The following is a 72,089-nucleotide window of genomic DNA, read 5'->3' on the forward strand; positions in this document are numbered from 1 at the left end:
TTTTAATGTTTTTTAATCTTCATAGTTGATGAGAATTCTATGTTTGGAGAGAATCCTAATATCCAGTTTGTCTTCTTCCTTGGCACCTTATGAGGAAGACAGACACTATTAAGTCCTTATAACTACAAGAACAATTGATTGATTCATTTTCTATCTACTAGACATTCACTTAATATCCATCATGCCTCAAGCCCTGTTTCTGACCCTGGGAACACAGAGATGAGATTCCACCATGCTGCACCTAGAGGTTCCCATGGGTCTCAACTCCACAGACTTCCACAGAATCGTCACCAACAACCTGTCTCTCAGGATCTCTCACTTCGGGAAGCAACAGGATTAACAACAGACCTAGTACTATATGGAGACACCTACTTGCTTTGCATGAAAGTAGCATGTCCAACATCCAAAACCCCCTACTTGGCTGCTGCCTTTCTCCAATCCCATTCATTCAGTCTCCGCAGACTAGTATTCACTGAAGTCACACCACTCAGATATTTCTTCTTTTACTTCCTCATGGTGTCTAATACTTCGGGAAGTGTTAAAGATACCAAATTCCTCATCTATAAAATCAAGAAAGTAACACCTGGAATTTGGGCAGAGACAAATTAATACACAGAATCCACCTAGAATGGTGCAGGGACATAGCAAGAACTCCACCAGCATTACACAGAAACATCACCAGCCACTGCAGGTTATGCATACATTAATTGGTGATGTGCAGCTGACATCTTAATACCTAAACTGACAGTCAATGTGAAGAGTCTCCCAACATCCTGAGTGCATCAAAATAGGCCAAGAATGGCTACAGAGATTACAGAAGGAAGACTCTTAGTAAACCACTCAGTTTTCCTCAACATTCACCAAATTTAATTCGGGGACAGCAGAGGGGTGGTCTCTAACCCCACCACTGAGCTGCATGGCATCTGTGCTCATCCAAAGCCAACATTTCAATAGGAGCGCTTTCTCCTGCTGACTACAGAGAGTCAAAAACCTGCTCAGAATTCTTACCCAAGCAGCAAAAGGACACACTAAATCACACACACATGAACCCACTTCCTTTCACATCTACCTAGTCCTTCCAGTGTTCTGTGCCTTTCTAGAAACTCCACCTTTCCTTTTTCATTGTGAACCACCACACTCCCTTGCCTAAAACAGTTAGCTTCACCACCATGACCATTCCTGCCCACTTTTTAATCCAGTATCTTCACAGCCCAACAAAATACTCTGCTAAACACACAAATGCGAACATGTGTCTGCCGTGTTTTTTAAGATGATCTGCAGTTGCTGGGTTGACCTCCAAAATCACAAGCATGAGCTACAAGGTCATCTGGGATGTGGTGCTACCAAAGCAGGTTTTATTTTGGCTACTGAACATCTCCGACAGCTCTCTCATAAATGGACCTTTGTTCAAACTCTTCAGGCCATTACACTAGCCTCACTTCTGTAACTACTACTGCGTCAGCATGAACAGCTTGCAAACATACATTCTGCCTCCCTTCCTTTTCAACCTGCTAATGCAGACTTATCAACTGTCTGCTTTAGATCTTTCTCATAGAAACCACCACTACTCTATCAAAAACTGTACTCCTTTCTGACACACAAGAATGAAATAGTTCTATTATTAATTGTACAACTCATTATTTTCACATTGTAATGCAAATGCAATAAGCAAACAGGCCTCACACCTGTTGCTCACAGTAAATTCCCATGGAGTCTTGACAGTCTTTGATGCACAGTAAACTCATGAATCCGTTTAATGTTAAGGTTCAACATCTTGGTAAGTGAAATCCTGATAAGGGTCTCACTCATATGTTTCATCTAACAAAAAGGAGGTGATTACAAAGTATTCAGTGAAATCAATTTTAGCACAAGTAGAAGCAGGGAGGAAACAGGATGCTGCTCAAAGAACAAAGACTTATCCCTATGCAGGATCAATAATTCCTCAGAATTCACATATAGCCAGAGCTCTGCAGCTAATAAAAATGTTTAGTGTATTGGAAATTTATCCAGATCAATTTTTGTGCTGAAATCTTATCACTCAATAGAGGAAATAAGATAATTCATAATTGATACACTACTTTGTTTCCTTGTAATCATTACCCTATTTGTACATCAAAGTAGCATGTTGCCCATCTCAAATACGAACATAAAGAGACTTACGATAAAGAATCAATTTTCAAAAACCTTAAATCTTGATTCTCGATTCTATTTTTAAATTCAGGTTGAGATTGAACCATTTCTTCCTATTAATTCTTAGTCTTTCAGGTTTTTTAATGAAAGAATTCAGAAATTCAGGTGTAAATTCTCCAAGTTTCCCCCAGCTCTCCACAGTGGAAAAATGATGAGGGATTTTTTAACCTGCTAAAGAAATTCACATCCAATTTTACATGAAATACACAGACAGTTAACTTCATTTGTGGAAGCTGCTCAATCATCTAGCCCCAAATCACAAAGGTAAACAACAAAACCTAACCCCAAGGCTTTCTGCACAAAGATGGAGTAAGAGAAATAAAAAATGAGCTTTCAATTGGAAAACACCTGTCACAGTTGAAGGGAGTGGACTGTCCCCTTCATCGGGCAGGGGATACAGCCCTGGATATGCATACTGTCCTCACACTTGTACTGAACCTCAAGTCTGGCCAATCATGAAAACGAATTAAGTACAGTCTTTAAGGAACTAATCACAAGGTTACAGTAGATAGCATAGTTCTCAGCACAAAATGTTCTGATAACATATTTGTTACTTAGCCAGTTTTAACCATTAATAATGTACACAAAAGTGCATTTTAAGAAGTTCATGGACAATGGATCAAAAAGATAAGTTTATTGTGGCACAAAAAAAAATTTGAAATCCAGGTACAGTTTTGTCTTAATGTGCAATTTCCAGAAACTCCATGAAATTCATGAGTTCATTTGTACTGAACCTGTAATTTAATATCTCAAATTAATATAAACTAATAAACTTTAAAAACAACCTTAGCTTCACCATTTAAAATCAGTACTAGAGTAGAAAGACTCAGTTGAATACAAAGTTTTACATTAAATTTAACTAACAATGGGTGCAGAAGCCAGTTCCCAGTAGATACAAGTTGTAGGAAGGAAGTCCTGGAGAAATAAAATAGACAACTCTCCTGGCCCAAGGAGATGCATGAGGATGGGGAGAGAGTGAAGCAGCCTCAGGAAAGCTGAAGGAGGGGCTTTCTCACAACAGAATGTCAGATGGGAAGAACTCCTATAGGTCCATTACCATCAAAGGGCTGATTAAGCAGCCAGAGCTCTGAGACAGTAGAACAGCAATAAGAAATGGAGTATGGAGAAGCAGAGACTAGGAGAGGAGGTATACAGGAGAGGGGTTTGAGGACACTCATACTGTGAAGGGAGAATAGGATGAGGACACAGAGTACCCAACAGATTTTCGACTACTGGTGCTATTGTAGACGAAGGGTCACAGCCGACCTTTCTTAAGTCACTTACACTGATCTCCTAGGGAAACAAGGCAGAAATGAACAAACTGTTCTCAAAGGGATGAAACAGTTACAATGATCACGTTCAAAACTATTTTTCAAACCAGCACTTTTAATGTAATTTTATTAGTATCCTTGACAAAAACATTTGACTTCCTGAAATGAATTTTCTACCTTTCAAAACAGTGACTGATATACAAAACGATATTTGAGGGCTGTGTGGGGAGCTGAACAATGCATTAGCCATGCGAACATAAATCAAGAAGTAACAACCCACAGAAAATCCTTGAATAGAGGGATGGGGGTTGAGTCTGTTAGGGAGGGGGTGAGGGGGAGAGAAGGAGCAAACAAAACAAGGTCTCTTGCCACATATGCGACTACAAGCACAAAACCATCTTTCCTTACTCAGGTCACCCAATTCCGCTGAAATTAATCTTCCTTTGGCTAAACTGACCTAGCCCTTTTGGACCGTGCCCAATTTGTGTGGATGTTTAGAAAATCAATTATATCTTACCTATAAAATGTTGTGTCAGCAAAATTAATTTTCCATGTATACGTTTGGAATCTATGTTCAGACACAAAAATCAAGCTACCTATAGCATGTTACCTTTGGGAGAATTATTCCTAAGAGTTCAATAGTTTTTCTGATTTATCTAAAAAAACACAAATATTTAGAGGCTCATAAGGTTCTATGGCTCAGGAAAACTTCAAAACTGTGTGTCATTTGCAAAATTTCATCCACTTTAGCTTGTAGACTGCAGCGAGCTTTTATTAGGTGTACCGAAGTTTGGTGTTACATAACAGCTTTGAACTACTTTATTACATTTTCTGTAAAACAGACATTTTAAATTAGAGATGTAACAAAAATGGATGTCAATGCCTAGCCTATTGTTGTAGCAGCATCTCTACATACGTAATCATATTAATGTGCATAATGTGTTTACAATATCAAGACTCTTTTTGATATATGGCTGTTCAAAGGATTTCCACAGCAGGTGACAAGATGAAAACCTTTTCCCTTTTGCTCCAACTCACTAATTTATATTAAAAAGTGTATGGCATTCCAGACATAAGGGAAACAAAATCAAAGCAACTTTTCTTGGTTGCTGAGATAACATTAAGACATCACAAGCAGGCAGTGCATTTGGGGCCCGGACTTCTCATTTGTAGTGCACTCTGCAAGCTGCATTTTTGCCATTATTCATGCTGTCCTTGCTTTAATTTCTCCTGGTTATACTTCTCAGAAACAGACACAACAACTTCAGACTTGCTGAAACTGTGTGACTGATTATTAGACAGCAGATAGGGACGCCTTGGAGCTCGGCTCTCCGGTGACTCCTGGGGGACGCACCGGGAGACTCCATCTAAGCCAGTGGTGACAGCTAACAGCCATAGAACACACTGCTGCAACTGGTCCTAATGATACCCTGAAGAACGGCACCTGCAGGAGGAAGCTCTACTCCACTGTCTTCCGCCACTTAATGCCAAATGTCTTCTTAACTATCTTCAATTACCCCACCACAGTGATGTTTCATCTTTGGTGAACATTATCACCTAGTTCTTACAATGACTAATATGGATAAAACAATTTTAAAGATGAGATCAGCTGGACAACATATCAAAGATCAAGATCACTATTTTGGAAAGTGAATAAGAGAAATGAATGTTGAGTACAGAACAGTGATGGGACAGGGGAAAAATAAAAACAGGATATGAAAGCAAATAGGACTGACCTAAAAACCATCCCGGCTGCAGATGCTACTCACTAATGTTGTGAGGACACTAGTCTCTCGCATTTTATATTCTTCTATCCAATTAAAATCCAGGAGCAGCTTGTAGACCTCTAGGAAGGTACAGAACCTTCAATGCCAAGCGTTGACCACTGGAACTGATAAAAAGCTCAGAGCTACAGTATTTTCTGCAGTACTTCATGTTATTTTCCAGGGATGTGAATACCTACAATAATCCACTGGTCTGCAACTCACATGTATGAAGGGAGGCAAATGAGTGTTAGTGAAAGCTCATCCATTTACCTTCTTGGAAGTCACATGATTCTATATGGAGCTCACCACAGTGGCTATCTTGACTGCACAGGAAATTGAATGTCCTACAGTGCTCAAAGCTGTGTCAAGCACACAACTGAGGTCATTGATATTCATCTGAAAATTTTTCAAAATATTTGTCAGTATGTCGTATGTCAGTATGCTATAATACAATCAGATTCTTACCATCAAGGAAGCATCTGAAAAGACCTTGATTTTCCTACCTTCCAAGGAGGGGGAAAAATGAAAACACTGGAGAGGCAAGGGAAGGTAGAAACGGTGGCAACTATGTAGTCTGCTCTTTGGCAGCACTGTGAGGCAAGTGCCATGAGAATGATGGCTGGCTCTGTGAGAGTGTTCCCATCACCTCAAGTGTTCTGTATGCACTGAAAATATAATTTCCACATCTCTGGTCCTTTTGCAGAATAAAAATTCACCTGGATGTACTATGCTCTTAATTTGACTAATCAGCCTGATTTACAGAAGAAATAATACAAGAAAAATTGTGAAGTACTGACTTAAAAAACAGGTACCACTGGATTTGCAAGACCAATTCATATCCAGCATCTTATTTTATGTTTAGTCAACTATATCCTTGCTGTTTCCTTCCTCTGAATTCACACAATGAAAGTGCTTGGGAAGCTGGCTGTATAGTCACTCCTCTTGTGTTACTCTATGTGAGCTTTAATAAGTGATGGATTACAGGAGAGACCCCAGAAAGATTAAAAATCAGGCTTAATCACAACTGCCAAGAAGTCAAAGTAAGGTCTCCCCAATTTCTAGCATTTTTTTCAAGATTTATTAATTTTTACTTGAAAGGCAGAATTAGAGAGGAGACACAGAGAAAGAGAGAGATTTTCCATTTGCTGGTTCAATGCGCAAATGGCCACAACATCCAGTACTGAGCTGGTCCAAAACTGGGAGCCAAGAGATTTTTCCCAGTCTCCCATGTGGATATAGAGGCCCAAGGACTTGGGTCATCCTATGTTGCTTTCCTGGGTACATGAGCAGGGAGCTAGATGGGAAGCAGAGCGGTCAGAACAAGAAATGGTGCCCAAGTGAGATGCCAGCACTGCAGGCCAACAATTAGCTCACTACGCTGCTGTGGTGGCCCTTCACGCTCTCTCGTTCTGTTGCTCCTACTGCCTTCCCCTTTCCTCTTCAAAGCACTCATCTGTGGGGAAAACCGCCTTCACTAACTTGTACAATTCCTTTCCTGGGAAGTTTAGGAAAGTAATAACATTTATTATATACCATAAGTAATAACATTTATTATAGATTATATATTAACATTACACATTAAAACAAGAAACTCAAGTCAAATTCCAGCATACCATTTCCCAGGTAAGGAAATTGTTCCTGACGTCACTGCTTGTGATCACTCGAGACCACTGGGTGACTTTACAGTCTGCATCTTTGTGAAGCACTGCACTGCCTCTCTGCTTTCTGTGCATTCTTAATCTGGTCAACAACTGCCGAACTGCACTGAAGAGATTTTACTGGAACTGGAGTAATACAACAGAAACCCTATCCTCTCTCTCCACGAAGGGTACACATTTACATGGAAGAAAACATCCCTGACTACAGACAGATTTCCCAAGGCTACACATTGCTGCTCCTGTGCCACAAGTCTGAGGCTAACTAACCCATGGCTCCCAAATGATCAGACACATTTAGTCCGAACAGATAGTAAAACACCACACAATGCAGTACTCCATTCTTGGTGATTGTTCCTGGCAGGCTTTGAAGCTCAAGCATTTGGGAGAAGAGTTTGTTGGGAGAATTCATTTTCACTAGCAAATGTATTTGTCTTGTTTCTAATTTTCTTTGTTCCTCAAATGCTGTTGCTTCCCAAGGCATACATTGAGATAATCACAATTTCTTGTTTTGTACAGGATATTTGGAGACTGGAAAAGCCATATGGCTATTTGGGAATTAAAGGCTTTTCCAACTGGATTGCTTGGTCATGGGATAACAAGTGATAAATCAATCATTATAGTTAGTTTCTCACATGTAAATGGATTTAATACTATCATGTCACTGGGCACTTTGTCTACAGAAAACTACTGCAAATACATCCTACAGTGTAATCATGAGTCAAATTCTGTATTCAAACCTGCTAAATTACTTTAGATTTTATTTGAAGCAGAGAAGACAGTTCTTTCTTCATTGGGCCCCACCCCTAAGTGCTCACAACAGCTGGTGCGAGCCAGTCTGAATACAAGAGCTCGGCACCGAATCCAGATCTCCACACGCCGTGACAGGGACCCAATACTGGCTGCCTTCCAGAGTGTGCAACACAACTAGCACTAAGGAAACACAGCCAGGAAGTGACTCCAGGCACTCCTATAGGAACTTGTGGGCATCCCAAGCTAACCATTGTGCCAAAATCTCACCGTTCCTGAAACACCATGCCACGCTACCAACTAGTAGTTTACATTAACTAATTTAGGTTTGCATTGTACACCAAAGAAATGACTACAGCACCTATCATTACACATGCCATTCATTGAGCCAGATGAGTATTAAATATCTAAAACCTCAGTCATCACTGTATGTAAAGTTCCCTCACTGATCACATCCACTCCTGGAAAGCTGATATTCTGTCACATGTGGTAAGAAAAGACATTACTGCTTTTTGCAGGATACGGACAAAATTCCAGGATTCATGGGAGATCAGTAGCCCTGTCTTTGACAGCACACTCAATCCCTGGAAGAAGAGCGTCACTGCTCACAAGAGACGCATTCATTCCATGACTGTGCCTGAAGGGCACCAGGAAAAGGGAGCCCAGCTCCTGCAGGTAGTGTGAAAATTCAACGTGCATGCTCAGAAGCAGAGAGGATGTAAATCCACCAGAATTTAGAGAACAAAATGAAGCTTCAACTGCTGAATTGGTCAACAGAAATGATGAATGAGATCGAGAAAATATGACAAAAAGCCATCCCAAGAGCCCAAGTGACTCAGGAGCTATTATGGAAAAAGGGAAAAATAAGTGAGCACACAACTCCATTTGAATGCAACTGAATTGTGTGCTATAGTGGTGAAAGTAAAAACATAAAATAGCAAAGAAAACTGATGATAAACCTTTCTCCAGATGTGTGGATAAATGCCAAAAGTCAAAGTAGTAGCATTTTTCACTCCCAGTTTCGGGGGTAAGCGGCGGGGCTGGAGTTTGAGCAAGCAGAACAGGATGCAGCGCAGATCCCTGGGAAGAGTCCATCTACATACACAAGTCTTTGTTATCACAGCTGCCACCTGCAAGGCACTGCCTGCACACCCCAAAGGGCACTGTGAGCCGCTGCCACTAGTATTGCAGATCAGCACAGAAGCTCCTAGCAAACTTCCAGATATTTTCTATTTTTAATTACCCACTTTAATTGACACAGAGGAAGACAGAGAGGAATCTTCCACCCACTGTCCCTCAATGGCCAGGAGCAAGTCAGGCCAAAGCCAGTAGCGAGGGGCCAGGAACTCAATCCTGGTTTCCCGTGGGAATGGCAGGATCTGAGCACTTGAGCCATTGCCTGTTCCCTCTCTTGGTGTGCATTAGCAGAAAGCTGCAATTCAAGTGCCAGGACTGGGCTTCCCAATTGGTACCTTCTCTACTGCTCCAAATATCTACTTGCATTTGCTCCAAACACCTGCTCCAAATATCTATTTATAGTACAGAAGTAGCTAAAAAAAGTCAGGCACTTCAGGAGAGCTGACCTTTTGCAGGAATCTCCTCCACTCAATAGCTGTGTCTAAATTTACCCCCGAGTCCCAAAATGTCCCACGTGAATGGCACAATATATTTTAGCATCATCTAACCATTTTTCCTTGAAATGCCTTGAACGTTTGATACATTAAACATCTCCTTCTAAAAATAAAAATGATTCTAGACATCTGAAGAAATCCAGCTGCTAAACATTTAAGCAGAGATAACCTGAGCTAGAAAGCTGGATTTTTATCAAGGTGGGGAAGGGGAGTAGGGCGATACTAAACATTCCAGGAGGTCAGCCACATCTGTCTGTGGGATTTCAGTGAGAACTAAGGGCAGCTCTCCAGCATCTGCCGAACGCCTGGGGAAGGAAAAACAAGCACAAAGGGAAATAGGGAAGCACTGTAATCGTATTTTACCAAAACTTAAATCTCTGCTTTGGATCATTTCAAGAATCACGAATTTGCTTTTTTGTTCCTGGTTGCATGATCCTTAGTACTTAGACTGAACTTTAAAGCCATTACTTTATTTGGGTTAAATACAAATTAAGAGTTTTTTAAAGTTTTCTTTCATTTTTCACGATACAGCTCCGCATGCACAGGGATTTCCTCTCTCCCTCCCCAACTGTTTTCCTCCATGTTCCTGCAATAGTACAGTCCTTCAGCAACAGTCCCAAGTCCACCATTCTGCTATTTAAGTGTACCATGACACTGTAGGTATAGACAAGACAAGGGCAGACAGTCTAGCATCCTAGTATCAAGATAACTAATTATGGAATTTGGTGGGAATATGTCACTAATATCCCAAGTCATTCCTGTACCATGAAAATCAACGTATCGAGAAGGCATTGTATTCATAAATACAGGATTAAGATACATTAGTATTTTTAGAAATGGCCAAGCACTGCACTCATATTGAGAGGTACGGAGCAATCATAGAAGGTACTGATGACAAGAGAAACTGGAAATTTCCAGTCAAGGTGGTGGAGTCAAGTGACCACACAAAACTGTACCAGATATTAGTTAATGAATCTCAAAACAATGTGAAAGAAAAATTTACATGTAGAATGTCTAACAAACTTTCAGACTCTAAACTCAGAAAGAAAAAATCATGGATTCATATGAAGATACATAATCAAATGCTAATAGTAACCTAAGCATGATGGATCCAATCGGATGTCCACAAACATCTAAAAGCAGAACAAAATCAGATGTTTTTCATATAATGACATACCACTAAGCAATGCAAAATAATTGAGTATGGCTGCATTTCAAAATCATTAACATGAGCTAAAGAATACAGATACCAATTATCTTACTCTATTTGTGTGTAATTCTAGAAAACACAGATTCTTCTGTAGTAACAGCAGATGAATTGTTTCCCAGGACAGATGGGCACAGGTGGATTCCAGCTGCACATAAGTCAACTTGTGGGGGATAAAATGGACCCATGTTTTCAATGGGTGAGTGTTACAAAGAGATGCAAAGTTCTTCAAACGACAGACCTAAAATGGGGAGATTATACATACATATATGTAGTTTATATATATAGTTTATATATATACACACACATGCACATACATATATACATACATACAATCTATATAATAAGCAAATAGTGTAACTGTGTACAGGCTATACCTCAATAAGGAAAAGTTTTAAAGTAGTTAATAACTTGTGTGTATAGCTATGAATCTAGTCTTGTTCTTTCTTCAAAAAGCAAGCTCATCGATACTGCTGACTGGGAGGAGAAATATCCTTTCTGCTTGTTTGAGATTGGAAGGCCCCTTGCTTCCCACTGCGCCTTCATTTGTGTGCCCAGCTGTCTTCCTCCCCAACTCCTTGCATCCCACTTCACCCACTTCTGACATTTAAACACACTTACCACTGGAATATCATCTCAACGGTTTTAAAAAATCAACTACCGGGCTTGGCAGCGTGGCCTAGTGGCTAAGGTCCTCGCCTTGATCCCATATGGCCGCTGGTTCTAATCCCGGCAGCTCCACTTCCTCTCTATCTCTCCTCCTCTCAGTATATCTGACTTTGTAATAAAAATAAAATAAATCTTTAAAAAAAAAAATCAACTACCTTTAGGCTTTGACTCTTTACAGGAAAGATGTTTGAGAATCAAACAACCAGACACTGGAGAGCATCGCAGTAAGTTTTTATTTTGATATACACACAAGGGACTTTACTCTAAAGGTACAGTATGGTCAGCTGTTGGATGAGAAGGACTCACTATGGTCAACTACTGGATCCGCTTTCCCTGTTCTTTATTCAGAGTGGCAGTTCTGCTTGCAATTGCACTGTTCTCAGAGAAAATCCAACAAATAAACAAACCATAATCCCACTTGTTGTCTTGCCTCTCTCGAACAGGCAGGAACCATATGGCACAAGTCCCTGAGCTGTGAACAGAAAGGCTGGGTAAAAGTTCTCAGGGAAACTGTCAGAAGATACAGCTTGGATATGGGTTTTAGTCTATACTCTTCCCCTACTTTCCTAAAATACAGAAATACTGCTGAGTAAGAGATGCCATCTTGCTGCTAATATTTTTTAAGAAAACGTGCAACAGGTCAAGGATGGCAGTAAAGTCAAGTCAGAGGATCCTGAGACTTCCTGGCCTTCCAAGCTGGCCTCATGTTTCCTGAACTGTTTTTATGTGAAAAACAGACCAATAGTGTTATTTGATTAAGTCTCCATCTATCACTGCCCATCGCACTGGATTTCTGCCAAATGATACCTACATCCCCTTCATGGCACCTCTTCTGTGTCTTTACAGAAAGAGAAGCAAGGGAAAAGACGATGGGCAACTTCCTTTGCTCCATACTCACAAGTAGTGATCCAGTTGTGCAATTCAGGTCTCGATTTTATAATAGATTTTCCAAGATGTTAAAAAGCCTATAGGGAGGAAGCCTGTCAAATTTGCTTCTTCAAACACACTAATATAGAAGAGCTAAGAGAAGTGGAAGTAGAATCAAGACACTAACATTTAAAGGGCTATTTATATGTTACTAATAAAAAATTTTCAGTACAAAACACATACTGTGCAGTTAAAGCACTTAATTTTTAAGCATGCAGCTTCTTGAGAAAATTGAAGAAATGGATTTGAAAATACCATGATGCTAGATAAAAGAATCAGCAGTTGAAATATCTATTCACCTTGAGTTAATTGTGATGAAATGAAAATAACTAACCAAGAACATGATAGGACTATTACTGAATAAATATAGCAAAGAATTAAGTGAAAACCCCTAGGAAAAATCTGATTCCTACTGATGAAGTAATTATGAAGGAAAAATTTCCCTGCACATTAATACAGAACACAAGTGTGCCAAAACAAAATGCATTAGCACATAAACATAATTAAACATAATTCCAGAAAACAAAACTTAGAAATTGATCTAGTTTTATAAATAAGTGTGTAACACAAAGCTATAATATTAGTCATAAAAAGTTACTCCTTATATTCCTTGTATCATAAAGAAATAAACATTTTAAATATTAAAAATGATATGTCAACATTACTCAAAAACATGATTGAATTCCTGTTAACCTTAATTTGGGTAATATTTGCATAACTATGATTTATTCATGTATAATGGAAAGTATATAGACAAACTTGACAAACTATATGAAACAAAACATTTCATAGAAAAAAATGTACTGTACTGTTGTTTGACATGAAATCCTATGAACTGGTTTTACGATGTGACGTGTTAAGCTGCTGCCTGAAACAGCAGCGTCTCATACCGAGGGTGTCTGAGACCCAGGTGCTCCACATCAAACCCAGCTGCCCTCCAACAAGCCTGGGAGACCACAAAAAAACTGCCCAAGACATTGGATCTCTGCACCCACAGCAGAGGCTCGACGCTGCTCGCACAGCCATGGTCATTACAGACGACCATTTGGGGAATGAAGCAACAAATAGCGATCGGTCTCTCTCTCGGTGCCTTTTCAATCAAAGTGGCATATGTTAGAGAATGGTAACTCAAATATATATAAACTATTGTCACATATAAAAGTATTTTAAAAATTATAAGCAGTAACTTTAGTGGGAAGTTATGTCCAAAGATGTGGGAAGGTCATAACTGGATGTCAGAGGTTAAGGAAAAGGAAAACGAGAGGAAAGCAAAAGGGAAAGACTTCATGAGGGCAGGGATGGCAAGCACAGCAGGCAGGAGGGACAACACGCTGGCCCAGAGCTCTACTGACCATCCTCGAGTAACATGTTGGTGGGGAAAGAAACCTAAATCTCATCATTTCCAACAGGAGGTCATAAACTCCTGAAAAACAGGGACTCACCACAATGGGACAGAACAAAGGAACAGCAAGTTTTTGACAGGAACAATTTCAGGTGTTTTTTGGTAATGTGTAATATGCAGGTCCTCCACATTGCTAGCTGTGTGTCAAAGCTGTCAATGAGATGTGTAAAATGGGTGGACTGTGGTGTGTGTGTGTGTACTCATGCCTTGAAGAGAAGATAAAAGTCTCTTCATCCATCAAAGTATAAATGAAGAACAATTCTACTGAATTATGATGTATAAATCAAAATCAGAATATTAAAATTTTTCTAACTTATGAAAGTTTGAAGTTCTCTTTACCTGTATATTTTTTTACAAATGCAAATCATAATCTCATTTACTTAATCCCTTTCCAGAGATGGAAAGGCCTTTAATAAAGTCATATAGTTTAGATCTAAAATTATTTTGAATGTTACCTTGGGCAGCAAGATGTTAATTGCCTCTTTATGGTATTAATTACCTCCTCTGAGCAGTTTAATAAAATCAGGCTAAGTTAATCATATCAAAGGAAGGTGCTCAGGCACAAAAAAATCAAATTAAAAACTTGATTAATAGATTCTGTCAATTGATTACATCAATCAATGAACAGCTGAGTTGAGCTCAAAAGCAAGAAGCTATTCACTAACAAAACAAAGACGCATAGATGTGAATATTCTTAAATTATACTGAGTAGAAACTTTGAAACATTTAGTATCATTTACATTTTCTCAACACTTCCTCATTTCCAATTGGCCAACCTGAAGACACCTTACATTTCACCTTTGATTTCATGACTCTTCAAAATAGGAGCAACAAAATGGCAGTGAACACACCTAAGTCAGGATAACCAACAACACACAGAAGCCGCCATCTGGAAGCCTAAAAAAAATAACCCAATTACAACAATTCGTTAACAAACACCATTAAAACTCCATGATTTCTGCTTCATCAATGTGCCATATGGCTAAGAAACTGGAAAATTCTACAAAAATTATAAAGTACATTGATATTTTGTTGAAAGTTGCTTTCGTTATGAACTAACTATATAAAAACTATGGTGTTCTGTCTCTTGATGAACCAGCCTTGATATTTGCTGTCACCCAAGGATGAATCTGAGATACCTTTTCCTCCTGCATGCATACAGTACACTACATCCTCTGCCCATCATTCTGCAGCACAGCTTCCGGCCAATCCCAGCCGCCTACCTTCCCTCAACTGGCTCTTAGTAATAGGATAATAGCATCAAGGGAGCCACTGTGGGTCCCGGCCATGGAACGTGGTGAAGTACTGCCACCTTGTGGTTGCCCTCACACACGTGACTTGGATTCCAGCTGCACGTGCAGAGAAAATTGGGACCCTGGGAACAGTCAGAAAGTCTCACAACTTCCCATCGTGTGAGTAGAAAATGGTGTGCAGTTTAAGTGGGAAACACATAGCTTCTCCTATTGTTAACACACAAGACACGTGAGGCCCTCTCTGATACGGTCTCCCGCTATCCCACTAACAGATCAGCTGCTTTCTGCCTGTATCAGCAACAACATGCTGCTACTCAAAGACACCATCATCTTTCACAAACGCCTTTTCTCACCTGGATTCCTAAACATCCTCATATTCTGATGCGAGAACCGTCTCCGAGGACTACACGGACTCCTACAAACCTGGGCCCCTGCTCACACTGACCCACTCCCAGTGTCGCCCAAGTCTCTACCTAGGTTTCTAGAAGGCAAGTCCTAGCAACATGAGGGCTCGGTCTGTCCATCTTTGAATTGCCTTGGCGCCTGACACTGTGGCCGTGCCCATCAACATGTGACCTGTGTGTTGATGGATGAGACCTTTTGGGAGAGACGCTTCAATCCTAAGGCAGCCAAGGTACTGTAGCACTGAACTAAAGCAAACATTTGTTGAGAACACTACTTCTCAGGTATGGTCTTCTGATGTTCCCTAAACTGTCTCCCAGGGCGTACACATGATTATCAAGTTCATGACAAATTCAAGTCTGCAGGTAGGAGTACTGAGGAGCAGTACACATGTGTATGTTAAGTTGGATCATAGAGGAAATTATGGAAAAAACCTGCTATCTGCATGTGTAAAGTGAGGAATAAAACTACAAAGTTATTTGACAAATAATATTCCCTAGATTCATCTTTGTTTCATGCAAAAGCTTTCATCTCTAAATGTACAATACAAATGATCATGTCAGTTTATAAGGTAGTTATATAAACACACCATCCTTTAATTTGCTTCATCCAGTCCTAGCTTCAAGTCACACCCGCATGCTTTATTCACCAAAATAAACATTCACTAATTTCTGTGTTATGTTACCTCAAACAGTTACAGAAGAACTAGCTCAGACTTCTCTTTCATTATCTGCTGTGTTTACAGCTAAATCCTAGTTGAGAATTTTTATTGTTCCAAGATAAACTAGAGAAGAAAAATTTGTGGCTGGATGTTGCCATGTAGAGTTTACAAAGCTATTGTTCATGGAACTAAATCATCTTTGCATGTAGATGTGACATTTGAAATGGAAGCAAATACACAGCCAAGGGTTAGAGGCCACAGTACATATTTAAGTCCAACAGTCTTCAGCATACAACTCCTTGCGATTCATCTTCAACGTGCTCTCATCTCAGATTCACCTGCCTCATTTCTCATGTTTTAAATGACTATTTTGCAGATAATCTTTGATAAATTTGTAACAGACAAAAAACTTTGTGATAATTTTGGTTAATATCTGAAAGAGATGAATAACAGAGTCATAATATCAAATACATGTTTATAATGAGATAAAGAATCCCAGAATAATGTCTGCAAAACATACAGTACCCAAAGCAGCGTCATCTTCACTCAAGACAAAACATGTTAACCATAAATGTCAAAGTGTCTGAAATATAACTGAAATCAATTAAAGCAATTTTTCTAAATCAGAGTTAACTATCACTCTCTTTACAACATGAAAGTGCATAAGTTTATTCTACATTTTCATTCTGATTAAAAAAAAAAAAACCCTTAGTGACTTAACCTTACAAGCACAGCAGGCATTCAGCATAATCCAGAGGAACAATTTCCAGCCCAGCTTGTGAGTACATTCTGGCAGCTGTCAATATACATGGAGGCCTTGGCCAGACCTACAGCAGCCAAACCTCAGAGAAGCAGGCCTGCATCTGTATTTTATCACAATTTTCCAAATGGCCCCGTTGTGTCACATATTAGACTAGTGAACAATCAGTCTGATTCTCTGCACACATTCATTTTTCTACATGTGGGAGCAACTGTTTCTGCAAAGTGTGGTCTTCCTGACCGCAGTGCTAACTCGTTATAAGCCCAAGCCCCCAAACCTCACTGTGGACCAACGATGCGGCAGTGTGACTGAGTCACCTGCTTTTAACAAACCCTCCAGGGGAATGCTGGAGATCATCTTACACAACCACTGGTTCAGAAACATGCAGTTCCACTTGATAATTGCTTAATCCAGTAAAATCAATCAAATGGTCTCTCAAGACAACAGAAGGCCCTCAACTTTATACGTGGTACAGCATGTTTAGTGCTAGAGCTTCTGTATGAGCTATCTGTGTGATTTTCAAACAGGTTATAAACTTGTTACCATCTCCATTTATTTCCATGGTTTGTTTTCTCTATTTATTCAAGTTTCCTTGTGAAATGAATTAAACTTAACTACTTAACTACTACTGAAAAGGATTTTATCTCCTAAATAAATTGTTCTCAGAAATACATATCCCATGAGTTTTGAAGTCTGTTCTTTTGAGGGGATCACAGAATTACAGGGACTGATACGGATAATAATTTTGCCTCATTTTGCAGACTAAACAAAATTTCACCTTAAAACCAGCAGAAAATCTTTCATATAACAGGTTTCTAGATACTTAGATATTGTTCCCAGGTATTGTTCCTGTATGCCATAACTTGGGAGCTAGACGTTTCTGTACCAACATAAATGCGGGAAATCAGATCAATCTTCTCATAGACACTCATGTGGCAAGAAAAAAACTCAAGCTCATTTTATAAAACCACATGAGTAAATTCCAGTGCTACATATTTTAGACCCCAGTGCTAAAATACTGAATGCACTCAGCAGTCCTCAACACTCATTTCGCATAATTTTCACTGTGAGGGGAAAACTAGTCTTTGACTTTCTGTTTTAGCTCCCATCAGAAAAAAGAAAAAAAAAACATAACAGCACTTAAATCTCCAAATACAGGCATAAATAAGAAAACCAATTTATCTGCATTGTGGTTACTGATGTATGTAGGCACACAGAACAAAATTGGAAAATTCCTATTTGGTGCCGGGACAACATCCAGGGTTGTTCTCTGGCATCAGCCAACATGAATACACGATTTCTCCAGTTATCAAACACCAAAATCTCCACAACTTATGTTTTCACATACCCCATCAACATTTGAAAAGAGTGTTGTTTCCTCACATCTGGTTTCAATTGATCCCACTGATCCCAACAAATTTACTGTGTTATGAGTAGGAATTGTTCCATAATATTCAGGATGCTGAATACATCATTATTTACTATCTTCAATCATATCAAACCAGATTCTAGCTGCCAATAATCCTCATTGGCAAATCGAATTATCAACATATGTTCAAGATCTACTCACCGCTACTGGTTACAGAAGAGCATGGAAACTTACATCATCCAGAAAAAAATGGAAACCTATCCCTGGATGCTTCTTTGAGCTGGGCACTATGGAGCCACTCGTCTTTTTGCCTGAGCCCAAACAATAGTTAGAAGACTGGCTGTGCACTTCTCAAAGTTCCAGATGAACCCAGGTTTCTGAACTGCAAAGATTCCTGAGTTTGGCTTTTCGCATGCAGTGCTCTTACAGACCCACACAACAGTCACCACAGAAATACTACAAGCAGTTCTCAAAGCCTCAAAATATGCTGTTTCGGCCTGTCTCTCTAGTCCCAGGAGTTCATTTTTTTAAAGAGGTATATCCCTCTTCCCTCTTTGGCTCCCACACCTTTTCCTTTGAACCTCCAACCAATTTGTTCAATATCAACACTTTGCTGCCTTTTAAGCAAGGAATGTGCCAATAAACTACCCAAAATTATGCCTGATTTTTCCTCTTACATTTCATGAAAAGTGTTTCTCTCTCCCTCAAATGTTAGAAGAGACTTTTATTATTTTATACTTTTCCTACAGCAAGGGATGACTCATATTTTAAATATAGAACCCTATACTCCCTGTTGAGCCTACCACAAACATCATTGTTAATAATCATTAATTAAACATGAGAAGCATGATATAGTATTTTAATGTATCGCTGCTGTATACAAATCACTTTGTCTCTCAGAAAATCTTTAGTTTAGAAATATGAAAGTACCTAAAAGCTGGCTTTTAACTTATCACGAATTAACCTTAAGGATCACCACAACTCCTTCCCACAGACATGCTCAGAGAACAATGCCGATTTGTAGGTGACCTATTTTCCTTTGAACAGTGACATTTCCTCTTGAGTAAGGCTGAAAAAAAATACGAGCGGATCCACCATGCACATCACACACACTTTACTCCTGCTTGTGCACAGCTCACGTGGCAGGCATGCCTGAGCTGGGGACAGAGGGCAGGCTGGGGGGCTGGTGCACACTGATCTGCTGAAACTAGAAGGAACCTAAAGCTGCAGAGTTTAAAGGAAATGAAGCAAGAGTAAGGAAATAGCAACAAATTTAAACAAGACTAATTCAAAACTGAAGTTATTGACCAGTTCTTGGCTGTTTCATGTCAGCCCCTTAGCAGAAAGCAGATAATACAGCTGAATTTAACCTTTGTTTGACAAACTGGCACAATCCAATAAGTATGTATAAATTTTTCATTTTGCAGTCCTTTTACAGTCATTGCTCATTTTATAGCCAATTCAACATCTATCTATAGATTGCTCATTTACAGTGGAGTCATTTACCCCACTGGAGAGTACAGAGAGGAATAGAAACCAATCTCCCTTTGGGGCTCTGATTAACTAGCCTGAAGGTCATGGATATGAGACCCAAAGGCAGGAGATGGTTTGCAAAGTGTGCCACATGCTTTGTGGTGTGAGACCACTAAAAAGGCAGCATGCCACTCAAGATATCAAAGGAAAACTCACCAAAAGAGATCTTGAGTTGCACACTTACATTAGGATGAAAACCCTCATTACTCACAGAGAGTCACGTTTGAAACAAGGTCTGAGAATCAGAAAGCTGGTCATTTGGAAGCAGCTTTTTAGATGATCCTCAATGATCTCTACCACCTCACGCCCATCCGCCGTGTACTGTCCCCTCCTCTTCGCCGGGGGGACCCAAGTGGTGATCCAAGTGACCAGCTTGCTTCTACCAAATACAACACCAAGATCCCGAGTGTGGGATGTCATTTCCTTGGATGCAGTACAAAGGACTTCGGTTTCTTGCCTTGTCAACTTTGGTAACGTTGCCGTGTTGGAAGACTCCTGTGTACCAAGGGGCTGTAGGCATCCTCTGGTGAACAGGTGAGAAGCTACCACATAACCACTGAGAACTATAGGGCAGTGACAACACTGAGAAAGGAGTTTGGAACCTGGACCTTGCCAAGCTCAGTCTTGAGATAATGGTTGTCGCGAAAGACATGTTCATTGCAGTCTGTGAATGACTCCGAGCCACGCGGAGATTCCCAATCTAAGAAGCTTCAAAATAATGGTTGCTGTGGAGTCATTTGTAATGCAAGTATAGGTCATTCCTGTTGCCAAGGATATTACAAGGAATAATTTTTACATGGTATTTTTGCTATTTTTCAAAACATTTTCCAATACACTGTCACATAATTTTTCAAAATTCTGTAGGACAGAAAAAGCAGGTGCAGCCCTCATTTACAGACCAGAATAAACTGCTTGGGTTTTACGGTTTAAACCTCAGTATTTTGACTTTATTTTTGTGCTCTTCTCATTACAACACTCCGGGGAATGGAAGGCTGTAGTTTTGAAAGATTTAGTGTACATTAGGATTATAGCTTTTAATGTGGATGAGCATAAATGGCCAGTACCTGGACACAAGGGAATTGGATTGGCTTTTTATCTTTGCTTTCCTAACTCTTAAAATCAGAATGTTTAATAAATAAATCTTCCACGGGTTTTATAACTTTGTTTTGATGTCTTTGTGCTCTCTTAAATATGTCACCAAAATGTCAAAGCGTGTTGACATTTCAGTTGGTTTAGAACAGTCTTTGATAAAAGAAAAAGTTCTAACAGGCAAACAGGCAGGTTTTCCACATGGTACATAACATACTCACACACTATAATGCATTTTATCTGATACATCATGGCACTTCCATCGATCACTCAAGCCCATCACAATTAGTATTTAAATGAATGACTGAAAACACTAAACATACTTCCTCTCATTAAGTTACAGAAAACTATTCTTGAGAAACAGAGTTAATATGAATTCAATTATACCCAAATACATGAATATTCCCAATGACACTATTCCTGAATTTAGTAGTAATATCAACAGAACACCTCAGATGTTCAAGATTTTTAAACTTGACAAGACTTAACAGTTTTCCTTCTCAGACCTTACAATCAATTTCCCAACCATTAAGTTTGCTGTCGTAAACATTTGTGTTTATTCTGGAACCTTTCATTTCTGTTTATTGTTTTTCCTATAAAAGAGGGACTCAGAAAATAACCAGTAATTGCAATGATTTTTGAAGTAGAGCTAAGCAGTCTCCACACAAAATTTCAGGAAACCTAATCAAAGTCTAAGGAAGTCCATTTGTATACATTGAGAGATGACCATATGGGATCCTGGCACGTGCGAGATAAGGAACCCAACCACTGCACCATCATGCCGGCCCAATAAATCCTCTTTTAAAAATTAGTTCCCCATTGACCCTTTATCAGAGATAAGAACAGAGAATATTTGTAACTTGGAATTTAGAGTGAAATAATGCATTTTACTATTTTGACACATTTTTGTAGAAATAAATTTGCAATCTAATTTATACACAAAGTCATCACATGTACTCAAAGGAAATGGGGTTCAATGATTTCAAAGTTCAATGGTTGAGATCCAAAAATACTTCACCTAGGCTGGCATTCAAAAAATTAGTATAAAGCTTGGGAATTTTATGAAGATAATAACCAGACATCTATAGTGTGGCTGTTGTGAGCAGTTGTTTATACTTTCTATGACAAAGACACAGCATGCCAAGCTCCAGGCCTCAATCATCTGGACAAAGTAAATTTCAAGATTCACTCCTTGTAAATAACCATGCATCACCTGGAGAAATACAGGATTTGTATAATTATTAGTAAAACAAAACTTGGTCTGCTGTAGAAGAGGAGATAAGCAGCAGCATGACCTAGTGCTGTGGCTTCACGAGTGTCAAGTTCTGCGGGAGTAAAGATGGGTCCAAGAAATGGAACAGCCTCATGCTTCACGCAGATACATTTTGTATTTGTATAGAACCAGTGAGTTTAAACATTGGTAGAAAGATGACACAGTATTTACATTCATGAAAGCTGAACATGTTCTCAAAAATATCCAAGAATTGCCTTGGATATTGCTACCACTGGAAATGGTGCAATAGGAAAAGAAATACACAGTGAAACGAAAGGTCACCAACAGTATGATTCAAAGGAAACTCACTAAAGCTGTCATTTTTATCACCAGTTTCCACTGAACATGCCTTTAAAAAAATCACAGCTTGGAATAAAAAAAATATGCTGTTTGCAAAAATATAATCTTTTCTATGAATAGGAATTTGTCAGTGAACTTTCACATCTCTAGGGTTTTACATCATGGAAGTTTATATTTTGCTCTTGGGAAATCCAAGAACTATATCCATGAATGGAGCCCAAATTATGTGACTTCTACTTCCAGAATTTAATCAACAAACTGGTAGAGAGAATTATAGTTACTTTTAGGTCACTGGACATAGTATGTGTCACTTCTTTTAGCTGCAGTAAAGTCACGTGTGCTAATTTAACTGCACCTGTACTTGAGAACAATCATCTACAGGCAATCCAATTTGTTGGACAGCTAACTGATCTTTATCCTCCTCAGGTCTGGGAAGTAGCAGGTTAATCAACATACTGATGAAGAAAGAAAAAGCACATAAAATTGCAACAGTTATGTGGTTTTATGCTTTTCATGATTTGGAATTACATCTTCCTTCATCTGTCACTGAAATGTTTATCATTTGAGAAAAGACTTGCAGGAAATTCTAGCACATGCATCTCTCAAGAAGACATGAAATAATTATGGGAAGAATATTCATTATAAGGAGTAACAATTGATTTTGCATTCTCTCAATTCTGGGCTCTGAACACATTAATTGTGTCTCCCATAAGTTTTCCTGAAACTAGTAGGAAAATGTCAAAAGGCTCTATGTTCACACTGTCTGAAGCTCATCCTCCCACTCCTTGTTGTGTGGAAGGGTCTGGCCTGAAATTTCATCAGTCTTGTAGATCAGTATGATTTGGTTAGGGATTATGGCAACCAATGGTTCAGCAACTTACCTACATGTTGAAATCTCCCATGAATTTTAAAACACTTCTGGCTGACTCCAATTCCTAGTAATTAATTTCCTGGATGAAGGATACAGCCCAGACATGTGCATATTTCAAAAAGCTCCCTGAATGGTTCTCACGTACATCTAACATTGGGAACCACTGTTTCTCCCTAGTGCCCTCTCTGTTGCCAAATGCAAGAGAGGAGTGGGTAATTAGGAAAGTCAGAAGTCAACAGTGATAATCACCCAGTTATTAACTGGGTCTCCTTATGATTACAGAACATGTCCAGTTGTCTCTACAACATGCTAAGCATGCTCTAGGGCCTTGAAATATATCAGCAGACGAGGGATATGATCTGTCCCATTATGAAGCTCCCGTTATCCAAGAGCAAAACACCTAACAGAAGCAGCATCCTCCACAGGACAAGATGCTGAAGCATCACATAAACATAGAAAAGGTAGGACAGGCAGAAACAATCCAGGTTTGCCACGAGGGATGGAGGCTGCTAAGGACAGCTGTCTCCTACCCTCTGCCAAAAATTTCTTTACATTCCTTTTTTCCCCTGCTATTTAGACACCATCACATAAACAACTGGAGTTCAGAAAGATAAGACAAACTACTCAAAATTACACAGAAATTATGGTTTGGTGGCAGAGCTAGGAAACAATCTCAGATTTGCTCCAGTTCAGTCAATGCTCTGATCAGTATCAGTTTTTTTTTTTTAGAATCATTTATCAAACTGATACAACACATTTTTTATTTTCAATCTGAGATATTTTCTCAAAGAGATCACCCAAGTGTAATACAAGGGTACTTCAAAATGTTTGTGGGGGAAACAGAAATAAAACTGTTTATTATGATGTAAATGAATTTGGAAGCCATGCATATACTTTTCATGATACACATTTTGGATGAATTTTTCAAAGACCACTCACACACATCTGATTCCAGCCCTGGGCAGTAACAGCATGCTAATTAAAATGTCTACTAGACTGGTCTTTAGTGAGTTCTCAAACACCTGTGATTTTCTTTCACACTTGTGTATTAGCTTAGTTATGTGCTATCACCAGTGACTGTCAAAAATCGTTCCACAATGTTTAACTTGCTGATGTTTAAAAACAATGCAAACTTTTCAACACTCAAAGATGCACTGAGACCGATCTTCGCTGAGAATAAGGAAGTTTACTGCCTGATTTCCCACTGCATGCCATTTTCCTCTCTATTATGCAGCTACTCAAAGTAGAAGTAACACTTGGTGACAATGGGCCAACCTTCCCTCGGAAATGCACCGATCTCTCTGAACATGGAAGCTAATACAGTATTTTCTGAAACTGCCACGGTGCCAGACGGTGAGGCTTCCATATTCAGAGATGCAGCGGATATAAAAATCAAGTGTGCAGAAACTGCTTATATCCTGCTGCAACATTTCAGTCCTGACAAAAGACTCTAATCTTACTATGTGTGTGATGAAAAAACCTAGTGTAAAACTGTAATATTGTTGTTGATTTACCACTATCCTTAACTGGCTTTACTGAAAAAAATGCCTAAGATTAATTTTTGCTCTAATGCAATACCTTAGACATCCAAACATCATTTTGCTATGTTCAAAATATCCTAACATGGTAAAGTAAATCAACATAGAAACTATGAGAGATCAATCTTGCTCTACTTTGAGAGTATCTCTGCTGTATTGATTCCATGTATTTCCTGTCCAAGCCTTTATCTTTCAGCACTGAGGAACAGATTAGATGGGATCCTTCAAATATTCATCAGATGGTTGCTAGTATTCTGTTTGGCGCACACACCACCAACCACACTCTCAGCATCATCTCGTATCACTTCCTATTCTGTCAGCAGTGAAACAGCCTTCTTGGTTTTCCTTTAAGACTCCCACCCTTCTCGTCTTCAGCAGCTGTTTATCTTGCTTCTTCTGCTAGGTCTTTCCCCACACTGGATCACTCTCCTAACTTAGAAATCATTAAAAATAAACTGCCATGTGATACTCATTTATGTGTCTGTTTATATAAAGCAACATTCACACTCTATTGCGTTCTTCCATTTTTTATTATATTACTTGCGTTTATTTGGTAATTTTTTTCCTTACTTCCTAGAAAGTAAGATTTGTTCGTAAGTCATCTCTCTATTCATAGTCCTTTTTTTCTCCTAAGGTAACAAGAATTTGCCTTAAGTATTTGTTTAATTATGGGGAATGGCATAGTGGTACAGAGGGTGAGGCTGACACCTAAGATGCCAGAATCCCATTTGGAAGTCGGCTCAAGTCCCGGCTGCTCTGTACTGGTGACCTAGAAAGGCAGTGGTGGTGGCCCAAGTGGGGGATGTGGAAGCAGCACCTGGCTCCTGGGCGAGCCTGGCCCAGCCTGGGCGGCCGCAGCTTCCTTCTCCCCAACCTCGTCCCACTCCCTCCCTCCCTTTCTTCGGGTAATTCTTTCAAAGAAATAACTTTGAAATGCTTTTAAAAAGTAACTGAACAGGTCCGGGGTGGTAGCCTAGTGGCTAAATTCCTGGCCTTGTGCATGCCAGGATCCCATACGGGCACTGGTTCTAATCCTGATAGCCCTACTTCCCATCCAGCTGCCTACTTGTGGCCTGGGAAAGCAATCAGGGACACCCCAAAACCTTGGGACTCTGCACCCATGTGGTACATAAGCTCTGGGCTCCTGCCTTTGGATTGGCTCATCTGGCTGTTGCAGCCACTTGGGGTATCAACCAGAAGATGGGAGATCATCTTCTCTGTCTCCCCTCCTCTCCGTATATCTGATTTTCCCATGAAAATAATTTTTAAAGTAACTGAGCATCTCCAGTATGTATGACAAATATTAAGACCTGATATATTTCATTTACAATGCATATTGAAGAAAGTGAGAGAGAAAATGTATTTGGTGTTCCTATTGTGGTCTTTCATGTGTGCCAAGTATGCGATTTGGTCCATGCAAGATAGCGTGAATCGGTAACATAAATGACAACTTAATATGGTTGTTAGAACATTCCATTAACACTAGTGCCAGCTCTATGATGATGCTATTTTTATTAAGTAAATTTCTGCTAGCTTCACTGCTGCCATTCATGAGCACATTTGGTCTCTTCTGTAACTCAGAGGCCGCTCACAAATGGTTACCGGCAAGTGCCAGGCAGTAACAAAACATTATTTCAAGAGAGTCAAATGCACAAAGGAGGAAATGCATTTGACAGTTTCATGCTTATTGTTGGAGAACTTAAACTCAAAACTGGATTATTTGGTATTAAGCAAAATGTCTTAGATCTGTTGAGAGGAAATGTGGAAAGAACAAAAAATGACTCCAGTTTTGCTAAAGTGGGCCCCAATAGAAAAATAACAATGAGAGAAATCGGACATTAAAGGGAAAAGCAGGGTCTCTCCTGGAGGATGGTACCATTCAGCAAAGGCTTTGTTTACCTCCCCAGCCAGGGTGTGGATTTATCTTGGAATAAAATCTATATGGAAGGAAAATTAAGAAAGCATACTGCTTTGTTGAACAAGAGAGAAACTGTTCATTTAAAATGCCAGACAGCTTTTGATGCGCCTCTGCAAAACTCTGCAAGGCTTTGATCAAATGTAGCAGCAACACACGGGGACACACACTGGAGGTATCAAGACAAAACTTGATGCATTTACAGTGTCTCCATTTCAAGCGCTTCTTGTTTCTGGAGTCCTTTGTCAGCAAACTGGATGAAATCCTATGGCATATGAAAGTTTCCTTTTAAAATATTATTATCCTTGCTTTTGCAGATTATTTTTTCTCTGGTCCTCAGCCAAGATACTAATATTATTCAGCTGCTTCGAAGATAGATTGCTTGCACATTTCAGACAGTATCAGCTAGTGCCACTGGTTAAGCCATTCTGAAAAAGGCCGATTTACTATAAAGGTGGAAACTCGTGTAGCAGGACAACAAAAGACTTTCACGCTGCATTCTTAAGTCTCATTGAACCAGGATTGATTAAACACTCAAACTAGAATTTGCATACTGCTCAAACTCAGCCTTGCAGCAATGTCCTTGAGCCCTCATATAAACCACTTTCTCTTATGCATTATTTTTCTCAGATAAACAGAGAAAAACAAGAATCTACTTATTAACTTTGGAATTTTGCCAAAGAAAATGGGACTTTAGAACAAATGGTGATATAATTTTGTATATGGAAATATTTTAAGATTCCTTTTTTATTAGGCATCCGGACAAATCTGCCTTATTACAAATATCAGCTTTATTTCAAATTTTTTGCAAATGTCAAAATAATTTCCAGACATGGCCAACAGAATCAAGCGCACAACAGAAGCAGACACATTTTCCAAAATATCTCCACAGAAATATAAGAAAATATTTAGAGTCAACAGATTGAATGTCCACTACAGATTATAAAATGTTTGGGATCACGTAGGTTTAAATGTTTTTATTATTATTATTATTTTGGATTCTTTGTAGCTACATAATGGCTATCATGGGAATGGGGATGAAGTCTAAAGGAGAAATTCCTTACAATTCACACATACCTAATTCTCACAGCCTGAAGATAAAGGCACATCATATTTTAAGTAACTTTGGGGTATGAAGCCAAGTTTCACATAGAATTTTCTATTTGTAGTGCTGTCAGTACTCAAGTTTCATATTTTGAAGTACTTTGAGGTTTTTAAATTTACATGCTCAACTTGCGTTTTAAAATCATGTGTCTGAATTTTATTGAATACTAATGATTAGTGAACAGACTTCTGATAGTATGGGAAAATTATGTCTATCCCACCTGCATTAATTTCCACTTAACTAGCTGGCTTCCATCATTTAAAATGATCAGTCCACTATCAGCAAAATCACTGTAAACAAACAAACAAACAAACAAACCAAATCTCATTGACTTTGAAGTGCTCCTAAGTAGCAGTGACTTGATATTCTGCTCAGAGAAAATTTAGCTTAAGCAGAAGGTCATAAAAGGGACAAGGGTTTAATCCAGAGGCATCATTTTCAAACTCTGGAACTTCAGGCATTCTTGCTTCTGAATACGAAACATGAGCCTCTATGATTAGCATCACCAAAGAAACCACTGGTTCTGCCTGTGGAAGATAAGGGTCTTCTAATCCCCAGCTCACTGCCAAGCATCTGAGCCACATCCTCTCAGAAAAGCAGGATTTAAACACCCCAGGTGCAGAACATAACGGGGAGAAAGGAGGCGGTGATTTGCTCCGTGTTCATTTCCTCTAAGAGAACAGCCTGACTGTATCTCGTGCGCACTATTTTAAGGCCACGGTAATACTTTACGCCCACTTTCCCTCCGTCTTTCTTGCCTTCGTTTTCCATTTAATTTTACTGATATCATACTTTTCATTCACTTAATAGTCACGTGCTTATATTTCAATAGACCAAGATTTCAACAGAAAACAAAAGCCCGTTGTGCTGCAGCAATACAGCCAAGAACTGGAAGCAACAAGCTCAGGATATCCATTTCACAGTAATTTTCTTCTCTCTGAATTAACCAAGACAAATCAGCCACGTAATCTTTGTCTCCTGGGGGGCTGGCTTATTTCACGGAGCCCAACAGTTTTCAACCGCACAAGACAGGATTTCCATCTTTTTAAGGTTGTGTATTATTCCATTTTGTACTTATACCACTTTTTTTTTTTCAAATCCAGTCATCAGTTAGTAGACAAGTAAATTATTCCATATCTGAGCTATTGTGCAAGGAGCCAGTCTCTTGGTTTTAGCTTGCAGCATTTTGGGGAGTAAACCAGTGGGTGGAAGATCCCTCTGTCTCTTTTCTCTTTTTTCTGTAAGTCATTCAAAGTTTAAAAAGAAATAGTTGCTATTATAAATTAAAAAGTATGGCATTAGAGAAAATTAAAAGGAAAAATTAAAAAGGGAAGAGGAGAAAAAGTGATAAGCACCATTAAACTATTGAAACCATATGTATGCATGTATATATAAATGTAATGTGTATATATATAATACATATAACATAAAGTATATGTTATCTATTATGTCTAAAAAATTATATATATAATGTATTTATATACAGATATTAAAATACAAGAAATTTAGGCATGTTACATAAGTTTTTAAAATATGATTTTTTAAAATCCCATTCTATCTTCACTGCAAAAAGTTATATGGTGTACATAGCAGGAAATCAGTAGGAAAAATCAGTGACTAAATAATTACATGAATTAAATTGTGACTTGTAAGAGCCCACAGGATCTTCTTTGTGTTAACACAGAGGCCTACAAGGACTCAAAAAGTAAGTTTTGATTGAAGAATCCCTGAGATGAGTAATACTATATTTCGTCCAAATTTTAAACCAGATGTTTCATAACTTAATATTAACCAAATATTACTATGTCAAAATGAAGCACACACTTCATTCTATTACATTTTCCCCATAAGCCACCTTGAAACATGACTACATTTGAGCACTGATTTGATTTTATGCTGAATTTTCTTTGCAAAAAAATGATTCCATAACTTACTTGGCACCAAATGATTCTGTACTAACTGAAAGAAAATTTATCTTTTGGAACTTGTCAACCACACAGAATAATCCACACATTCCACATTGAAATGTAAACTTCTTATCTGACATTTCACATCGAGATATCCTGACAAACTCTTGCATTCTTTCACTGTGACCAATTCTCAAATTGATACCGCAGACAGAACAAAATGATATTCTGACACTCTAGTTTTAAAGATAATTAAGTTAGACTTTGTAAACACTCATTCCTTGAAGTCCATTATATTCAAATTCTGTGGAACATGATTCCGATGAATTGAACACTATCAAGTGACCCCAACACAAGGATAGTACGCAGACTGTACAGTGAACCTAGTCATGCCACCCCTTGATGCTCCTATGTAACCTCCTCTTCTTGCCTACGGGGAAACCTATTAATTTATAATAGCAACCTATCAATATAGAAAACCATACGTGTATGTAGGAAGAGGGAGAGTCATCCATATGCACACATGAAAGCGACGACAGGCTGTCACCTGCAGGAACTGGGCATCACTGCTGGGCCATTCCTATTGGGCACACTTTAGCTCCACATCACTTTGGAGTGAACAGTTACCATGTGGTGGGAACACTTGGGTAGCCACTGTGGAAGCCCTACCGTGGTGGTACAGCTTGCCAGCCTAACAGGAGGCAAACAGAAGGGTTCTTGATAAATGTCAGAGTTTCATCCCAGAGTCCTCCCAAAGAGCAGCCTACATAGACTCCAACACAGCACATTCATCTGGAAACCCCTTCATCTAGGAGCAGGCCGTGGTTCAAGCAAAGACATTCTTGTAGCAACAATGCAAACAACTTGGAAATCTTACCTACTTCTATGCTCTAACATATTCATTTGGATGCACATGGATTTGGAGATCATAAAAAAAAATCCAAGAATTTTTCTAACCAGTAAGCTATTAGTATGCTGAAAATCCATTTGTGTATTCATTCACTGTCAATACACAATGAGCATCTCTTTGGAGACCAAGAAGAACAGCCACTGCCTTCAAACATCTCACTTCAAGGAAAGACTATTTGGCCTAACAGCTACAATGCCCACGTCCTTGGCTCTATCTCCTGAACGCAGTCTACTGCTAATGAAAACCCTGCATGGAGGCTGCAATGGCTCAGGGGACTGGGTTCCTTCCATCTGCGTGGGAAACCTCAGTTGAGTTCCTGGCTGTTGGTTCTGACCTGGACTGGCAAAAACCATGTGGGCATTTGGGAAGTAAATCAAGGGACAGGAGCACACGGTCTCTGAAATGATGTGTGTGTACGTGTGTGTGCATGTGCACATAAGAATCAAGTGGCCCTAAAAGCAGATTGTGCTGTAAGCTCTGATGAAGACTTCAAGCACACATGATAATGCAGTAAATAAAGAAATATTACCAACGGCATAACACAAGCTTCTCAAAGGAAATAAAAACTAGGTTACAGTGCCAGCTGCAATCAAGCAATATTGCACACCAAGCAATCAGACTGCAAAAAGCATGAGTAGGCACATGAATAAGGTATGTTTCAGAAGCTGAAGCTGAGAATTGATGTTTGAGGAATGCAAAATGGAAATCGTGAGAAACAGCCCACAGACCTGGGGAGTGGGGAGCATCTTGTATGCCCCAGTAAGAAATGTATAGTTCTTCTAGGCCCAGAAGTCCTTCACAAAGTTGGACTGCTGCTCAAATGCTGAACAGCACAGCCTCCTGGGGAGCACAATACATATAGAGGCTCCAAGAACTCACAAAGAAAAGGAACTGTTTTCCAGGCTAATTCAAATGGAATTCTATTTTCTGGTAATGTGTCCCCAGGAACACAGTTCAGAGAATACCATTACAGGCGAGGACAGGGGTTACTTTGCTTTTGCTATGGAAGGCAGCTTCCTGGAGAAAGGAAATAACTGGACCGCAAAGTAAGGAAATGGTAGAAGGGTGTCAATAACAATCCTCAGGAGGCAGAAAGTGGAGTAATGGGCAGACAACACAGTTTAAAGGGACCTGGAGGCTCTGTCAGTACGGCTGACAGGTGCATCCAACAGGTGCTTGTCAGCCCTTTCTTTATGCATCAAATGCAAAAGGGCTCAGGAAACCCCAAAGACAAACAGGAGAAACATTGTCCTCCAGGGCCATGCAGGAAGATGGAGCTGCTAAGGCAAAAACAGAGGCACAGCATCAAAAAGCATGTGGGCGTCAGAATGTGGGGAGTACTTCCTGAGACACTGCCAAGATACCCTCCCTGCCTCATTCACTCCTGTATGCACTTTTTAAAAGATTTATTTATCTTTATTGCAAAGTCAGATACACAGAGCCAGAGAGAGGAGGATCTTCCAGTGGCCACAATGGCTGGAGCTGAGCCTATCCGAAGCCAGGAGCCTCTTCTGGGTCTCCCATGTGGGTGCAGGGTCCCAAGGCTCTGGGTCGTTCTCAGGTTGCTTTCCCAGGCTGCAAGCCGGGAGCTGGATGGGAAGCGGGGCTGCCGGGTTATAAACTGGCACCCATATGGGATCCCAGTGCATTCAAGGCGGGAACTTTAGCCGCAGAGCCAGGCCCTCCTGTATGGACTTCTAACCACAGCACTTCTTTCCAGGAAAGATCCCATGCATGTTCACGTCAGCGTGAATTTAAAGAGATGCATTTTTCTCACGGGTATTTCTAACTTAAACCTCAAGCGTTGCTGCATAGTCGGATATGAAATAGTCTAGCCAAGGAAGGACAGGGCAGTGCCTGAGGGGAAGGACAATGGGTACGTTTCCTACAAGTCCCTGTTCCTCCTTAAGGATAGCTTTGCATCTGCAGGTGGAACTCAAAGCCAATGGGCCTGGACACAAACACCCACAAAGTGTCCTTCCCTTTCCTGTCTTCCCACCACAACTGGGACCAGGACAGCGACATGACTGCCTGTGATTTAGTCAGCCAGATGCAGAGGCGGGGCCAGACAGGCAGATCCTGAGGTCCTCCAGAATCGCTCGCTTTCAGCCAAGGAGCCTGAACCATCTTCACCAGCAGCCCGCATCACTCTAGGGACGCTCGTCCGAAGGGCTAGGGACCAACTAAAACATGGAATTGTATCAAGTGAAAGCTTATTGTGAAACAGACAACATGGGTAGCCAGCTTCGGGGCAATTTTGGGGGCAGCAGTAAAAAAAAGTCGGAAAATAAATTTCATTTTCAACTTCACTTTACAGAAGTTAATTATAAAGGGATTTACCAGTATTTCTCAGAACGGATTTAGACCCAGGTTGGAACATTTTTATTATCTTGATTTTTAAAGAGGGTTTAATTTAAATAAACCCAATTTCAAATAGGTACCAATTTTTATCACATTGTATCCATCAAAAAATGTTTAATTATTTCACATTACCTCTCCTGTTCATGATTTAGGAATAGATGAAGATCTTTTTTGTGCAAGAAATTAAATTTAAAAATTGAAATAATTATTTTGAAATGCTTTACAATACCAAGAAACTGAATGATTATTTTGTTTTGCACAAATAGGAGATCCTGTCCTCAATCTCCACCACAAATGTATAGATTAACCTACCAAGCAAATCACTTGAAGTGTTTTACAAGTAAATAGGTAGTAGCAAATAATGTAATACTGTCTTTATAACGCATGTAATCTAAACCTTTCTAGTGATAAATGCTACTCGTTATTATGAATGTCTTAGTGTGTCTATCTAAATGAACGTGAGAAAAGAATTACGCTTTACTCTGTGTTGCCTCTATTTTGTTTCCCAATTAGAGAAACAAAATTAGATTTTGCTCACTCAAACTTCAATTGTGCAATTAAACATTTTTAAGCAGTGTTTACGATTCCTGGCATAGGAAAATAAGCAGGGACCCTTTAAGACTGCCTTGGTCAGGGACCAACGCAGGAACAGCATGGGACTGCTGTTGGTCCTGGAGACTCCCTGGGAGACGCCTGTGCCAGGCCAAGCCTGGCTGAGGGTTCACAGGAAAGTGGCCACCAGTTCTGCACACACAGAAGACCTTTTAATGAAGTCCAGTCAACAGTGTAAGTGGCTCAGAGTGCAAGATTTACAAAGAATGCAAGTGAGACATTTTCTATCCACTGCCTCGGATGGCTATAATGGCCAGGGCTAAACCAGGCCTAAGGCGGGAGCTCCTGCAGGTCTGCTATGCGAGCAGCAGGGGCCCACGCTACCTTCTGCTTTTACCAGCTCATCAGCAGGAAGCTGGCTTGCAAGTGGAGCAGCTGGGACACATACTGGCCCAAGAGGGATGCCAGCAGAGCAGGCAGCAACTCAAACCTCTAACCAGTCTCATTTCTTATTAAAAGCTACAGAGATTTGTTGTCCAATAATTACATTTAATGTAGAACCTTGTGTAAACAGAATTACTTAGTAATCTAAGAACAAAGCATAATACAGGAAGGTGAAATGTGGGAGAGAGAAAAGTTATCTGTTTTGAATGAATTGGAAGAAATGAGCAGATTTTGGACATTTCAGATTTCTTCATGAATCAAACCTAAAGAACTGTCTAAATTTCTTTGATTTTGTCCTTCCAGGTGCATTTCAGTGGTGATTACTCAGCAGCCACTCACTATCCATTTTGTTGACAGAATACTAATACAGCAACTTCAAAAGGTCCTTAAAACTGTGCATCAATAGTCAGAATAATTTTTAATTTAACATTTATGTTAAAATGCACATAAAATACTGGCAACTGAAATTGCTCTTCTATAAATACAGTGAGAGCAACAATCTAAAAATAAACCTATTTACCTAGGGAAAGAAGGTGGAATAGCATACCAAACTGAGTGGATGTTGACAAGCGTATGAGTAGAAGGATGCAAAATGGTTTTAAATTATTCCTCATTATTTCCTATTTTCAAAACATATCACAAAAGCCACTCATGTAAACACTATCAAAAACATGTATCATTAGGTATATAATAAATAGCTAAAATTAATTTTGATCAAAATTGTCTTCAAACATGGTGACCTTAAGATGTAGAATCAAGGGGCCAAGGTATGGTAGCCTAGTGGCCGAAGTCCTCATCTTGCTTGTTCTGGGATCCCATATGGGCAACAGTTCATGCCCCGGCTGCTCCACTTCCCATCCAGCTCCCTGCCTGTGGCCTGGGAAGGCAGTCAAGGACAGCCCAAAGCCTTGGGACCCTGCACCCACATGGGAGACCTCGAAGAGGCTCCAGGCTCCTGGCTTCGGATAGGCTCAGCTCCAGCCGCTGCGGCCACTAGGGAGTGAATCAACAGATGAAGATCTTCCTCTGTCTCTCTGCCTCTGTGTATCCGTCTTTGCAATAAAAATAAGTAAATCTAAGAAAAAAGGATCCTCAATCATTGTCAAATCTCTTACCTACACAACTAGCTGCTACTAGAAACAAAGCTTAACCCATCTTCGCAGGCTCCTGTTTTCTCCTCATGCTTTGGCTCACTGATTTATTTCTTAATATTTGGCGTGCACACACACACAACCCGAGACATAGCAATCTTACAAAAATGAGTTTCAAAGGCTATTTTTCCTAGATGCCCAGTAAGATCCAAAGTCACAAATTTCACTATCACATAAAACCAGGTCACCAAAAGTTCCTGCACCATGGGCTACACACATATACAGTGCAAAATAAAGAAACTAAGGTGACTTCTTGAAATAAAACATTTTGGAATTACTTGCGGGAAGGCTTTCAGAAGAGAAGGGTAGCTATATGGAATAGAAGCAGATCTTAAAAGGCCCCAGTGGCCAGCCCCAGGGTTCCCGACTTGCAGAAGTTACAAAGAAAAACAAATTACAAATGATGCTGTCAGGATAAAATTGATGTATACAAGAATCACTGGCAGCTACCAAAAAATATAGAGTTAGAATGTGCCAGATCAAAGACAGGACACTTTATCAGGAGATTGCAGCACTTGTGTGTCTAAAAAAGTCCTGACATGCTAAATTAATAAACTTACAGGAAAAAAAAGATTACCTGCTAGCTCTGTCTTCAGACCAGAGAGGGTATACCTAAGAAGCCGTTGAATTTGACTGGACAATAAGATGCTGGACTCTATGTTTGGTGTATGCTTGCAATGGGGGAATCTCAACTGAACTTGAGCTGTGGTTATGCAACAAGGTGGAGGAATCCACCATGGTGGGAGGGTTTGGGGAGGGGTGGGAGAACCCAAGTATCTATGTAACTGTGTCACATAATACAATGTAATTAATGAAGTTAAAAAAAAAATTCTTTCATGATAAAAAAATAAATAAATAAATAAATAAATAAAACAAACTGTGTCATGGGAGGGGCGTGGGGAGGGGTGGGGGGATTCCCAGAGCCTATGAAACTGTCACATAATGCATAATAATTAATAAAAAAAACCTGTGTCACATGATGCAATGTAATCAATTTTTAAAAAAATAAAGATTTGGCTCTGAAAAAAAAAAAAAAAAAAGAAATGATAGAATTAATTAGAATCAGATTTGATGGGTGGGTAGGACTGATAGCTGAGACACCTGTGAAGACTTCCCCAACCAACACTGACAGGTATGGGCTTAATATGCAACCTTGGCTCCTGCTTCCAGGTTCCAGCTCATGCAGACTGTGGGGGCAGCAGTGTCGGCTTGAATAGTCGGTAGCCACCCACATGGAAAGCATGAACGGGGTTCCTGTCTCCATGAATGGGGTTCCTGCCTTCAATCTCATCATGGAGGCCCTGTGGGGGTGAACCAGCAGAGAAAGGAGCACTCACTTGGCTCTCTCATCTCTCTACCACTCTGCCACTCTTATCAATTAAATACAAAGTTTGTGAGGAAAGTGGCAAGGGTTACAACCAGGATTCATCCCATCTTGTCTTCTTTCAAGAGTGGCAAGTGATGCCTTAATAAACTTAAGCCTGAATTAATCAGCATAGGTAATAAATTTTAGTAGTTCACAGAAATAATCCTATCAATCCACTGGTAATTAATATGCTAAGCAGACTTGAAAGCATTTCATTGCAAGAAAAAAACGGCTTAGTGAAAAGATACTTACACAAAAGTGTAACAAGCTTGCAATCAGAATATACACATTTATTAAAAAACCACTCGAATCTATGCAGCCCATTGGTCTTCAAAAGCAGCCTACATACTATGTGTGAACACCTCACAGGCACCTGCATGCAAAGGCCAGCCAATCAAGTCTTGGCCAAAATGTTATGTTCAGTTGCCAAAATTACATAAGTTGGCAGTTGAAGCGACATGATCTTGTAGAACCTGAAGACCAAATGCATCCTGCGAATGACATCCAATGTCAGCCTTCTCAGCCTCAACTTTATGTTATGTGAAGCATCCACGCCACATCATGACCACTTCAATGCAAACACCACTCACACATGAGCAGTCCAAGACGCATCTCCTCTGTCCTTTCTAACTTTGAATATGGCTCCCTTTGTTCAAGACTTCCGTTCACTGCCACATCACGAAACTTCTCAAGTGTCGAAGTGAACGATGGAGTAGCATTTTATCGGCCCTTGCTGCTTCTCCATGCAAGAAAACTGCAATGTCAATTTCTTCCTTGTGGTTCAAAAACACCAAGAGTCCTACTAACTTCCTATAATTTGTTCGAAATGCCACTTGTTTATGCAACATAAATCATCCAAAGTGATTTTTTTAAGACTGAAAAACTAGTTCTAAGAATTCTTAGAGTTAATATCATCTGAGAATCTCCACGTATGCAGCATCTGTCCTCCTCAGCTACTGAGGCCAGCCAACAGCCATCCACATAACTGCATGTGATGTTTTAATAAGCTAAGCCTTTTTGTTTGTGATAACGTATGGTCTCTAAGCATAAATCCTATGGAGCCTTCGACACTTCACAATGAAAGTTCTTGTATCAGTTCCAAAACAGACTACCCTATCCAGGTGTCTACTTCCAGTGACACATAGCAAGGACAAGCCAAGTGTGTACTTTGTTATCCAGTTGAAATTCCCTCAGTTCTGGGATGACACCCCTTGGGTCCAAATCCCACCTCTGACAGCATCAAATTTCTTGACCCTAAGCAACTGACTGACATGACTTTGTGTCTTAACTTTTCCAAATGTTGAGATTTTAATGATATCTACCACTAAAATTGTCTTAAATACATGACTGAATATTCGCACAAAAGATGACCCAATATGCCTAGCTCATGGTGTCACATACACGGTGCTCTAACTTTGCTATTATTGGCATTATTTCCTAAGAAATACTTTGTGTGATTCTAGACATGATATGCTATCAAATAAAAAGGTATTTTTAGCTTCCTGTAGTGAAAAAAAATGTGGATGAAGCTTTTCTACTTGGTTCTGGTCTACTAATACTGGGAAAAACTGCTAAATCTTTGTTCTAATATGATACCTCTACATTTGTAATATCAATCAATAATTTATACATAATGAATATTTGATGAGTTATAACTGTGGTCAAGCGCTAATTCCCAGCTCTGTGTAACTTCAATAAATATTTAACATCATCAGCCTAAGATGACGAGGATGAAAAAAATAACACTGTAAAGGAGAATGCAGTTTCTTCTGAAGGTGAAAAACACTCCGTGTTACTGGTAGAGTTGAGCATTGAACAGGTAAACAGCTTTCCACCACAGAGCCATGCCTGAGGGAAGGTTTGTCCATCTTGTGATTCCCATGTGCTTACAGAGTGGTGTACCCTGGCAGAGCAGCACCCACAGCTCCTAACACATGGTCCCCTTACGGTTCTTACAGTACCTTAAAGTACCTTGCCTACTGAACAGGGTAAGGACGTATCAAGTAACAAACTGCAGCTCACACACTCTTATTCCTGCTTTGGTTCTTGTGGCCGAAATGCACATGCAGGACTGTCTTCACGTGTGACTGGTCACTCCCAAAGCTCCATTTCTCTTCCATAACCTTTGCCCCAGCATCACCTATGTACACTTAGTTTTCAACCTGGTGTTCATCAGGGCAACAAGCCAGCTTAAAAAAGCATCATATCCTATCACCATGAAAGTACATCTTCTAAAACACAGATCATTTCTCTTCCTCAACCACAGCTTTAAAGCACTAAGATTTATTCGGGCTCAACTTAGGATACGTGTTGCACTTGGCCAGTGACTCAGCAGAAGGGATCTGACAGTAGCTGAGCAGCCGTGAGTGTGCCACAGCAGAGTGAAGGAAGAATGCATGATAAGCATGCCCCATGCATGAGCATTGAAATCATTTGTTTCAGCTTTTGCATGAATGATGTTATTTCTGCAATTTAATAGAATTTACAGTCTTATGCTTGGTATTATTAACCATACAAACATTTTAAGTCAAGAGTGAATTTAATTCCAGTACGTGACTGCAAATTAAACATTAATACACAGAAAGTGCTTTCCTTTCTTTTCACTCATCAATGTAGATTATTCGACACTGCCTTTTAACTTGTCAACATCAGTTGCCATCTTAATTCTTATAACTGCCAATAGAGTACTCCAACACTTCAACTTACATATTTCTCACCTATATTGACCAAATGCTAAAGCAGGAACTTGAATCCATAATGACACATCATAGAAGTTGTTAATAAATCCTGATGATTCATTAGGAATGGATTCTCCCTTTGAATATCTTCCCAAACTGGAACAACATTGCTTACACCTTTTAGAGATCTGCTAGATCTCATTGCTGATCTCAGAATCAAGAAAGTCACACTGAATAGAATATTCCAGAATCTATTCATGTTGTTTAAGTCACACTAGACTGCTAAAAATAAGATTTATGCTATTAAAGCTCCAGGATTTATTACCTAAAAGAAACAGCAATTTCGTGTGTGTTGCATTGTTGCCAAAGATGGCTGTGATTTATCCTTCTGATTTCTGATTCTAGACACGACACACTCGGATTTCAGGCCATGATTTTCATAAGTGCCACTTTCTCCTTGAGATGGAGACAATCTAAATGGTTGACACTGAAGAAAACGTAAAGGCACTGATGAATCTGGAGGATCTTAAGTGAAAGATAAATTGTACCTATCCTTATTCATATGTGGAAGTTATAATAGTTGATCTCACTTATGTAAATAGTTGCAGTGGTCACCAGAGAACGGTAAGTTTTTGTGGTATAGGAGTGGAAAGGGAGAGGGCAGAAAAGTACATGTAGGTAGGAATAACACCAACCGAACAACAGGCAACTACAGTTAGCAAAATACACTATGCATTTCAAAATAGACAAGGGAATTTCAAAGTATGCCAAGGTAGTTAAAGGATAAATGAGGACAGGAGTATGCTAATTACTCTGATCACACCCTGTACACACGTGGCATTTCACCCTGTACCTGGATAGCTAGAGAACGTCATAACAATTTGATTTTTCAGGGTATCTTAATTACACACAGGGTCCTTCCACTATCTTTCTGCTCAAGGAAGCGACTAGGGCCAGCCTTTACTAGGTTACAAAACCAGCTGCAGCCAACCTAGAACCACTGATCAAGGAGGACCATCTTGGAGCCAGGTCAACGTGCCATGCTTTCACAGGGCACTTTTCAAAAAGGACCTATTTTGGGTAAGAAATGGAAAGCACCGGCTGTCTGCTAGTCCTGCTTACCTGCACAGCTGTCACCCAGGAACAGAAAGTGACACAATTTGCCTGCAGGAACACATTGCAGACCTCTGGATCCCCGGCGATTCTCAAAATCAGTGGCTTGTGATGCTGCCTGCGACAGCCTGGCCAAAGGTGCTCGCTCTACTCTCTCTCCTCACCAATCTGCAGGGTTGTCAGGGGAATGCCCATGTTCCTAGGCCTCATCACTCAGAAAACACTACAATGACAAAACTGCTTTATTTTTTCCTGACTCTTGAAGGAAAGCGTTTTTCTTCTGTGTTCTGTTTTTTAATAGTTAAGTCTTTCTTGAAAATAATGTGTTCTGTCAGGCAAAACTCAAGTTCAACCCAAGGAGACTTTTAAGGATTTCATTACTTTCACCTAGAGCAAAACCCAGGGAGAATTTACAAAGCCTTTCAGAGTGAATATTTAGCTTGTGGTCTGAACAGAAGGCCTCCTTCCACATTTATTTAAGGCAATCTTGAAAGAAGAGAGGCAACTACCCATAGATACGCTTGGCAGAAAGAACATGGCAGGTGGAGGTCCTGGGGCAGTAATCTGACTAGTATGTACCAGAAAGATCCAGAAGGTCCCTGAGGCTGGAGCACAGTGGTCACTAACAGGGAGATGAACCCAGCTGGGAACTGGGAACTGAACTATAGCTCCCTGTGAAGGCAACTTTTACGTTCAACCAATGCAGAATGAGCAAAAAGACTGAAAAGAGCCCTCTTCACTTCTCAAGTCATTCTCTTGAAAATCAGCAGTGAGTACAAGAGGTTATTTCAGTAATCAAGGGAAGTGGAATCTGGGCTCAATCCAAGGTGATTGTGCCATCTTACTGGAGGTGATGAGAACTGGGGACAAAATGTGGCATGGAATCCCAGGACAAAAAAAAAAAAACCACCAAAACCATGCTTTAACTAAAATGGACACAAGGAAAACAATCAAGGTTTTGGATGTGTTAAATCATGGATTGTGTTTATCCAGAAGCACCACAGTACACAGAGAGACAGAGGAAAAAATAGCAAGGATAAAGGAAAAATAAGTGTATGTGTTACTAAATTGAGGTAATACAAGTAGGGAAAAAAAAGTTTAAACACCAGGACTTCCATCTATTATTAAATTATTCTATCATAGTGCTTTACTCGAATGTCTCTAAAAGTATACATCACCCCTGACAACCTCTTAACAGGAGGTCATGTGCGTGGAGCAGGGGGGCACTCCAGGGTGGAGCAGGTGGCAAGGAGAAAGCCTGGATCCCAACCATGAAGACTCCCAGACCTTCACCACAAACTATTAATACGAGCAACAAGGACTATATCCCAACTGCCAAGGAGGCCATAGGGAATTGGATGCCCTCGGAGGCCGAGTACTCTGAGGTCACCCACCCCCAACCGGAGCTTTCGCTGGGGATGGAAGAAGTCCAAACACTACCGTACAGAAACCAACATCATCGGAAAGACAACCAGAAGCCCTGAGCGGTCCGCAGACACAGAAGAACAATAAATGTCCTTCGGGACCAGGGAGGAGAGCTTTCTCTGGTCCGAGCCTGGCTCCACCTCTGGACCCCCACCCTCCCTTGCAATGACCATCAGGATCGCTTCGAAAACCCCTCATAGCAAACAAACAATCATACAAACTAAAAAAACCCTAAAACAAATAGACAAACAACAAAAAGTAGAGCTTGGAATCTGACAGGAAAGAGCTGGCATGGATTTGCTCATGCCTCGCTGGGTGGGACACAAAGATTAGTCACTCTTCACCGTGGTGTTGGGGACTTTCCTGCACACCCCCCCAAAAAAAACATGTTCTGCACCTTAATTGTTGACAAATGTCTCGTTAGAGTTACAAGCCAGTCTAGATTATCCTAAAATCTGCCAAGATCAGTAAAATTATACTTCAACACAACAAATGGCTAAATACTAAAATGAAATAGACACGAGACAGCTGAATGGTACCTTATAGCCATTTTAAGGTATATAGCAGCCGGTCCTGTATACAAACTAAAATTGAAATGTCAATGAGCAAATCATAGGTTGTGGTTAAGAACTTGTTTTTTGTTGTTTTTTTTTTTTTAACATACTGGTTACGCAAAACCATGTCAATTCCATAATGTTACAAATTGCTGTTAATGTTATATTGGGACTCTTAATTGACTGGGATGATATTCTACCAGCTCTAACTTTGGACCAGGAATGGTCTCCCCAAGAAACTGTTCAATCCATCTGGACAATAAGTAGCTGGACTCTATGCTTGGTATATGTTTGCAAGGAAAGAATCTTGATTGAATTTGAACTGTAATACTGCACCAAGGTGGAGGAATCCATCAGGGGGGAGGGGCGTGGGGAGGGGTGGGGGGATTCCCAGACCCTATGAAACTGTCACATAATGCATAATAATTAATAAAAAAAAGTAAAAAAAAAAAAAGTATACATCACCTATATACTTTAATAGTTGAAATTATTTAACAAGACATAAAATGCCTAGCATATCTTTCTTTTTCTTAATTGCTAGATGCTACTGCACCAATAAAAGAAACTACTTTTGTTTATAGAATAAGAAAGGCACAAGCCCGGCAGGATTGCTCAATGGCTAAAATCCTCGCCTTGCAAGAGTCAGGACCCAAACGGGCGCTGGTTTGTGTCCTGGCTGCTCCGCTTCCCAGCCAGCTCCCTACTTATGGCCTGGGAAAGCAGTGGAGGTTGGCCTAGGGTCTTGGGACCCTGCACTCGAGTGAGAGACCAAAAAGAGGTTCCTGACTCCTGGCTTCAGATTGTCTCAGCTTCAGCTGCTGCAGACACTTGAGGAGTAAACCAGCACATGAAAGATTTCTCTCTGTAAATCTGCCTTTGCAATAAAAACAAATCTTTTTTTAAAGAAAGAACAAATACATATGTGCAAACCCCCTCAACAAATCAGCCCATAAATTGTTAAATATATTTTGAACTGTATTAAATATTTTTCAGTTTTATCTACAAAATACTATAATCTCACCATTTTTTCTTCCTATAAAAAAGTTGGCCCCGAGTTCAGAGTTTTTCTATTCCCTGAGCACAGAAGCCAATTTATATCTGTATGTTCCTACTGAGAACTGAACCCCTCATGAATTTTTCAAACTTGAAACCAAAGGAGACCTACAGCACCGACTCTCAAACCAACAGAGCACGTTGGTGCAGCCAGTTCATGAACTGGCAGTAAACCTCAACAATAGCTAGAAGTTTATCATATCACCAAACAGGGAAGAAAAAAAAACCTCTTCAGTGTAGGCATTTCAGGGAGGGGTTCTTTTTCTTTTTTTCTAAAAACAAACCTGCGGATTATAACATTTTTCAACGTAAAGCAAGTGCAATAGAAGTTTAGTTTTCCTTGAAATGTTTCTTGTGAAATATACCACATGGGGAAAGGATCGCTAACTCACACACGCAGAAATACGTCATCTGCCACTCATATCGCTCTCAAGCTGTAAACCAGCTTCATGCACAAAATGCTGCTGCACTAGAACTATGAAGCTGCTACCAAACGCTTGTAGACACATCTGTGTGTACTGTACAGTTTCGTCTGTCAAGTAATGTATCACTTTGTGCTCAATGAAGTCTGGAAAAAACAAAGGGGGTGCAAATGGGAGTTCTCCGACAAAGGGAAAAATATGTCAGTTGGACACATAGCGCCCAGTCAGGAACAGAAAGCAACACATGTTGTGAAGGTCCTCATTTCTTTATATTTCTTACAAGATACTTTTAGCAAGCAAATCCCAACAGTGTATTTTGTAACTTATTACTTCTGTACAACTAAAATTGTGACAGCAACAGCTCAAAACCAGGATGGAAAAATCAAAATACGTTTTCTAACATTCTTGCATTGTGCATGAAGTGGTATGATGTTACTAAAAACTTGGAACTACTAAGTTCAAGGCCTAAATAGTAAAACTTATTACCACGAGGACCTTGTCTTACATACATAAAATTAGCTCTGTAAAAACAATGAAACACTGAAAGCACATTCAAATGTGTAACAAGAACAACTTGTAAGAATGTAGAAATGAACAATCATATCAATAGTGACACTGAATGTTTACATTCTATTTCCAATAAAAAGGCAGATGTGTCTATATTGGTTAAAAATCAGCTAACATGCAAAAGCATGTTAAAATAATGGAAAAGGACCCAGCTTAATGGAAATCAGTAAATCAGAAATGTTTCATATTGATAGAATAAATTCAAGATTACAAAAATTCTAAATCTAAGCCACCAAAAGTTTTACAATGTGGGAATAGTTCAAAATGTTCATAGAAAATGGACTACAGGCTACTGCTGATACAAAACAAACTGAAAATCATGCACAGCTTTTTCATAGTATACCTTTTCCATGATGTTTTAGCTATCCTTTTTAGAGCCAAGAGCTGCAAAAAAACAGGTGGAATGAAAACCAACAAATCCAAAATTTTAAGTTCAAGATTTCAGTGCTACATACTCAGTAACTAGTAATACAAGCAGATATGAAGTTAGCCAAGATCTGGACGATTTGAGCCAAACTGACAAAAATTTGATGTGCTTAACATTGCTAGAACGTGCCATCAAGCCACAGCAGAGTACACACATTAGCCTTCAACAGATCTCTTCTATGAGCCACAAAATAAACCTCAACACATTTAAATGAACTGATTTAGCAATGATAGAAATAAAGTCAAAAATCAATGACATTTATAGAAACCCTCCAATGGTTGAAAGCCAAATGCTTGCAAACAATACCACTGAATCTAAGATCTGACCAACAGAAATCAGTCAACGATGGAACTGATCCTGATAAAAACCCTCACGGGCAGCTGCCAGAGCAGTACTTACAGGTCTGCGTGAAGAATTCTTTTACACCTTCCAGGAAGAAATATTTTCAAATGGTCAGCAAATACTGGAGCAGAAAGAACTTTGCAAACCATGATGTCAGCATTATCCTGAAATCGAAAAAATAAAATGTGTTAAGAGGAAGTAAATTATGGACAAGATACATTCCTAGCAACTCGAAGCAGGAGGAAATATTCGGGTCTCTGCAATGGAACAGAATGAAGGTAGATTCCAGGAATATAAAGAAACCTCTGATAAAGCTTACCTATAAAAGTAACTATATAAGGGCTATATATAACTATATATGCTCCGGGATCCCATATGAGCACCAGTTCTAATCCCAGCAGTCCCATTTCCCACCCAGCACCCTGCTTGTGGTCTGGGAAAGCAGTCAAGGACGGCCCACATGGGACACTCAGAAGAGGCTCCAGGCTCCTGGTTTTGGATTGGTTCAGCTCCAGCCATTGTGGCCACTTGGAGAGTGAATCAGCAGACAGAGGATCTTTATCTCCGTCTCTTCTCCTCTCTGTATATCTGACTATCCAATAAAAAATTAAATCTTTTGAAAAGATGGCTATAGAAGACAATATCCTCCCCTACTAGGTATTACTAGGTATTGGGGAAAAGAATGCTCACTCTTCCAACTTCATTCCTCCTTGCAGAGGAAGTTCTATCCAGTGCACAACAGCACTGAAAAAACATTAGGCATAAAGATTGAAACCTAGGTGTGAAACTGTCTTCAGAATATTAAAAAAAATTACTACAACAAAATAACTTTCATCATGTTACAGAACTATAAAGTAAGCCATCTAAAAGCTGAATGTATTTCAATGCCCATGCAACAGACATCAGAAACTGCAAAACATCCTAAAATTCAGATTCACCAATGAGGTCTGAAAATAACTTTCAGGTAATTAATCTGCAAATCCCCAGGAGGGCTTTCTGAAGACGTGACCAGCCAATTTTACAATAACCTAGACACGACCGAGGGCAGTATAGGTGAGAGCAGACCAATCAATGCAATAGGACACTGAATCCAAAAATTGAACTACAGATATAGAATGGATTTTCAAGCAGTTTTTAAGAGTAACCATTGGTGAACAACTCATCTTTTGAACAAGTCATGTTGTGAAAACTGAAAATTTACCTTATGAAATAACCCTTGACTCTTATCTACATTTTTTAAAATGAAGTTTAAATGGGTCACAACCCTGCAAAACTTTAGAGAAAAATAAACCCCACCTGACTCAGAACAAAAATGCACTGTTTGACAGAAAAAGGCATAATCAAATACTGAAAAGTTAATTATCAAAACTAAAACTTGTTTAAAAAGCACCATCATTAAAATAAATGAAAACAAATGTCAACTATAGACTGCAGGGAAACTCCCATGTACTCTAGACCAGTAATTAACAAAGAATTTCCACCAAAACGTATTAAAAAGTTCTTCTAAACCATTAATAAGAGTAACACAATAGAGCTTGTAAAGTTTGAATGAACATGTCACAACAATAGACAAATAACAACTATATGGAAATATGTTTAGTAATATTAGATCTGACAAAAGCAACTTAATTAAACGAGGCCCAAGCTTTAAATGACTCCAAGTTTGATGAGGATTTGGAGCAGCCTGAATCCCCACACTCTGCTGCTAGAGATGCCACTCGGGAAACCTCCTTTGGACAACAAACATTCACACAAACATGGGTGTGCCAATATCCACAGTGACTTCATTCTTACAGCCAACTCTGAGACATCGACTGAAAGACTATCAACAGACAAGTGGATGAAGAAGGTGTGCTGTACTCCTTTAATGGAATGAAACACACATAAAGGAATCAAAATAGTATGCTGAGAGGAAAGCCGGTCAAGAAAGAATGGATACTGTATGATTTAACTAAAGTTGAGAAACAGGCTAAACAAAAATATACTTTCTCATGGTTTAGTTCCTCCAGCAAACTCAAACTGTAATCAGTGCTTGCTTGCACCTAGAATGAGAGGGATGCTTTCTGCAAAGGAGTGTGAGGCACTCTGCAGATGATGTCGAGTTTCCTAATGTTGACTGTGGTGACCACATGCATGTGCATGTTGAACACGGGTGCAATGCCTGCTGCTAAAACAGCACATACCTAACGAAGTATACTCAAAGTAGCCTTTGTTCTGGGAGCACCTTTCAAGGCAGCTCTGCATGATTCATGAGATCACATTCCTAACAGAGCAGCTACCCAAAAAATATTAATTGCATTCTACCCAGGAACATAAAAGCAGTTATTTTTACACCTGGAATACACTCTTATTGTTGATGCATAGTCAGAAACTGCTTATTAGACGCAAACTACAAAGGAAGTTACACTACCTTTAAACTTTCTTTGAGCCTAGAGGGATTTCTTCAACCTCCTAAGTAAATGCCCTGAAGGTTTAATTTTCCAGTTTAATTAAGCAACGCAGTGATGTGGATCACAGTGGCATGCCCTTCCATAGCAGCTGCAGCATGGAGAACAAGTGATCCATTACGGAAAGTCAACAAAACTGGAGGCACACTGAAGTGCTCATTTAAGATGCAGAGTTTGTACTTTCTAAGAAACAAAGACACAGAACTAAAAACACACGTTTAAAATTTACAAATAGGCTCCCAAAAATCAGTTACAATAGCAAAATATGATAACTTGTTGCTGAGTTTGTAACATTCAACTAATCCTTATTTTCAGTACAATGTGTGTGTCTCCCTGTACTGTTCACTTCACTCACATTAAGGGCACCTTACATTATGGTGAATTCTCAAGGCATTACTTACCCAACAATTTCAGACATATCAATACAATACCAAAGGATTCAAATAAGACTGAGAGGACTGAAACCTGCTCAAAGAATTTAGACTTCCAGCTTGTTATACAGGTCTTAACATCAATGTATCTCCACAATTAATAATCCAAGAAAGAAAAAGAACACACAAATTGACTGAGTAAATACAGCTAATAGATGCTTCTGGATCCTTTATCCCAATTTTAGGTGAGGTCTATAATCATTCTTTCCATGTGGATGATACCTGTCCACGGGCAGAAGGTTCTAAGCCTGTTGAAGTATTGTTCCTATCACCAGGCTACTCAGTCTGGTACAAGAGCTGTTGATCATATATGGTGAATTTCACTGACAGGTAAGGTGGGCCTGTCCCTCCCCGCCACACCTCGCGTAGCCTGGCATAGCAGGAGGAAGGATCAAGACATCACTGAATGGGTGTTATAGCCGGTATTTCTTCAGCAATCCCTTTGTCTCAAAGGCTCTCCTTTCCTCCACACCTTGTCTTCCATTCACAGAAAAACTTCTTAAATTTTCCCATATTAGCATTCTCCTAGAAAGACTCTCTTGATATGCATCATCTGAACTAAGAGGTTACCATTTTTCTATAAAAAAGAAACTAAGCAGAAATCACTCTTTTCCCAGTGTGACAGTACAAGAGCAAGCGTCTGGGGCCTGGCTTGTGGCACAGTGAGTTAAGCTGCTGCTCGTGAGGGTGGCAACCCATGCGGGTGCCAGGCCAAATCCCAATCGCTCTACCTAAGACACAGCTCCCATCCCAGCTAATGCAACCAGTAACGCTCAGAAAACAGTCCCATTTCTTGGGTTCTACCACCTCTGGGAGACCTGGATGAAGCTGCTGACTGTAGATGTCAGCCTGGCCCAACCTTGGTACCATGTGATGAGTGAATTCGCAGATGGAAGATTTCTTTCTCTGTCTCATTTGCCTTGAACTTTGCTTTTCAAGTCAATCTTTTGTAAAAATTTAAGTTTCTCTCATTAGCTTTCTCTAAAGATTACAGTCCAGTACTACAAACATAGATGGTATAACAAACACTTTCTTAGCTCACCTCACCAATGTACTAAAACCTCCTTGGAACAATCTGGCTAAAATAAATTACAGCATCTTGAAGTAAGAAAAATTCCTATTTGCATCATAGATTGCAAGTATATAATCAATACTCCTTGGCTTGTACATGGGTAATATACCAAGACCTAGTATTAGAAATAATTTTATGATTTGGTACATTTTTAAGTATTACTTCATCATAAATCTTATCTTAATTTCCAGCCATTTCATGGGAAATATGATACCTTAAGATAAATATTTTACACAGCAATATTTTCAGCTTGCCTTTTTTTTTTTTAACTTTAAAAATAGCTTTCCTGGCACCAAGATTTAATCATGTGAGTGGCTATTCAGTTGAGGCTTGGCCTATCAGGCAATGCAGTCACAGTAAATGCCATCTGGGCAGGGAAATCAATAACTGCAGATTCTAGCATCAGATCTTGCATCTCACTTTCCTCTTTCATAGAAGTGAAGGTAAGGTCACTGCCCCAACCAGTGTAAAGAACAAAGTGGGAACTCACAGGAATGTCTTTTGGTGGTGTGGGTGTTCTGGGAAAGATGCCATGTGAACAGTGCTTGCCATGCAATGTCATCTCCAATTTTCAGTGCAAAATAATGAGTCGTCAATCATGTCGTTCTCAAAGATGCATAATGGGCAAGACAGCACAGGTATTTTGCCAAAGTAAGAGTGGAAACAATTTAAATGTTGGATGCTTCTGAAATAGCATCAGGCACTTCAGTTCCTGATTTCTCATTCATGAGTCCTCCCCACCCCCCCGGCTTTTAAGATTCATTTTTATTGCAAAGTCAGATATACAGAGAGAAGAGAAAGAGAGGAAGATCTTCTGTCCACTGATTCACTCCCCAAGCAGCTGCAATGACCAGAACCAAGCTGATCCAAAGCCAGGAGCCAGGAGCCAGGACCCTCCTCCAGGTCTCCCATGTAGGTGCACGGTCCCAAGGCTTCGGACTGTCCTCGACCTCTTTCCCAGGCCACAAGCAGGGAGCTGGATGGGAAGTGGGGTCGCCGGGATTAGAACAGATGCCCACATGGGATCCCAGAGTGTGAGGACTCCAGCCACTATGTACTATGCCAGAGATCCACCTTTTTTTTTTTTAACATATCCACTCTTGATACTCATTCTTGATGGAAAATTTTGTTACACAAAATTAAACAGAGGCAGCATCTGTCATATGTCACTAGATTCTATATTTTGCTACATTTTGGAAACACTTGATAATCATTAAAATGTTGTGTGTAAGTAGCACCCCCAGCTATGCTAATTAATAAGGGATTAAAGTTGTAAATTTAAGTTTAAAGCAGCCCAGGAGATTCCTATGTGTAGTCAACTTAGAGGACTGCATTCATAAACACTTGACTAATCCTTTTTCAATTTCTTTTTCAATTCCCCCTTTGATACTGAAAACGTCCATTCGTCTTAATCAAGATTTTAAGTTTGTGAATACTTGTTTAGAAATTGCAGGTTATCTGTCATATGCACATTGCTATGACATGGTAAAGCTTTAACACTTAATTATCCTTAAAAAGACAACTCATTACAGGGAAATTTATAAAACTAGAATTTCTATATTTTCAGGTTCAGAAACTTGCTCTCTGGTTTTCAGGCTCACCTAGAATCCTTTTGTGCACTGACAGCTCTCCTTGTGCAGACAGAGTCTGACACACTCCCACTGGGAACCAGCACCTGGTTCTGATCACACCACGCTGTGCTCTACAAAGCACCTACACCAACTCTGAAGTTTCACTTCCACGGGGCATCAATGCTATTGCGTTGAATTAATGCATGAAGGTTTATCTGGTGGGAAACTCATCTGTACCTCTACTGAAACTGGGCACTTCCCTTGGAATAAACTCTCTCTCTCCTGTCCTCTGGTTTCTGACTGTTTCATGCAGGCTTACGTCCCAGGGCTCAACTCAGACATACATTACATGCACAAATGAGGTGTGCTCTGATTCTGCATTTCCGAAACAGGCATGATAGCACCTGCTTCGGTCACTCACTGCACTGCTGGTGCACATACATCTTAGGGCTTTCTCACAAAGTTTACCATCTGTATCTTCTCAGAATGCTATACATCACTCCAAGTTAGGAAGCAAACTTCACTCATCTGCATGTTCCAAGAGCCCATCACTGCATTTGACACGGCAGGAGCATGGCAGGCATTAGTCTAACCAAATACTTCATGTTAAAACATGTGGGCGGAATCAGATAAGAGGGCAAATTCCAGTTCTTGTCTACTTGCTTATTTTAGCACATTTTGTGCATTTTCTAAGCCCAAATGACTTACTTGTGAAATAAGTAAAAGCTATGAGGATCATGTAAGAAGATACATGCATTTTGTTGTTCAAGCCACACATGAGTGAGGCAATTCAGTGGAATTCAGTATCAATGCCTTTTCTCTTTTCTAAAACCCTTCTCTGCATAATGGCTTATCAGTACTTTAACCAAACATTGACCCTCGTAAACATCTTCAGTGACAGTCCAACACTTTCATATTCTGTGATGTTATTAAATGATGTTGAGTCCTTTTTAATAGACTATAAATCCCAACACTTATCAAAGTGTACATAAGGCAAGAAAAAAACAAGCATGCTGCTTAGATTATGCCACTGAATCACAAAGCTGATGCAATATTGGACACATTTGTCAAGGAGCTGTTGCTTGAAGCAGGAGCAAACAACTTCATGGCACCTAGAGGCCTACATAGCTTATTCCTACTTTCTGGGTTTTTCCATTTTAATTTATAAAATCTGATACCCTATTGATAAGAAGATACTGGGCCTAGAAGGAAAAAAAGGAAACAAGATCTTCTCTCTACTTTTATGTCCCCCATATCATGTTCCTGAAATATATCATTAATAATTAGTTCAAAGTCAGTTGGTGACATCATTCATCAGTATGTTTTGATGACTGCAAAACCCCTCTAGTTGGCCACAATTTAAAGCACCCAATGCACTGGAAGAGTACGTGCTAAGTGTGGAAAACTGCACTTACGTGGCTTGCGTCTTTGCTGTAAAGCACAACACATGAAAGATTTCTGCAATAGCAACTAAATGACCAAGAAGCTAGTCAGCTCTAAATCTGATTTACATTAAATCCTCTTTCCAGTTCTCCAGAAAATAAACATACTAATTTTGTGGCTGATTATATTAAAAAGTTGCGTCATTCACTGAGGGCTGCCCGTCTTTACTCAACAAGCTTGTCATCAACATTTGGTTCCAACTCATGTCACACACTCTCTCTTAAAAGGCCTTCTTTGACAGTTTACTCACAATGGGAATGGGTAAAGCATATATCCACAACGTCATCACAACTAGTGAGAGATGGAAATTTAGATACAAACAATTAAGTACATAAGAAAAAATTAAGTATAAAAACGTTTTAATTCCTTTAAGGGATAATTGTCAAAAATTGTAATGATAGCTCATAGGTTCTGTAAGATATGAATGTGTATAATGTACAAACAGTAATATCACAAAGGATATGAAGTCAAGAAACAGAAAGATCCATACTGTTAGAGTTCTTTGATGTCTACTATTTGAAAGGCATAGTTACAGAAATAGAGAGATTATTTACTGATCCATCGATTGATTATCTATCCACTGGTTGACTGCCCAAATGGCTCCAGTTGCCAGGGCGGCCCAGGACAAAGTCAAGGGTTTCGCCCAGGTTTCTCACATGGGTGGCAAGAGAACAATTACTTGGGCCTTCCTGTGCTGCTTTTCCAGGTCATTATCAGGGAACCGGGTGGGAAGTGAGGACCCCAGGACTTGAACCAGCATACATCTGGGATGACAGTGGTTTAATACAATGGTATTGTATTTTCAGCTACACTGTAGTAAGCTAAAAGCATGTATTGTAAGGGAATGCAACAGCACAGCTGGTGAAGCCACTACCTGGATTGGATCCCATATGGGTGCTGGTTCATGTTCCAGCTGTTCTACTTTCAATCGAGCTTCCTGCTAATGGCCTGGGAAAGCACAAGAAGATTCCCTAAGCGTTTGGGTCCCTGACACCTACATGGTAAAGCAAGCTTAGTCTTCCTTTCACCTGGCCCAGCCCTGGATATTGCAGTCATTTAGGTAGTGAGCCAACAGACTGAACATTTCTGTCTCTCCCTCTCTGTTTAGCTCTTTCAAATAAGTAAACCTTTCAAAAATATATATGTAAATGTCAAAAAAGGGAGCATATTGAATCAACAGTGGAAATAAGACCAATTACAAAACATACAATACAGGGGTTAGTGCAGTGACTTAGTGGGCTGATCCTCTGCCTGCAGCAGCAGCATCCCATTTGGGCACTGGTTCTAGCCCCAGTCACTCCAGGTCCTGTTCCAGCTCTTTGCTAATGGCTTGGGAATATAGCTGACGGCATCCCAGGGCCATGGGAGCCTGGACCCATGTGGGATAACTGAAAGAAACTCCTGGCTCCTGCTTCGATCACCCTAGCTGTTACTGCTGCAATCATTTGGGGAGCAAACCAATGGACAGAAGGTCTCCATCACCATCTCTCCTTCCCTGTAATTTTGACTTTCAAGTTAAATAAATAAATCATATAAAACAAACAAGAACACTAAAATACAGACAAATCAGAACTAATAAGATGGCTAAGGTGAAGGCAAATACACACATCTATGCAAATGATCTAAAATTGTTAAAATAATGCTCTCATGTACACTATCTTATACGAAATATGACAATACTGCCTCAGAAAATTTGTCTTAAAAAGGAATACATGCATTATAAGTAGAAAGAAACCTGTATGAAACATATTATACAGACCTTTAGTGACTAAAGACAAATTAGATTTCAAAATGGGAAATGTCAGTGATTTCCATACTATCAAATCAATTAGCTCATCATGATAAAAATCAAATCTTGAACATGCTGGAAATTAAATGGATAAAATATACAGTAGCAACACTAAGCCAAAGGAAACTTGCAAACTCATAACACCCCAACTCTCCCTTCTAATAGTTAATACAAAATATCTCAAAAATCTGATCATTTTAAGGTAGAAATGCCACAAAATTTGATGAAAACTATGAATTAAACTAAAAATTGCAAAGAGAAAGAAAACTAGAAAATACACAAGTATTTGGAAACTAAACAATGATTTTAAGTAATTCTTATGAGAGGTCTTAAGAAATTTGGAATATTGTAAATTGAACACAAACATTAGATGCTAAAGCAGAGTTTGTGAAGTCCAGTTGAAGTGATCATTATGAAGTCATTCATAACATTAATTGTTTACATTGGGAAGCAGTGAAGATCCAAATGTTTTAATATATTCAAAACAAAGAAATTAAATCAATGAGATTGTAATGACTAAATCAAGACAAATTAGTAAGGTTATGATTTGATTATCCTAATTTCTGATTTCTTAACACAAAAGGATTATACAAATTTACTAGAGATCATGTAATGATACATATGTGTGTTTGTAATGCCTAGTCAGAGTACTTCCTCAATCATTTACTTAGAGTGAAAATACTGAAAATCCTTCCTTCTGGCAAGTTTAAAAAATATAAAGATTGCATGACCATCTCAAGAATGGCATTTAATAAAATGCAATCATTGGTGAAGACAAAATTCTCAGACACTGAGAACAATTGTTTCTCAACATCCTAAGTGTCATAGTTTGTGATGCATCTTATCCTAGTAACGTAAAGAGAGTCATGGATATTGGCTCCCATCATCACTATTCATTTCAGGGAAGGTTCTAGTCAGTTCATTGAGAAATGTAAAAACAACCATATTAGAAACAAAGCAATGAAACAATTAGGATTTGTAGACAACATGATTGTCTGAATAGGTCATCCCACAGAATCCGTAACAGGCAACCACAGCTACTGAATGGGGGCAATCAAAGTTCACAGGCTTCAAGACCAAAACACAAACTCAACTGTATGACTTTGTACCAGAAGCAGACAATATGAAATTAATTTTAAGATATGCCTCTTACAATATCATGAGAAATGGGGCCAGCACAGTGATGCTCACAACTCATACAGATGCTGATTTGCAGCCTGGCTGCTTCCCTTGAGATCCAGCTCTCTATCTACGGCCTGAGAATGCAGCAGAGAATGGCCCAAGTACTGGGGCCACTATATGCCTGTGCAAGACCTGGCAGAAGCTCCGGGCTCCCAGTTGTAAGTCAGCTCAGCTCTGGCTTTGGTGGCCATCTGGGGTGTAAAACAGCAGATGAATGACCTACTTTCTATCTCCTCTCCTCTCTGTAAAAATCTGATTTTAAAATAAAAACTCCCAAATAAAAAAAAACCTGGTATGAGCATTATAAACTCTGCATGAAACAGAACATGAGCAATATTTGTCAACTAAACCATGGCTGAGATAAAACCAGAAAAATCTAGGCAACACAGACAGTAGTTCTCACAAGTTACAATTCCACATGGCTGCTGTCTTCCCCAAATTAATTTTAAAATTTAACACGGTAACAATCAAATTTCTAGCAGTAGTTTCTTTAGACACTGATGAGCTAATTTAATATTTGTAAGTAATATCAAATGACCTAACTCGATCTAAAGGAAAAAAATGAGTGGACTAATATTGATGTTACTTTATTTCAAATCATTCTATTAGAGTACACACTAATCAATATCATGTGGCATTTGCATAAGGACATAGCACACTAAAATAGTCCAGAAATACCCCAACACATAAAAGGTCATTTTCATTTCAACAGAGGTCTCAAAATATTCCAATTGAAAGCAAAAAAAAAAAAAAAAAAAAAAAAAAAAAAAAACCTCAAGTGATTCTGGCATATCTGCACAAGGATATGCAAAACTAAACAAAAAAATGAACCTCAATCTTGAAAAATTAAATTTAAACAAGCCACAGAATGCAATGTTAGCCTTAAATCAGAAAACTTCTAGAATTTAAAAAAAAATTCAATCTAGCACTAAGAATTTTTAACTTCAGACACGAGGAAGAAAAATGAGCCAAGTACTAGTCTTATCTACAGTCACTAGTTTTAACTGCTCAGTAACTAGTCTTATCTACAGAGTAACTAGTTTTAACTGCACAGTTTTATTTACAGGGTTTGCCTGCACTTACATTTCACTAAGTAAAAGAAGCTACCCTTAACAAGATAGACATTGTAGGATTCATGTATGTGATATTACATGGTAGACAATCATAGGAGCTTAATTAAGATCTCCAGTTACTAAGAGCTGTAAGAGAAGTTAACAAGGTACCAGTATTGAGTTAATTGTTCAATATCTTCATTACAGTAGTGTCAAAATGAGTATACACATTTATTATGCTTATCTAACTGCATGCTTTTAAAGGGTCAATTTTACAATACATAAATGATATCTTCATAAATCTGACTTTGAAAAAGTGTATTAGACATTAAAGGCCTGTTAGGAACCTGGTCAAATATTTTTCTTCTCCTAATGCACATTAAAAGGAGATATAAATGTTCCTGTGGGAACCTATGTCAAGAGGCTCTGCATTTCAGAGCTAGCATCAAAGCCTGGGCATCTAACACTATTAATTTTCTCTGCTTCGGCTTGCAGCACCCTGGAGGGCACTAAATAAGCAGGCCTTGAGGAATGATGCTGCTTCATAGACCCTGTAGCATCAAGTTTAGAAACCACTGACTGCGAAGTGGAAAAGCGGGGATGCAGACCGCAATTTCAGCATGTCCGACGCGAGGGCCCTGAACACCGTCCCTCCCCAGCACTGTGTCCCTTAGAAACAAAGCAAAGCACACAGCTGCTGTGTGCTATTCTCATTCTTCCTGTTCTGTTCTGAAGTCTTATACTTACACTAATCCTAATTCTGCATCAGCTGCAACTGAATACTCTCTCTTCTCACAAATACCTTAGAACAGTCGTTCTCGCATCTTGAAAGAATCAATGGGTTCAATGTAGCTGTAAGTAAAATTAAATCACGGTGGAAAGTGTTTGAACTCCAAATCACATCGATGAGGGACCACGGCCCTAGCCACAGGCCAGCTAGTTTCTCATGTGGCTGCACGATTATCCCGAATGCTCAACCTGGGGACTAGGTACAGCGCTGCCTGGACATGAAAGAGCTCACAAAGCGATTTTACAGAGCTGTGATTCCAAAGGGCCCCATGGTGCAATGCCTCCGCCTTAAAGCCAATTACTGACCTCTGCCCTCCAAGGCCAAAAGAAAACCATCCAGGCTTTCACTTGGCCAAAGCTTGTTATCCTTTGGAATTAAGACTACAAAAATAATCATTTCAGATGATCCATTCACTGTGAAATAAACTGCCACATTATCAGCCAAGCATAAGTCAACTGTGAACAGTGCAGCTTATGAAATCAGATGGAGGACAGATACTACTCTGCTCCAGCTCTGCGTCAGCTCCCCCTTCCTTGCTGTGTGGAGGGTGTAAGTGTAAGCAGGGTACACGAGCATCTAGAGAACCAGGCTCATCATGGAACTACCTGAGATGGGGAGCATCCTGAAAATGAGCCAGTGTGAGGGTGAATACTAAATGCCTGTTTCTTTGATGACCCAGCAAGATCCTGCTTCATTGGGCTGGGGAGAAGTCGGCTATTTGGTCCCGGATTCCTTCATATGATTCTAATTATCATTTTGATCATGAACCTAATTCGGGTGATGCTGCTGTAATTCATTACCTTTTCTCTTCACTTCAACTTGGGGGAGAAGGACCAAATGACCAACAGTAATCAGAGGTCATGTGCAGGTTGTCACACATTCTGAAAGCCTCCCTGCATTTGGTTTTCTGGCGCACAGGACCTAACACTTCTATTGTCTTAGAACTTGTCTTAGTTCTATGAGTTAAGAGAATTAGCCTTAAACTATCACCTATGTAACTCTCCGCAGTCACTAAGCGTGATTCAATTCTCCCAATACACCCACTGTTCAAATTTAAACTTCTGATCTTTGGGGGAAAACTCATCTATGAAAATTCCCAAGCTTTTGGAGGGAAAGACCGAAGATGGCCGACCTGGGAGGACGGGCATAGAAAGGGAGGCACTGAAGGAGAGACAGGGCGCGGCTGGAGAGAGATCTGCGGACTGAGGAACCACAGGAAGGAGTGTCAGAGGCTCCCTGGACATCGAGCATCCAAGAAGAAACACATGGTTCGGAAGAAATCCAGAGAAGGAACGCAGGAAACACAAAGACCCGGTTAAAACGTGGTGAGTCATCCCGGGAAGGGGGCGCAACAGCGGGAAGCCCAGAGGACCCAGGGCAGCTGGAGACAGCAACACGGGCCCCTGGAGGCACCTAGCTTGGCGACTTTGTGGCGCTGGGACGCACAGGAACCCAGAGAGGTGGAGTGCGCCAGAGGTGAAAAAAAAAAAAAAAAGATTTTCGGGCTTTTCGCTCCCTGAGAGAACTATACTGAGACTGTCCCTGCTCAGTGCCCCCTGTCCCCCAGAATTCTCCCAGTCTGAGGCTGTGCGAGAATTGAACGTTCCAACTTGTGTGGGAGCCAGGGCGGAGAGCTCCTACAGGTTCCCCAGTGGTAAGGTGCAGGAGACTTGCGCAGCTTAACTCTCTCTACTGGACATAGTTGGGCAGACCACATAGTACAACAACTTCTGGGGTGCGCCAGCACAGCCTCTCACTGCTGAAAGCCCGTGGCCTCACAAAGGCGGGCACCAGCGGCGGGCGCCAGCAGCGAGTGCCTGCAACGGGGAGTGCTGCTTCAGTTCCTCTGAGGGATCTGCCTCGGTAAAACCCCTCAGGGCAGCAGCAACTTCTGGTGTGCGCGCCTGCAGCTTCTTACTGCTGAATGCCTGAGGCCCCACAGAGGAGGCCGCCAGCAGTGTGCGCCTGCAGCAGGGAGTGCTGCTTCGGTTCCTCTGAGGAATCCCCCTAGGAAAACTACCCCAGCACAACAACAGCAACTGGGGTGCAAGCCAGCACAGCTTCTCACTGCTGAATGCCTGTGGCCCCACAGAGGCTGACACCGGCGGCGGGCGCCAGCAGCGAGCACTTGCGGCAGGGAGTGCTGCTTCAGTTCCTCTGAGGGATCTGCCTCGGTAAAACCCCTCGGTGCAGCAACAACTTCTGGGGTGCGCCAGCACAGCTTCTCACTGCTGAATGCCTGTGGCCTCACAAAGGCGGGCACCAGCGGCGGGCGCCAGCAGCGAGCGCCTGCAACGGGGAGTGCTGCTTCAGTTCCTCTGAGGGAGCTGCCTCAGTAAAACCACTCAGTGCAACAGCAACTTCTGGTGTGCGCGCCTGCAGCTTCTCACTGCTGAATGCCTGAGGTCCCACAGAGGAGGTCGCCAGCAGTGCGCGCCTGCGGCGGGAGTGCTGCTTCGGTTCCTCTGAGGGATCCCCCTAGGAAAACTGCCCCAGCACAACAACAGCAGTCCTCTGAGGAATCCCTCTGGGCAAACCCCTCAGCACACCAGCATCTGAGTTTCACATCAGGCCAGGGTTGGGCAGCTCCACAACTGCAGGCCCTGAAACAGTGGCCCAGATACACATAGCTAGAGCTACCGACGGCCTGACACATACTCCCCCACAGGCCTGAGGGGCGCTAGGGGTCTTCCAAATCCACCCCAAAACTATAGACAAGGAGCCCTGAAGCTACAAAATACTGCTACTAAGCCCTACCCCTGAAAACGCACACAGGACGAAAGGTCTAACCAACAGACCTTACAGAAACCAAGCTGCAGAGGGTTATAGACATTCAGGGGTTGATACAGCTATCCCCCCCGCACCAAACATCTCCAATAGAACTCAAAGAAATTCTCCTTCAAAAGTAAACCTAAAGGAAGCAGCAAACTCACACCTACTCCAAACTACTGCACAAAGACCAGAAACTGTAGATAAACAAATCAGAGAATACATCCCTGAAATCAACAAGAAACAATAACGCAATGAGAAGAAACTTCAGAAAAGGCAATGATACAGACGAGAGAGCCAGTACCTCACCAAAAAAAGACCAAAAGCCAATATCTATTTCGGAGACACGAGAAGAAGACATGGAAGCTCTACCAGACAAGGAATTTAAAAAAATAATGTTAAAAGCTGTCAGAGACAATGAGAAGAACTGGGAAGACTTCAAGGAATTCAAGAACCACATAGTCACAGAAATTCAGCAAGTCAAAAACAAAATCCTTGACTTAGAGCACAAACTTGAGAGCCTAACTAACAGAATAAATACAGCAGAAGAGAGGATCTCTGAAACCGAAGACACACAAAATGAACACACCCAGCTCATTAAACAGCTAGAAACAAGCCTGAACAAAGCCAATAAGACCATTCAGGAGATGAAAGACAACCTAAGAAAATCTAATATCAGAATTATGGGACTGCCCGAAGGAGCAGAAAAAGAATCAGGAATGCAAACGGTGCTCAACGAAATTATACAGGAAAACTTCCAAAACACTTGGAACATGAACCCAGCCCAAATCCAGGATGGTCAGAGGACTCCCAGCAGATATGACCCAAAGCGATCTTCACCCAGACATATGGTGCTCAAGTTCCACTCCAACGAAGACAAAGAAAGAATCCTAAGACAAGTACGAAGCAGAGAAAAGATCACATTCCGGGGAAAACCAATCAGGATCACTGCTGACTTCTCTGAAGAGACCCTACAAGCAAGGAGAGAATGGACAAAGATCTTCCAAATCCTGAAACAGAACAACTGTCAACCAAGAGTAATGTACCCAGCAAAGATCTCATTTATATTCGAGAACGAAATCAGATACTTCCATAGCAAAGAGAAACTTGAAGAATATGCCAGCACAAAACCAACTCTTCAAAATCTCCTTAGAAATGTGCTAAACACAGAAAAAACAGGGGCAAACCACAAGCAAAGATGGCAAACAGGAAGATCTCCCCACTAAAGCCCACACAAGGAGGGGTAATTACACAGTTACCAACACCCACAAAGACACATATGTATGGCAGGGCAAAATCGCAGCATCTCAATATTGACTCTTAACACAAATGGCCTGAACTCACCAATCAAAAGGCACAGATTAACGGAATGGATCATCAAACAAGATCCAACTATCTGTTGCCTACAAGAGACACATCTAACCAGAAAAGCCTCTAAGAAATTTAAAGTGAAGGGATGGAAACAGATATTTCACGCCAATGGACGAGAAAAAAGGGCTGGGGTAGCTGTCCTAATTTCAGATGATATAGACTTCAAGCTTACACACATCAAAAAGGACAGAGAAGGACATTATATATTGGTGAAAGGATTGATCCATCAGGAAGCAATTACCATCGTGAACATATATGCACCAAATCCCAATGTGCCTAGTACGTGAAGCAATTACTTACAGACTTAAGGGGAGACATAGATATGCACACAATAGTAGTGGGTGACCTTAACACCCCACTAACAACAATAGACAGATCAACAAAACAAAAACTCAACAAAGAAACAACAGAGCTCATACAAACAATAGAACAACTGGACTTGGTTGACATTTATAGAACTTTTTATCCTAAGGCCACAGATTATACATTTTTTTCAGCAGTACACGGCACCTTCTCCAGGATCGACCACATGATAGGACACAAAGCAAATCTAAGTAACTTCAAAAAGATAGGAATCATACAATATACCCTCTCAGACCACCACGGAATGAAACTGGAAATCAGCAATTCAAAATGCCCAAGGAAATACAGAAATTCTTGGAGGTTGAACAATATGCTATTGAACGAACAATGGGTCAGAGAAGAAATTAAAGATGAGATCAAAAAATTTATGGAAACCAATGAAAACTCTGACACAACATTCCAAAACTTGTGGGACACAGCCAAAGCAGTGCTACGGGGTAAATTCATCGCAATTGGAGCTCATGTCAAGGCCCAAGAGAGACGCCAAATACAGGAACTAAACACACACCTCCAGGAATTGGAGAAGCAACAGCAGATGAGCCCCACACACAACAAGAAACAAGAAATCATCAAAACAAGGGAGGAAATCAACCATATAGAAATAAAAAAAACCATACACAAAATCAATGAATCAAAAAGCTGGTTTTTTGAAAAGATAAACAAAATAGACACCCCGTTGGCCCGACTGACAAAGAAAAAACAAGAGAAAGCAAGAATTAACAGCATCAAAGATGACAAAGGCAACATAACAACAGACATTGCAACCATTAAGAACATAATTAGAAATTACTACAAAGCACTGTACTCCAACAAATCAGATGACCATCAAGAAATGGAAAAGTTCTTAGATTTATACAACCTGCCAAAACTTAGCCCAGAGGCAACAAATGACCTGAACAAGCCCATAACTAAAGCAGAGATTGAATCAGTGATTAAAGAACTCCCAACAAAGAAAAGCCCAGGTCCAGACGGCTTCACTACAGAATTCTACAAAACATTCCGAACAGAACTAACCCCAATCCTCTACAAACTCTTCAATATAATAGAAAAGGAAGCGACCCTTCCAAACTCATTCTATGAAGCCAACATTACCTTAATCCCAAAACCAGACAGAGATCCTACAGAGAAAGAAAACTACAGACCTATCTCTCTGATGAACATTGATGCTAAGATACTCAACAAAATCCTAGCCAATAGAATTCAAAAAATCATCCGACAGATCATTCATCCGGATCAAGTAGGATTCATCCCTGGAATGCAGGGATGGTTCAACATAAGGAAATCCATAAATGTGATACACCACATCCAAAAACTGAAAAACAAGAATCACATGATAGTATCAATAGACGCTGAAAAAGCTTTTGACAAAATCCAACACCACTTCCTGCTAAAAACCCTAACCAAAGTAGGCATAGATGGAAAAATCCACAACATAATCAAAGCAATATATGAAAAACCCAACGCCAGCATCATACTGAATGGAGAAAAACTGGAACCCTTCCCACTAAGAACTGGAACAAGACAGGGATGTCCACTTTCTCCACTGCTATTCAACATAGTCCTAGAGGTACTTGCTGAGGCCATAAGACAAGAAAAAGAAATCAAAGGAATCCAAATTGGAAATGAAGAAGTCAAACTTTCACTATACGCAGATGACATGATTCTTTACATAGAAGAGCCAAGAAGCTCAACACAGAGACTCCTAGAACTTATACGAGAGTTTGGTAGTGTGGCAGGGTACAAAATTAATGAACAGAAATCAACAGCCATAGTGTATGCAAACAACCCCAAGTTGGAAAAAGATCTAAGCAGCAAAATACCATTCAAAATAACAGAGAAAAGTATGAAGTATCTGGGAATTAACCTAACCAAAAATGTAGGAGACCTATTTGAGGAAAACTACAAACCACTTAAAAAAGAAATTGAAGAAGACCTCAAAAGATGGAGTAACATCCCATGCTCCTGGATAGGTAAAATCAATATCATTAAAATGTCTATATTGCCAAAGGCGATATATACATTCAACGCAATTCCAATCAAACTGCCCAAAACATTCTTCATGGAACTGGAAACAATGATCCAAAAGTTCATCTGGAAGCACAAAAAACCACGAATAGCCAGAACCATCCTGAAGAACAGGAAGTTAGCAGGGGGAATCACAGTTCCAGACCTCTGGACATACTATAGGGCAGTGGTTATCAAAACAGCGTGGTACTGGCACAAAGATAGAGAGGAAGATCAATGGAGCAGAATAGAATCACCAGACAGTAATCCACATAGATACAGTCAATTAATCTTTGACAAAAAGACAGACAACAATCCAAGCAAATGGGAAGGTCTGTTCAATAAATGCTGTTGGGACAACTGGTTGATAGCCTGCAGAAACAAAAAGATAGACCCACATCTCTCACCATACACTAAGATCAAATCCAAATGGATAAAAGACCTAAACCTACATCCAGAAACCTTGAAACTGTTGGAAGAAAATGTTGGAAACACACTGCAACACTTAGGAGTAGGCCCTCACTTCCTAAAAAAGTCTCCAAATGCAGTAGAAATCGAGACCAAAATAAACAATTGGGACCTCATCAAACTAAGAAGCTTCTGTACAGCTAGAGAAACAATCAACAAAGTAAAAAAGCAACCCACAGAATGGGAGAAGATCTTTGCGCACGACATAGGTGACAGAGGGCTAATTTCCAGAATATACAAAGAACTACAAAACAACCAAAATGTCAAAACAAACAAGCCACTCAAGAAATGGGCACAGGAAATGGGCAGACATTTCACAAAGGAACAAACCCAAATGGCAAACAAGCATATGAAAAAATGCTCAAGCTCCCTGGCAATAAGGGAAATCCAAATGAAGACAACCTTGAGGTACCACCTAACTCCAGTAAGGATGGCACACATACGTAATACCACCAACACTTGTTGGCGAGGATGTGGGGAAAAGGGAACCCTTCTCCACTGCTGGTGGGACTGCAGATTGGTACAGCCTCTATGGGAATCAGTTTGGCGAATACTCAAACAACTGAAAATCAACATGCCATATGATCCAGCAATAGCACTCCTAGGGATATATCCAAAACATCTCCTACTCAAGAAACCAACATGCACGTCAATGTTCATAGCAGCACAATCTACAATCGCAAAAACCTGGAAGCAGCCAAAATGCCCATCAATAGAGGACTGGATAAGGAAGCTATGGTTCATCTACTCTATGGAATACTACTCAGCTATTAAAAAAAACGAAATGCAGTTCTTTGTGGACAAATGGGCCCGACTGGAATCCATCATGCTAAGAGAAATGAACCAATCCCAAAAGGTTAAATACCACATGTTTGCCTTAATCTGAGATGAAAAGATGACAACCTGATAGTACCTGTATATTGTAATATTATTGCAATCTCTAACAACCTGTATCCAATGCAATAAGATAAGGTGATATAATCTATAAACCAACAATTAATGTCAGAATACTTAAGATATACATCGAAAAACTGTAAAACCTACTATACCATCAATACGTTATGTTAATCCGTAATGGGGGGGAGTGCAGGGAAATCTTTCAGGACCATAAAAAGAGTGAGGAAAAAGTATAATATAGCCTATCATGATCAAATCTGGTAATTCATAGACAACAGACTCAAAGCAGCACTAAACAATAGTAAAACTACTATACCAATGCATGAGGGGGGAATCGGGTGCGATCCTGACAACCTCTTAACAGGAGGTCATGTGCGTGGAGCAGGGGGGCACTCCAGGGTAGAGCAGATGGCAAGGAGAAAGCCTGGATCCCAACCATGAAGACTCCCAGACCTTCACCACAAACTGTTAATACGAGCAACAAGGACTATATCCCAACTGCCAAGGAGGCCACAGGGAATTGGATGCCCTCGGAGGCCGAGTACTCTGAGGTCACCCACCCCTAACCGGAGCTCCCGCAGGGGATGGAAGAAGTCCAAACACTACCGCGCAGAAACCAACGTCATCGGAAAGACAACCAGAAGCCCTGAGCGGTCCGCAGAAACAGAAGAACAATAAACGTCCTTCTGGACCAGGGAGGAGAGCTTTCTCTGGTTCGAGCCTGGCTCCACCTCTGGACCCCCACCCTCCCTCGCAATGACCATTGGGATCGCTCTGAAAACCCCTCATAGCAAACAATCATACAAACTAAAAAAAACCTAAAATAAATAGACAAACAACAAAAAGTAGAGCTTGAAATCTGACAGGAAAGAGCTGGCATGGATTGGCTAATGCCTCGCTGGGTAGGACACAAAGATTAGTCACTCCTTACCATGGTGTTGGGGACTTTCCTGCACACCCCCCCCCCCCAAAAAAAAATGTTCTGCACCTTAACTGCTGACAAATGTCTTGTTAGAGTTACAAGCCAGTCTAGATTATCCTAAAATCTGCCAAGATCAGCAAAATTATACTTCAACACAACAAATGGCTAAATACTAAAATGAAATAGACACGAGACAGCTGAATGGTACCTTATAGCCATTTTAAGGTATATAGCAGCTGGTCCTGTGTATGAACTAAAATTGAAATGTCAATGAGATAATCATAGGTTGTGGTTAAGAACTTGCTTCTTTTTTTTTTTTTTTTTTTTTGTTTTATTTTGTTTTTTTTTAACATACTGGTTACGCAAAACCTTGTCAATTCCATAATGTTACAAATTGCTGTTAATGTTATATTGAGAGTCTTAATTGACTGGGATGATATGCTACCAGCTCTGACTTTGGACCAGAAATGGTCTCCCCAACAAACTGTTCAACCCATCTGGACAATGAGTAGCTGGACTCTATGCTGGGTATATGTTTGCAAGGAAAGAATCTTGATGGAATTTGAACTGTAATACTGCATCAAGGTGGAGGAATCCACCAGGGGGGAGGGGTGTGGGGAGGGGTGGGGGGATTCCCAGAGCATATGAAACTGTCACATAATGCATAATAATTAATAAAAAAAATTAAAAAAAAATAATAATAATAAAAAAAGAAAATTCCCAAGCTTTTCCAAGAGCAGATCTGAATGTTGTTACACTTAAACTAAATCAAAACTCCTAACAAATGCCTTTACAATCTGTCCTCTGGCCAGGCAATGTTTGTGTACTGATCCAGCCCAAGTGGCTGGCAGTGCTCTCCTTGTCCAACACTCCTCACGTCTCCATCAAAGGACAAAGTAACCTCAGCCTCTCCAGTTGCAACTGGTCAAATCTCTAATTACACCAAAATATAATTCCTAGGGATTTGATTTTTTTCTTTCAAGAAATGGTCTTTGAAAAATTAACACAAAACTGTTCTCCGTGCCCCGAGTCATTCTCTCCAACACTGTGTGTTACCTCTGAGCAGTGCTCTAACAGAAGCAGATGTCTGCTTCCCATGTGCTGGGAAGAAGGAGCTTGGACTTGAACACGAGGAGCCAACTGAGTTTAAATGCTGCCTCTCCTGCTACCTGGATGTATTATTTGGGGCAAAACACACAATGTGTCTGTGCAGGGTGTTTCATGCTTGAAGCTACTCTGTTAACCTTGCCAATCTGACCTCATCAACCTCAACCTGTGCCTTCACCATTTAAGTACCACTAACAGGTAATGATCTCATCGTGGGTTTCTAAATGGGCCAGGAACTCAGTAGGCTCTGGCCTTCTGAAACATGCTGGTGTTTCCTGGACGGCAACACTGCCACCACCTCCATGTAACTGACTTCTACTACAAAATAAGGCCCAGCAGGGATTTTTACCATGCAATGAATAGAAAAACATTTAAACAAAGACCGCACACAGGAAATTAATCTCAAAAAATGGGTAGATCTTATGGGCCAACTGAGAAAGCAAATCAGCCCAAGCAAAGAAATGATGAGAGGAGAAAAAAGAAAATTTAAGAAAAATTGAGAGAGATCCATTAGTATAGTGTGACTTAAATGATGGCTGTGTTACTATCCAGGCAGGATGAGTCATGCACAATACAGCAATTCTGCTAGCCACAGCAAAGTGACACTTTGAGGACAAGATACATTGCCAACTAGGTTCAGTCATTCAAAAGATTTCCAACACAAATGCACCCCTCTTTTTCTGCCTCTTCTCAGCTCTTCTCTGCGTTCTACAGTTCGTGGGATTCATGACCCTGAAGGTGGGCCTGCTTTGGGAGTGCAGGTTTGGTATACAGACACGTCCTACAGCTCAACCTCAGTACTATTCACTGCTGCCTCTTGGACTTCCTCAAACTTGAAATCGGATACACTACACCCTAGCCCATGCACTAGACTCCCTCCTGTAAGGAACACAGATGACATGACAGAGATGAGCTATTTATGCATGAACTCAGCAATCAAGTCTACATTGCAAAATTACCCTGAGAGCTTCATTTTTCCATCAATTAAAACATTACTACAATTATTTACTTTCAACATGCATGTTTAATTACCACTGGAATTTTCTGGAATTTGAAAGTCTTACGGATAAATTTGGCCCTGATCAAATGAAGAATCTTAATGCCAGGTTTCCACCAAGTGTTTCATGTTGTCACTATTCTGCAACTGACTTTTTAAGTTCATTTACATGTTTTACAGCCAAATATGAAGCATAGCCAACAATGGATGGCTTCCACTTTCCAAACGAACTGTTAGCCCTGCATCCTAATACACCCCAATTGTGCAAATTCACATAGTATCTTAGAGCCCTACATCAAGAATCTTTACACACACACACAGACACACAAACTCCAAAGATGGACCAGACAACGCACAAAATGGCAAGGGTGAGTTGAGTAGCTTTCCATTGCTTACAGCACCAACCTATGGAGTTTTTGGTTTCCTCTCTAGAGGAATTCAAATACCTTGTCCCTATGAAAAGAATCACCAAAACAGCTGGAGGCCCGAGATTGCTGTCAGAACCCCAGCTGAACAATTAAATACTCATGAGATCGTGTTTCAAAGGCTTGTGACGGTATTTGAATTTTCATTCTCATGACTGTTCCCAGGCTGCATCTTTCATCTAATACTTTGTACATTTCAGAGTCTGAAACAGCCAAAAGCCACAGTGAAAAAGAGCACCAAATCATGACAATTTTCCAATTTGTAGATATCACCCGTTACAAATCTACATGGCCCATCATTTCACAAATTTCATAAGAAACTCCTTTCCTGCAAAGTTAGTTACTACTCTCAAAATAGTCCTGCAGCACTTAAGACTTGATCCTAAAGAAAACTAGGAAACAAATAGGATTTTCAGAAAAATTTTCAGCAGCTAACTCCTTTAATGTTGTATTTTTTTTACAAGCAACATGTGGTCATTATACATAAACTAATGAAAAAACTCACCTACCAGTCAAAAATAACTGTTGTTGACACTTTGTTATGTAGATAACTGTTACTGTAACATATCTATAATAAATCTGTACTATAAATTGGATCATATAGTATACATCATTTTTAATCTGCTATATTTACTAAACATATCATGCACAGTTTCCTCTGTTAGCAAATATAAATCTGAAACAGGTGAGGGTCTTCTTAGAACTGGCAAGGGTGAATATTATGCATTGGAATTGATGTGTCAATTCCTTATCTTTGGACATTTCAATCACTTCCAAGGTTTCCTGCTCTATACCAGGGAAACTGGTGAATATTACTACACAGCTACCATTACATTCACTGACTGGACTGAAGCATACCTGATCAACAATATTTCATCTAGCTAAATATCACTTCAATCAACGCAGACATTGGGGGACACATAAGGCAAGTCTTTTCTTAAAGAAAATGTTCAGTGGGCATGAAAAATCTTCACTCCTTTGCTCAGAAGCACACAATTTTTTTTCAAAACACAAAGAACCAGTTTTCTATGTATAAAAAAATCAATACAAGGAAAAGCAGAGGTGTCACAAGAAGTGACTGAAGACAAAGGCATTTTGCCTGAGAGTTAAGAAAACATGCATGACTATTAATTAAAACATGCTAGAGATCACTGGTTACTTTTCCTGTGTCAGATGGGATTCTGCATGGTTTATACTGGCCAAACAACTTTCCCCCATGAAATAACCATTATCAGATGACAGCCTTCATGAGGAAAGTGGATGGCCACCTTCGTTTTCAGTAAAACATACATACATTTGGTAAATAATTTACAAGGGGATATGTATCCAATTTAAATATACTGTTTACAAACAGTGCTATGATTTACATGCATTTATTAATGTATTAAAACTGAACATTATTATTTTAGCAGGACTCCATTTCCTTTTAACACTTGGATGAAATTAGGTATAACTGTATTGCAGTTCATGTGTTGGAAATAAACACTGCACATCTTACACATGAACACAACACCAATCGAGGTAGTGCCAATTAATTTAATTTGAATATTTTTCTCTTCACAGCAATGACACATTGTTTATAGAAATATTGTATGCTATCCAAATAAAGTGGCATGCAAAGTCAGCTATATGTGGTGATTACATTTACGATTATTTTAGTTGGATAAAAGTTCGCATTTTATAAAAACACTGCCAAAGTTTAAAATACATACTTATGAATGTATGACGCAGAACTAAATGAAGAAGCTGGCACAATAGCAAGCAAAACAAAAAGACTGGACAGAAGTATGTCATAGGTTTAATGACAATTGTCAAATTCAACACAGAATAAAAGTCGTTTACTGCTTAAGAGTAAAAACAGATGGTGCTACAAAACAAAGGAAAGGAATTTGATATGATTTCCTATTTGTCTTCTTTTTTTTTTACATTTCCTCCCAACAATAAAAGAATTAAATGACTAACTGTATGCAGATTTAAATATCTAAGTTCTATAAGAGAATTTTTTCAAAGGCATTATGACTACAAAGGACATTTCATAAAAGCAAAGATCTTCAAATAGATTATCCAACTGTAACATACAAGATTTTTGACCTAAAATTTTGAAAAACTTTAGCTTAGGTGAATCATGCAAAACTCTAAGACACATGGATTGATTAATGTCTTAAGTACTTTTCTTTCCATTAGTGTACAATTTCAAAAAATTGCAAACAATTCTGAATTCTCAGCCTAAAAACCTGAACCGGTGATAGATAATTGAGTCATTTACATCTGCCAAAGACAACCCATAGCTAAATGTGAAAAGTTTATTTCTATCATGACAGATGGTGTTCTAGCTACATTAGTTCAAAATCTGTATTTATTATAATTTTACAAGAGACTGATGTTTTCTGTTCTGCTTTGCTCAAATATGAATATTGAACATATTAGTGTTCCATTTTCTAAAGGAGACCATACAAAAACGTCTGGATTCACAGAAGACATCCATGAGTATGTGTAGATGCCTTTAAGATTTCCCAGTGCATACTAACATAAAGGCAATTTTTAGTTCTGAATGAGGCTTATGAAGATTTCATTGTTTTACTGAAACAAATGTTCACCTACTATTCAATAAAGGTACAAAATAACCGCAATGTTATTTTGTTTTCTCATCAATATCACAATCTACATGAATCAATGACATTTGAAGTTCCAAGAAAAGACTTTATTTACCGCCTAGCTAGACAACTACTTAAATTTTTGGTAAAAAAATTTTTTGCAAATAATGTTTTATACATTTTTGCAACATAAGCCAACATGCAATTTTTACAGTAATTGAAGCTATGTAAATTAGCTACCAAAATTGCAAGAAAAAAATTTGTATCTGCTTTCTTAACATTGATACACTTTTAATTTATGAAGTAATTTGTTGAATTAGTTAGCCCAAATTAGCCTTTGCATGGAAATAACGAGTTCAGCTAAACATGCCTCCAGTGAGCTATAACATACACAACAAAATAAGGCTTATCCATAAGAAAGAATACAACCTGTCACTGTGTCTCGGCCAGTGCTAAGGCTAACAGCTCGCAAACTATGCCTTCCTGTGTGCAACACAAGATTCACCACTCAGGTGATCTCTGTGCATCGCTTCCTGTCCTGCCTGCGAGAAAAGGGACTTCCTTGCCATCTTTGCAGCAGAATGCTTCTTATTCTATACACTTTCTTGCTGCAGTCTACCTTGTTGAACTGATTTAGTCTCAAGTTTTTCTCTCCCCCCCCCCCCCACCCACGGGTGCATGTAGCCAGGCCTCGTGGCTGACTTGGGACAGGGGCGTTCACAGCGGGCCTTTAGGATCCCCAGCTTGGCGGCTTTTCTAACTAGCACAGGTACACACAGTCGAGCACACTGGCTCCCTGGAGGAGGGGATGCTAAGCAGGCTTCCAGGACTGCTCCATCATAGTTTTTTTTTCTTTTCTTTCTTTTTTTTTTTTTTTTGGTGGTTGTTTGGCCCACATGGGTGCATGTAGCCAGGTAGCGTGGCTCCTCCCAGAAGGGCCTGGGTGGCCCTGGGCATCAAAGATGCTGGGCAAAGTCCCTCAGCCTGCCCAGCGATGCACCCTCATGGTTTGAGGGGTCTTTATTTACAGGGGATGATGGGATCACACAGGTGGCAGTGAGTGATGATCTGTGGGTTTATGCCCAGGTTAGGAATTATAGCTAAGGGTCCTCCATAGGTCCCACATGGATACAGGGGCCCAAGGTCCTGATCCATCATCTACTGCTTTTCCAAGCCACAAGCAGGAAGCTGGATTGAAAGTGGAGAAACTGGGACACAAACAGGTACCCAAATAGGATGGTGACACTGCAGGCTAAGGATTAGCTTGCTATACCACACCAACCCCAGAACATTCACATATATTCAGTATCAGCTTCACTAACCACCTCTTTCTCCCCTGTTCTTCAGCATCATCCAGAGAATTAAAAGTATACTTTTAAATTCAGACACTGAAAATCAACCAAATTTCTGTAGCCAAGAAAGAATGAATGATTCTGTGCCTTTTTACCAAAAGCAAAATAGTTCATTTCAGTTCATTGCTATCAATAATATGAAAAGAAAAGCCGCAAACTGGGGAAAAAACTATCTACAAAAGACACATCTGATCCAGTCAAGTATTCTCATCCAAAATGTACAAAGAGGTCTTG

The sequence above is a fragment of the Ochotona princeps genome, chromosome 20 (genome assembly GCF_030435755.1).
Source record: "Ochotona princeps isolate mOchPri1 chromosome 20, mOchPri1.hap1, whole genome shotgun sequence".
Lineage (NCBI taxonomy): Eukaryota > Metazoa > Chordata > Mammalia > Lagomorpha > Ochotonidae > Ochotona > Ochotona princeps.